Source organism: Pinus tabuliformis, chromosome 4_1, assembly GCF_031772625.1.
Source record: "Pinus tabuliformis cultivar Carrire ecotype Pingquan chromosome 4_1, CPIR1, whole genome shotgun sequence".
Taxonomy (NCBI): domain Eukaryota; kingdom Viridiplantae; phylum Streptophyta; class Pinopsida; order Pinales; family Pinaceae; genus Pinus; species Pinus tabuliformis.
The window spans coordinates 78,045,206-78,117,294 of NC_142303.1; the positions used below are offsets into that span (position 1 = coordinate 78,045,206).

At 39.7% G+C, this 72,089-nt stretch overlaps 1 pseudogene; it reads right to left on the reverse strand.

The window, feature by feature from the left end:
• Nucleotides 1–977: 977 nt before the first annotated feature.
• On the reverse strand, nt 978–29,017 carry LOC149174249 ((E,E)-alpha-farnesene synthase-like; annotated as a pseudogene).
• Between the last annotated feature and the right edge of the window lie 43,072 nt (nt 29,018–72,089).

Genomic DNA, 72,089 nt, shown 5'->3' on the forward strand with positions numbered 1-72,089 from the left:
GCCGTTGGTTTGGGTATGCTGGATCAACAGTGAAGATCAAAGTGTCAGGTTGGTTGGTTGGCGGGAAGTGTGCTTGCTCTCTATTATTGGCAGGTTGGAAATGTGGGTGGGTGTTTTTAGGTCAATGCCCGATCAACATTCCCGCGGGATGTTGGGACTCTCTCTTATGACTTCTGTTTAGTTCATAGTTTTTGTTCCGCTTCTGGTTTCCTTTTTTTAATTTAGAAGTTGGGTTTTTTCTCCTGTTCTCTGTTTGGTTTTCATGTCCCTCCCTTGGTCCATAACTCCTTTGTGGATTGATGTAATTTATGTATATCATTAATGAAAAAGAAGGTCCTTAAAAAAAAAATACTATAAGCGAAAAAAATATCCCGTGTTAAAAAAACACATTTATGCACCATAAAATCTTTCATTTCATTTTCTAAATGATTCTTGAATTAATAGGTAACTCCATACCTATACATATGGAGTCAATCCTCATCGATAAAAAATAAATTCAAAATCATAAAATTACGTTACTACTGAGTCAACATAATGGAAATAAATATGGGTAATGTGCCCTCGAGTTTTGGAAAATATTCTTATTTTAATAGTAACAGAATGCAATAAACCCTTACTTTGTATGCAATAATACCTTTCATTTTAATTACTAAATAAACCTTTGTAGTGTGTACGCAATAAGTTCTTTCATTTTAATTAGTAAATGATTGTTAAATTATTTCAAACTTCTAAATTATTTAAAGGAATTAGTAACCCATAGATATCAAGATAATGTAAAACCTCGGGACTATAATTATTAAAAATCATAGTATTTAATCAACCATGGAAAAAAAATGGCTATTAAAAATCATAGTATTTAATAAACCATGGAAAAAAATAAGGCTAATGTGCCTTGGAGTTTACACAAATGCCCTACCATTTACACATACTACGAATGCCACCCAGATGACATACTTTGTGATTTGTATCTGGGACGGTTAGAGAGACAGAGGTTCAAGTACAATTCGCATGACCAAATTCTTTGTTTCACTATTGGCAATGCTAAAGCCATCTCGGTATTTGTAGAGGTGGTAGAAAGCTCTCAGAATGTCGAAAGCATGTTTCGTGGAGGAGATGGGAACATTGGTGTTTCAGAAACTCCCAATTTATTTCTTTCATTTTACCTCTATCATGCTCTTTATGTGATTCAGAGCATCTTCCTCTGTTGCTCTAGGGTTGTCCTTCATATAACACAATATAGAAGAAGCTTCTTCACCACGGTTCCGCTCAGCCTGCATTCAATATCATCCAATTTCATTTCAACTCCAAATCCAAAACGAAAAATAGTTAAGTGCACTACTTTGTGTTTGATTTGAGATCGAAGCAATATAGAAGCTGCAATGTAGGACGTGAAGGGGGAGGGTGTTATAGACATTTTTGTGCCTTACAGCTCTAAGCATGAAATGTCCATAAACCAGGGGCTCCTAAGTCCCTAAAAGTGTTGTTCCAACCCCTAAAGGAACAAGGTCAACAAATTACAGCTTCTCCCAGAAGTTCTCCACCAGAAACTGCTCAGAATAAGTCAAATCATGATCATTTCAGCTGCTCCACTAGCCAAGTGTGTTGCATAGCACCTAAGTCCACTAGCTAGGTGCGTTGCAACGCACCTAAATGCACTACCAGGGTGCGTTGAGCGGGAAATGAAAAATGGAAGTGTCGTTCCGCGAGGTGGAGAGACAATGGAAGCTGCCAGAATCTTCTCCAATGACACTTGCCTCACTGAATTCGACCAAGGATGAGTAAGAGGCTTTCAGTCTCCAAGTGGAAGCAAGAACTGACAGAGAGAAGCCACTAATCAAATCATGAGCTGACTCATCCTCCTTGCATACATCTATATATGGATCCCTCATCCCAGAGATCCAGAGGCTGGAATTTTGCATATTGTAAGGAATTGCTGTTGGTTTTGAGATACATATCAGAGAATTGGGTGATCTATGCTTTGTTGGGGTTGAAGAAGGGACTTCTTTGCTGGGAGGTTGATGCTGGGTCAGGAATCATCAGTTGTAACTCCTCCTGGATCTTCTTGTATATCAATAAAACTATTTGAGTTTCTTCTCCATGCTTGTGTTTCATTGATGCTTGTTACATTTGTATGGTTAACTTAAATCTGATCCTAAGTTATTTATGAGTATAAACCCATGTCTTTGTATAGTTTCCTTCTTCTGTGATCTTACAGGTACTTGGTGAAGCTGGGCAAGTAAGGAAGCAGGTAGCTGGAAGCTGTCAAAGAGGAGAGAGATTGGATCAAAGGACTAGCGCAAGACACAGGTTGGTTCATCCTATTCCTCTTTGTTTATAGTTCATAAAGAAGAATACAAAAGTAGTTTTCTCTGTTTGTTTCTAAGGTAGCTGTCACACCTTAGTGGGATAGAGCAGTTCTAAATAGACACTTTTCCCGATAACAAAATGGCGACTCCACTAGGGAGCGTGTCTAATTACTTTGTTTGTGTTTCTCTTGTTGTTTATTTCATAAACTTATAAGTAGCAATCGAACTGCCTTTGCCATTAACAAATGCAAAGTAGACATCTGCTACTTCAATCCATTCACTGGATCTGTTTATGATTTGAATAGCTGATTCATAGACTAACTAATTGCCCTTGTGATAGCTCTTAGACCCCCCTTAGATCTACCTTTGATTGTGCATTACTGATTGCTTTTACTTGGCCAAAAACCAAAGATTAAACTGCAAGTTGTGACCCAGAACCCGGATAGAATTCTCGTTTCTGCCCCAGCGCAGGCTCTGTGAAGAGGTTCTGCATTTCAACGCACTTCCCGAGAGGGCTACCTGTGCTGCAATGCAGTTTCTCTGTGTAACAGGTGCGCTGATCAGCCTAGCCTTGTGGAGCTGAGGTTCTTTGCTTCATTCTTCCAGTTTTGTCTCTGATTTTTGCAGCCTGTGATCAGTATATGACTGTTTCAAACCAATTTTCCTTACTGATATTCTGCCTCATTTGTATAAAAGAATTGTAGATGTTTTTATGTGTTTGTTGAGTCGTTTACAGTTTTCCATTGCAAAAGTATAATAGTCGTACTGTCGTCCTTTGATTTAGATCTGTCGCAAGTGTCGATTTCGATCATAGGAGAAAGTTTATTTGCTGTTGATAGTCGATTATGCTTTTACTTTTGCCTTTGGTTTGAATTTGTGACTTTCTAGTGTCGAAACGAGTGTTTATTTCAAAATCATAAAGTGTCGTAATCATCTCTACCTTTTGATTTCGAAAAGAAGCTTTTTTATGTGTGTCGCTTGAAAGCAAATTCAGATTTGTACATCAACTTTCTTTTTAGGCATCAATATTAAGAAAGTGAAAAACAAATACATGCATGTGCATTTGCATATTGACAGTCTGTTTGGCTTGATTTATGAAAATGCATTTACAGTGTGCTCTTTGCTCTTTGTGAAAAGATTGTGTCTTTCTTTTCCCCTAGTAGCTAGGATTTTCATTGCTGAAAAGAGATAAAATTTTGTTTATCATCTTTAGATTGCATTTTAGGAATTACATCTACATCTCGTGGTGATCCCAAAAGGCAAACTTCATAAGAAAGATCAACTTAAAATAAATTCAATGAACCTAACAACGCTTTGGAACTTAACGCACAACATTTAGAGGTCTAGGCTAGAGACATATTCCGACGTCCTAAAGCCTGGTAACTATTGTCCTCACTGATGGTTGGGTGATTCCTCCACTTTGAGACGATAAGTGCCAGTACGGACTTGTGCTCCCACGTACCGTCGAGTATATATTGGGAGACCCCTATAGGCTTAAAACCTTTTATCCATAGGGAGCCGTGTCGGCCGCCCTACTGATCGCAATGCACCGAACACAGCATTCGGGAAGATTGACTGCCGTACCGTAAAAAGTATTCTGCAGTTTTGCGATTGGTTTGGTACTCCCTCTACCTAGACCTCCAGAGCAGTCCCTTTCGTTCCTTTTCAGACTCTTTAACGGAAAAGGTCCATCTGAGCACTTGTCACTTCAGGCTCATTAAAAATCGAAGGAGACTAGAGTCATCTTTTGTTTTTTCTCGACTCTTAAAAACTGAAAAAACAGGTTGTGTCAAAGCGTATTAAAATTTATTTTAAACGGAATATTCATACCCCTTTCCTACGTTGATCTTGGGTTGAGAAAATGGAGCCTACCAACCAAGGAATTCCCCTTGGTGGAAATCCTAGTCCCTTCTCCTCTTGGGGAGATGTTGGTGCGCCCCATATGGCCACATTGTCACTTCCAGGACTGACAATTGGTTTGCCTGTATGGCTCTTCTCAACCTCTGTCGTTCAGAACACCACTATTCCTGAACAATCGAATCAGCAATTAGACGAGTCCAGAGTTGCCCACCAGCCTTCTACTTCCTCTAATTCTTCCTCTCCTCCTTCCTCTTCGCTTGATGGAGCTGGTAAAGCTAAAAGCCAAGTTCCTAAGGAGAAGAAGGAAAAGAAGAAGAAAGAGAAGAAGAAGAAGGAGCCAAAGGCGAATGTGGGAAAACGAGTGTCGTTTAACGAAAATCCACACACTGCACTGACCAGGCCTATGCCATGTGTCATTTGCAAAGGTGATCCAGGTGGATATTGGTGGCCACCTACCAAGTCCACCTGAACCCCCACCATTGTCTTTCTCAGCATTTTCAGTTTCCTTAATTATAGCACAACTTACTATTTTTAGCAATTTTTCGGGTCCTGAACTTCCGGAGCCGTTTTGAGGCCCTAAACGACGTTTTTTGGGGAATCCGGGGGCAACATGGAATGGACCAATGTTGCCCGTTCCAACAATGGTAGTGATCGGATAGATCTTTCTAACGAGCTATTGTACGCGTCAAACGGAGATCGTATGCCAAAGTTACGACCCTGGGAAGTTGATGTACCAATTTACCCCAAACGGGGCCCACAGTTTGGCGTTTCATCTCCTAGGGTTAGGTTTTGGAATGTTAAGGGTTTTCCATTGTTTCTCAACAATAAATAGGCCTTCGAGCCTCATTGTAACACAGTTCAGAGGCATGTAGCCACCACATCTCTTCTCAGAGATAAGCTACCATCGCCCTAGCTGGTTTATTTCCATTTCTGGTTGTAAGCATATTTCAGTATTTTCCATTAATGAAATGAAGTATTATTTCCACTGCATCTTTGTGTATATGGTTATATCTGTAATTTGTTGCGTTCCTGTTTAAATCCGGATCAGTGGTATCAGAGCGGTTTGCTTTTTCTCTGTTTTTCTTTGCATGTCCCCAACAAGGTCGGGATATAAGGAGTTAGGGCTTGAACTGGTTGAACCTTTGCAAGACCAGCCTCGCAAATCCCGACGGCCTCCCATGGCGGATGAGAAGAAAGACGAGGGGGCAGGAGATCCCATCAAAATCTTGCTCGAAGAAGCCCTCGAGCGACAACGGAACGCGATGATGGACAGCTTTGCCCAGATCCTTCAGCGGCTACCCAGAAGTGACACATCGGCTTCCAGTGGCTACTCTGGAAACGCCACACCCTTTAAGGTACAAGTTAATTTTGAAATCCCCATATTCGAGGGTCAGATAAACGCAGAAGCCGTAGACAAATGGTTAAATCTGCTAGAGGGTTATTTTTCTGTTCATGAATTTTCGAGTCGGGAAAAGATTGTTTTTGCTCTTCTCAAAGCAGCCCCCCACGTCAAGGACTGGTGGGAAACCTACTGCGAGCAGAAGGATGAAAGTACTGGCTCACTATTTTCAGCCGCACCCACCTGGAATTCATTCCGGGATGCCATCAAGGAGCAGTACTACCCTGTTGGAAGCTATGAGGATGAATACATAAAGTGGACCACGCTGTGGCAGGGAAGGGACCAAGACGTGCCGGAGTTCACCAATCTTTTCCATACCCTTCGCACAAAGTTGGGTATCAAGGATTCGGAGCAACATTTGATACTCAAATACCGTGGCTGCCTGCACAAGTACATCCAGGAAGAAATACAATTCCTGAACATCTCCTCGCTCGGCGCAGCATACCGATATGCCGTCAAGGTCGAGCAGAAGTTTAAACAAAAGAAGCGAGACTTTGGATCTATGAATCCAAAGCAGGGGAAAGGTGCCCCTAAACCACAGAACAAAGGACAAAGCCAAGGCGGGATAGCCCAAGACAACCAGCCGAAGCTGCAAGCAAAGAACAGCGCCGCGAAGCCGAGAAAGGACACTGGAAAATGGTGTGAGTTCCATAAGAGCTCCACTCACAACACAAGTGAGTGTCGGGCCAAGCAGTCACTGGTGGCTGAGCTAAAGGTTTCAGAATCAGATGCATGTTCCGACTCTGAGTCAGAACCCGATAAGGGGAATGAAAAAGGGAAGCAGATCATTGATGCAGATCCCAACGCCACTGTTGCTACCGCCAAGATCTAGAAAAATGAACCCGAAGATCCAGAGGAGGATGAGCGTCTCTTCCACTCCCAGATGTGGGTAAAGGACTCCCCGATACAGTTCATTGTTGATAGCGGGAGTCAAAAGAACCTCATTTTGGCAGAGATCGTGAAGCGGTTGGGCTTACCGACCACAACACATCCACAACCATACACCATTGGGTGGCTTCACCAAGGACAAGATCTTCGCGTGAGCCAACAGTGTCGCCTTCCATACAACATCAAGCCCTTCACGGATGAGATACTGTGTGACATTGCTTCCCTTTAAGTTTGTGATGTATTACTAGGACAACCATACTTGTGGAAGCGACATGCCGTGTATGAATCAAGGCCCCGTGCTGTTATTATTACATTGGGAAATAAGTTGTACAGGATACCAGAGGTAGCACCACCTACCGCCATCTCTTTGATTACTGCAAAACAATGCAGTAAGATCATTTCCAAAACCAGGAAATTTGTTTTCCTGATGATACGCCCTCAAGGAAAGAAGAAGATAGTGGCCGCGGCATCCAGACGGGGTCCCTCTGCACGACAACTACAGATGGACAAGGTTGTGGAGGAGTACGAGGACATCTTCACCTCCCCTGCAGAGGTTCCTCTGCACTGTCAAGTCAAGCACTCCATCGATCTGACCCCAGGTGCGCCGCTACCCAATGGACCAATTTATCGGCGCTCTGTTCTGGAGAACAATGAAATCAAGAGGCAGATTCAGGAGCTCCTGCAGAAAGGTCACATCCGTCCAAGTTCATCGCCTTGTAGGAGCCCGATCGTGTTGGTACAGAAGAAGGATGGGACGTGGAGACTCTGTATTGAATATCGGGCACTGAACAAGATCATTGTCCGTAATAGGTACCCGATCCCGTGGATTGATGACCTATTAGACCAACTAAAGGGGGCGAAATATTTCAGCAAGATCGATCTGAAGTCAGGATATCACCAGGTACCAATCGAACCCTCTGATGTGTGGAAGACTGCCTTCAAATCCAATGAGGGCCTTTTCGAATGGTTGGTTATGCCTTTTGGATTGACGAATGCTCCTCCAACCTTCATGAGGCTAATGGATGACATCTTGCAGCCATTCACCAACTCCTTTGTAGTAGTATACTTGGATGACATTCTGATCTTCAGCCAGAGTTGGGAAGAGCACCTCCACCACATCCGACAGGTTCTCCAAACACTGCGGCAACACAAGCTATGTGCCAATTTGGAGAAATGCACTTTTGGCATGACCCAGGTTCAGTATCTGGGATACATCATTGATGAACAGGGGGTGCATGTCGATCCAGCCAAGATCCAAGTCATTCGGGATTGGCCCTCTCCAACCACTCTAACAGAGCTCCGCAGCTTTCTAGGTCTTGCCAACTTCTACCGCAGGTTTGTGTTGGGGTTTTCTCATATTTCTTGGCCCTTGAGTTAAGTCACCAAGGGAGGGGCGAAAGCAAAATTCTTTTGGTCTAAATCTCAACAGAAGGCATTCATGGAGTTGAAGGATCGCCTCTGCACGGCACCAGTGCTCGCGTTACCAGATTTACAACAACCATTTGAGGTCGAGACAGATGCCTCTGACTATGCTATTGGGGCAGTCCTTACTCAACATGGACATCCAGTGGCATATCACAGTGAAACACTTTCAGACACAGTCCGGAAGTACCCCACTTATGATAAAGAGATGTATTCCATTGTACAGGCATGCCGACAATGGAAGCATTACATTTTGGGGAAGGAAACGGTCATCCACACAGACCACCGACCCCTGCAGTTCATACAGACCCAAGGGAAATTGCAGAATGATCGCCATCAGAAGTGGTCTACATACCTGCAACAGTTCCACTTGAATATCAAGTATAAGAAGGGCAGTACCAATAATGTTGCAGATTGCCTCAGTCGACCACCGATCATGGTGTTAACCACTGTGCTCAATGCTTGTGGGCACGAGACTTCTGATTGGCCACTTCTCTACAAAAGCGACCCAGAATTCGGCCACACATACCAGAGACTCTTGGAGGGTCAGCATGTTCTAGATTTTCACCTCCAGGATGCCCTATTATGCCACCTCGGTCACCTTTGTGTTCCTTCAAGCGAGCGTGCCAAGATGATTTGGGAAGCACACTACAGTCGGGCTGCTGGGCATTTAGGGGTTGAGAAAACAGTGGCAGTACTGCAAAATTATTTCTATTGGCCGAATCTTCGACAGGATGTTGGGAAGTACATCAGATCATGTACTGCCTGTGCCATTTCCAAACCGACCATTAAGAAGCACGGCCTCTATACCCCGTTGCCTACCCCTATTCGACCTTGGGAATCCATCTCCATGGATTACATGTCAGGCCTTCCTTCCACTAAGCATGTAAATGACTGTGTTTTTGTGGTCGTCGATAGGTTCTCGAAGATGGCCATTATGATGGCCTGCAAGAAGAATATCACAGCAGAAGCCACTGCTAAACTCTTCTTTGAACGAGTGTGGGTGCACTTTGGGATCCCACAGTCTATCATCTCAGATCGGGACAGTCGGTTTCTCAGCACATTTTGGTCCAGTCTCTGGTCAATGCTGGACACCAAACTCACGAAGTCCACAGCCTTCCATCCTCAAACTGATGGCCAGACAGAGGTTGTCAATAGGATGATTGTGCACATTTTGCGCATGTATAACTCAAAGCATCCACGCACATGGGACGAGAGCCTCCCCTATGTTCAGCATAGCTACAATCGAGCTCTTCACAGCTCCACTGGCCATAGTCCTTTTCAGGTGGGTTTGGGATTCCAGCCACTATGCCCCATTGATGTGGCCATGCCACTTGCAGCTACTCACATAAATTCAGCTCATGTCCAGTCCGAAACAGATAAGGCCACCAGCTTCATTGAGCGCATCCAACATATTCGCCAGTAGGTCCATGACATTCTTGAGAAATCAAATGCCAAGTACAAGCAACGACATGATCAACATCGGGTGCCACACAAGTTTCAGGTGGGCAACAAAGTCTGGTTGCATTTGCAAAAGGAACGCCTTACTGGAGCCTGTCGGAAATTGAGACCACTCTGATATGGTCCTTACACCATTACTAAGGCTATGGGATACAATGCATTTGAGCTCAGCATTCCTCCATTCCTTGGCCTGCACCTAGTGTTCAATGTGGACCGCCTTCGGCCATACTTTCCACCATTGCTAGACACATCCGACATTGCAGAACAGCTCAAACCCACAGAATTAAATCGAGATTGCATGGAACAAGCTGCAACTGATCGGATCATGGACACACAGATCAAGAACACTCGCCAACAGAATATCCAACTGTATCGAGTTGTCAAAGCAGGCCAACTCCTTCAGCAGGGCAAGTGGCTCACCAGGGAACAAGTTCAGCAAAAGTTTCCTCATCTCATGGAGGAGCTCAACGCAATGGGGACCATTGCTTCCTAAGGGGGGAGGAATGATCCAGGTGGATATTGGTGGCCACCTGCCAAGTCCACCTGAACCCCCACCATTGTCTTTCTCAGCATTTTCAGTTTCCTTAATTATAGCACAACTTACTATTTTTAGCAATTTTTCGGGTCCTGAACTTCCGGAGCCGTTTTGAGGCCCTAAACGACGTTTTTTGGGGAATCCGGGGGCAACATGGGTCCATGGAATGGACCGATGTTTCCCGTTCCAACAATGGTAGTGCTCGGATAGATCTTTCTAACGAGCTATTGTACGCGTCAAACGGAGATTGTATGCCAAAGTTATGACCCCGGGAAGTTGATGTACCAATTTACCCCAAACGGGGCCCACAGTTTGGCGTTTCATCTCCTAGGGTTAGGTTTTGGAATGTTAAGGGTTTTCCATTGTTTCTCAACAATAAATAGGCCTTCGAGCCTCATTGTAACACAGTTCAGAGGCATGTAGCCACCACATCTCTTCTCAGAGATAAGCTACCATCGCCCTAGCTGGTTTATTCCATTTCTGGTTGTAAGCATATTTCAGTATTTTCCATTAATGAAATGAAGTATTATTTCCGCTGCATCTTTGTGTATATGGTTATCTCTGTAATTTGTTGCGTTCCTGTTTAAATCCGGATCAAAAGGAGACCACTTTCACAGAGATTGTCCTTGCATCACCCGGATACTAAGGGACTGGTCTCCTCGTTTGCACAACCCGGTGTCGTCAACCTCTGGTGATCATGTTGAAAGCACACCGTCAACTAGTGAAAGTGAAGCCCCAGGACAAAAAGGGAAAGCTAGATTTCCTTGTAAACTGTGCGAAGGCAATCATGCCGTCCACCGTTGTCCCTTCTTAGACGAGGCTAAAAGAGTTTTGGATGATCGTCCGGTTTCACCGTTGCGACTTCCTCGTGGATATAAAAAACTCTTGCCAAGTCCGTCACTAGTTGAGAATCCAGCCGGCCCGCTCAGGTGGTCGGCTGAAGCGCCTATCATTGAAGATAAACCAACTGAATCCATACCAGACGAAAGTCAAAAGGTCGAGGCGGCAGTTGACCCGGTCTTGCCTTCAGAGGTTTCATCTTCAGATGATACAATCACTAAAGAGAACAAGGATGACACCGTCCAAATTTTCTTCATAAACACAGACTCCGATGAACATGGGGGCAATTTACCCATTCCTTTACCGCAGGAAGGAAGTTCGTCAGAGCCATACCCGGCCGTCTATTCGGTCCCACCTCCAAGTAACCTAGTTGTCTCCTTCGACTGGAATCAACTAGGCAGACCCCGCTTACCAGCAAGCGTACCATTCCGAATTATCGTTCAAATATATAGAATGGTTATGGCTGGTACCATCATAGATGAGGGGGCTTCTGTGAGTATCCTTTCCTCAACTGCTTGGAAAGCGCTTGGTTCACCATCGCTTTTGCCTGAAATGAGAAATCTGACAGGCTTTGATAAAGGAACCAGTCGACCTTTAGGGATCCTTCCTGATGTGCCCATAACATTGAGAAGGAAGACAGTTCGCATGAACCTAATGGTAGTTCAAGGACCCTTGGATTATAACCTACTCCATGGACGAGACTATATTTATTGCATGGGAGCAATTGTCTCCTCACTCTTTAGAGTAATGTGTTTTCCACACGAAGGAAGAGTGGTCAAGCTCGTGGACCAGCTTTCATTTCCCGGATCACACATAGCAAATAGTCATATACCATCCCTAAATGGTCTTTTCACGCAAGAAATGTCTCAATCTCCAGTCCGTCCTCCCGATGAGTGCGAGTAATTCGGAGGGATATGACTGAAACCCAGGGGGCATGCGTCCTGGTCTGCTTCGGCAGGAAAACTTCGGGTATAGGGTAGGTTTCCGCGGCAGAATATGACTAGTCTGTACCCCGTCTGTGATTGGAAGAGGGGTTATTCTAGAATAAGATTCTTTTGTCAAAGTTATGTGAGTTGGCAGGGATCGTCGCTCACCTTTGTTTGTTTCGATAGACATCGCTGAAGAAGTGTTTTGTTTGCAGTGTGAATAGAACAATCTTTGGGTAACCTATAAGAGGTAAGCCTCTCTCGGTAAAACAAATGTTTTAGCGGAAATGAATAGAGGTAACTTTGAAACTCTGTTTTATACCTGGGGGCATGCAAACCTTTTGGAGTGCAAGCGAGGGGCAACTATTTATTTTTTAAATTTTTAGGACCTCTAACCCTTTAAACTCGTAGGATTAGTCGTCACCTAACTTGCATAAAGAAAGGATGCGGGGCAAAAATCTAAAAGTTGCCGTTTTTATATGAGACATTCTTATCATATGACTGGATTAATTGAGCAGTGTTACCGCAAGGTTCAAGCTCGTTAAAAAATAAACCCGCACCGAGCAAATGTTTCCACCCGCGTTTAAGCTCGTTAAAAAATGAACTATCCCCTGGTAAATAACCACCGTGAATGTAGCATTTCAGCCATTAAAGCCTTGGTCGTGTTTGCACCGTCACCTCCACTTTTCCATTGGCCGATCATTCACCTCCATTTGATTGTTTACCCATTTTGAGGAACAACTGCGAAGAGTGATTTCACTAGCCATCCTTGTGACACTGCCGTGATTGGAAAATTCCAAACCTTACCTGGAATCAGCTGCTACCCATTTTATCACTCGTTCCTCAAAAGACGAGTCTTCTTTAAGCTCTTTTCTAACTCGTAAAATATGAAAAGATTGCCGAGTTCTGGCCTTCCAGCTCGTTAAAGCGATGGGAAGTGCTATCTCTCCTCTAAATTTTAATCTTTTTGGACCTGAGGGATTATTGCACAAAAAGATCGAGCGCTTGTTTTGTTCGGCTCGTTAAAGCGATCGAAAATTCATCCCTTCTGTATTGTTTTATACTTTTTCGGACTTAAGGGATTAGATGACGAAAAAGGAATTTTGGAGTTACCTTTACGTACCTTTTCAGACTCTCTAAAAATGAAAAGGACCGAGTTATCTTTGTCGTTAGACTCGTTAAAAAGATTAATAGCGACAAACTTGTCTTTAGACGAGAACGAGTTTCACTATCGCTAGGCTCATTAAAACATAGCGATGGGTTTTCCCGAAAGGCAAATTATAGAACAAGCATATGTTATCCTCCTCAAGCTTGACAAAAATAAAGAGGTACTGGTCAGCAATGACTGGGGAAAAATTGGGAAGAAAACTCAAAGAATCTTTATTGGTAGCAAGTCGCTCTTGAACATGACACTTCCACTCCGTGCCCGAGTCGGGTTGGGTTGTTTCATTCACCGGTCACATCGCCATGGTCTCGCCATACCATCCACATTTGGGGTTAATGCTACCAATCCATCACATAAGTGTCGCCGACATGTTCAAGAGAAGTCATCCAGAAAGGCCACTTGTGTCCCGCCCACTACCATACATTATACTCCATTCTTTCATGACCGCCACCCTGAACCATATATCACCAGATCGTTTTCACCTCCATCAAAATCATTTGCTCCATTCCGTGTCATTGATGTGGGATTCATTAAGGCCCTCCTATGATGGATCACTTCTTGTCGACATCAGCTCATTATCCAAGAAGTTGATCTAGGAACATCCCATTCAGTACTTTGAAGCTTGCATGCCTCAATGGCAAGTTTCTCACTTCCGGTGACAGGTTTACATCAATGACCTTCGACCGAAAGATTTTGCGTGGTGTTCAACGCCAAGTCCTTTATTCACACCACATGAATTGTACTGCAGTACCTTGAGGGTCATTATCATTATCGGTGATTCCTCTCGCGCTTGTTAACAGTTTACATCATTGACTGGTAATCAAGCGATGTCTTTCCATGTTCGACTTCAAAACATTTCTCACATGGATCGACTTGTACTTCGAGTGAAGATCGGACGAGATTGAAGACCCCGGATCTAGTTTCATCCATCCGGGCTGCGATATATATTCAGGAAAATAAAGACATTGAAATGTACAACATTGCAGCACAGATAATCATCCTACCAAAAGGATGATGGCTCTACCAGAATCATCAGTCTACCATCAGACGATTGTCTGTCCTATGTACATAAAAATGAATTTATAAAGCTGAGCATGGGAATGCCCGCCTCAGCTAGATCATGAAAACAGTATGAAGATAATGTATTGTATTGTATCTTATTACAGGTCTCCTCCCAGCATTGAAAGAACTTCGGATCCTCCTAATAAAGCATTTCACCCGATACACGGCCTCATACTTTAGGGGGCAACTGTTATAGACATTTTTGTGCCTTACAGCTCTAAGCATGAAATGTCCATAAACCAGGGGCTCTTAAGTCCCTAAAAGTGTTGTTCCAACCCCTAAAGGAACAAGGTCAACAAATTACAGCTTCTCCCAGAAGTTCTCCACCAGAAACTGCTCAGAATAAGTCAAATCAGGATCATTTCAGCCGCTCCACTAGCCAAGTGCGTTGCATAGCACCTAAGTCCACTAGATAGGTGCGTTGCAACGCACCTAAATGCACTACCAGGGTGCATTGAGCGGGAAATGACAAATGGCAGTGTCATTCCGCGAGGTGGAGAGACAATGGAAGCTTCCAGAATCTTCTCCAATGACACTTGCCTCACTGAATTCGACCAAGGATGAGTAAGAGGCTTTCAGTCTCCAAGTGGAAGCAAGAACTGACAGAGAGAAGCCACTAATCAAATCATGAGCTGACTCATCCTCCTTGCATACATCTATATATGGATCCCTCATCCCAGAGATCCAGAGGCTGGAATTTTGCATATTGTAAGGAATTGTTGTTGGTTTTGAGATACATATCAAAGAATTGGGTGATCTATGCTTTGTTGGGGTTGAAGAAGGGACTTCTTTGCTGGGAGGTTGATGTTGGGTCAGGAATCATCGGTTGTAACTCCTCCTGGATCTTCTTGTATATCAATAAAACTATTTGAGTTTCTTCTCCATGCTTGTGTTTCATTGATGCTTGTTACATTTGTATGGTTAACTTAAATCTGATCCTAAGTTATTTATGAGTATAAACCCATGTCTTTGTATAGTTTCCTTCTTCTGTGATCTTACAGGTACTTGGTGAAGCTGGGCAAGTAAGGAAGCAGGTAGCTGGAAGCTATCAAAGAGGAGAGATTGGATCAAAGGACTAGCGCAAGACACAGGTTGGTTCATCCTATTCCTCTTTGTTTATAGTTCATAAAGAAGAATACAAAAGTAGTTTTCTCTGTTTGTTTCTAAGGTAGCTGTCACACCTTAGTGGGATAGAGCAGTTCTAAATAGACACTTTTCCCGATAACAAAGGGGAATATCCACGTGAGAATGGGTTGCAGTGTGGCTGCTCGATACCCAAAACTCACCTTCCCGTTATCCAAATACTCCTCAAACGTCGGTATATAACCACTGGACATCCACTTTGCTTCTTCCAAAAACGCATCAAAGATGGCTTCCCACTGCACACCAGTACAGTACATGCAAAGCGAATTAAGTGAGCCTGAGTTTGGATACAACAATATTTTACAAACCTATGAACATTATCAGAAGAAAATAAATATGTTTTTCACTTCAAATGTATGTATGGGTTAATATTTTCCATACCGTATTTCGAGCATAGGTGAGCGTGTCTCGGCCTTAACTCTTCTCAGCCTCTCGAGCCATTTGATTAACGCAAGCGTAAAACACCATATATATGCCTTTCATATATTCTGGAAGGCACTCCCTGGCAGACAGATCCCATCTGATCATCATACGAACACACAATTAGTTGCTATTTTTTATTGGATTAAACGATCAATCTAAGGAAGCTAATTAGTCATCACCACCTCTTAATTGCGTCTGTGAAGAGTTCGAGCTCCTCCATCGTTCCGAAAGTGTCATAAATGTCGTCCAGAACTATTGCAAGATAACACGTTTTGGCAAAGCCCAATTTGAACGCTAAATGTTTGGGCTCAGTGGCAATGCAGGAGGCCAAAGTGTAGAATTCCACGTGATGATGCTGAGTGAATGTCAGTTGAGAGAAACCTGAATCTTTCCACCATCTGCACACAAAATAAATAATTTTTTGAATATGAGACCACTCAAATCCGAATTTTTCTGTAAAAAATTCATAATAATCGTGGAGACAGCTGATCATTACCTGGAGAGTTGTTTTAACTCTTTTTGTTATAAGGAGTGAAAGATATTGAACTGCAATTTTGCAAGTTCTAAAAGCTTCTCAGTCTTGGTTGTTGTCCTGAAAAGTTAAATGAAAAGTGGATTTAACATTAATTTCCCTTAATGTAGATGACTTTGATGAAATGAAATTATGGGCCTACTCCAATATATAATATAAATATACTATACTTATGATAAAAATGGCAATGTTTGTATTAAATGAATAAAACCCACTGGTCAGCTCTACGAAAGAGAGTCTGAACCAGGAGAGTCTGGCTCTGCAGAACGCTCTACATTGTTCATCAACATTACACTTTAGAATACATGGTTTTAGGGAAGTTAGAACAACATCCTAACAAATAGAAACTAATTCCTATCCTGAGGTTACGTGAACCAACTCTACCTATTCTAGGATATTCGCCATTATCTTCAACACTCCCCCTTAATGGAGAATGGGTTCACATATATGCCTAACATCTCCCTAAACATTTGAAACTTAACTTTTCCAAGAGGCTTAGTGAAAATGTCTGCAACATTATCACATGTATTACAATATTCCAGATGAATTTCTTTAGATTGCACTTTCTCCCTTACAAAGTGGAATTGAGTATCAATATCTTTAGTGTTTTTGTGAAACACCGGATTGTTGGCCAACTTGATTGAGCTTTGATTATCGCATATGATTGTTTTTGTGACTGTCTGTTCTTCCCCAACATCCTGGAGAAGTCTCCGCAACCAAACCGCCTCACACGTTGCTGCACACATGGCTTGATACTCTGCTTCTGCTGAGGACAAGGAGACTATGTTCTGCTTCTTGCTGCTCCATGTGATCACCCCGGATCCAAGACTGAATGCATAACCTGTTATAGATCTGTGATCATCTACATTTCCTGCCCAATCTAAATCTGCAAATCCTACCAATCTAACATCAGAAGAGTCAGTGTAAATAATTCCATAATCTACAGTACTTTGTAGATACCTCAAAACATTCTTCGCTGCATTCCAATGGCTTTCAAGTGGCTTAGACATAAATTAGCTTAACACCGCTGACTACATAAGCCAAAACAGGTCTAGTGGTGGTTAGGTAGATTAAACTCCCAACCAGCTGTCTGTAAAGTGTTGCATCCGCCACTTTTGAGCCATCCTCACACTGCAATTTGATGTTCTGCTGCAATGGTACCAGTGCCGACTTACACTGATCCATTTTAAACTTTTATAACCGGCCTTTGACATACTTTGATTCAGACAGAAATGTTTGACCTGAATCTCTCCAGTTTTCGAGACCTAAATAGTATTTGATTTCACCGAGATGCTTCATCTCAAACATCTATGACATCTGTTGCTTGATTTCATCAATTAGATATATAGCATCACCTGTAATTATCAAATCATCTACATATAATGAAATCAGCACTACGCACCCTTGTTCATCTTTCATGGTGTAAATATTACGGTCATTCTTACTTCTATTATAGCCAGCTTGTAGAAAAAATGAATCAATTTTATCATACCATGACCTGGGAGCTTGTTTTAGTCCATAAAGTGCTTTCTTCAACCTACAGACTAAATGTTCTTTTCCTTTTTGGACAAACCCTTCTGGTTTATCTAGATAAACCTCTTCTTTCAGTTCTCCATTTAGAAATGTAGACTTTACATCTAGGTGATGCATCATCCAATGTTTCTTAGTAGCTAAAGCGATTAACAATCTGATGGTGTTCAATTTAGCTACAGGGGCGAAGGTTTCTTCATAATATATCCCTTCTTTTTGTTTATACCCCTTTGCAACCAACCTAGCTTTCCATTTTTCTATAGTTCCATCTGCATTGATTTTCAGTTTATATAACCATTTGCAACCTATGACTTGCTTTCCTCTAGGAAGTTCTACCAATTCCCAAGTGTTATTTCTGATAATTGAATCATATTCCTGTTCCATGGTTGTTTTCCATTCAATACTTTCATTTGCTTCTTTATAACTAGACGGTTCAACCACATTCATCATACTAGTTATAAAAGCATTTTCCCTATATCTTGCAGGCATTTGAGCTTTCCTACCTAATCTCCTAAGTGGTGGGGTAGTGGTTTCAAACCTCATTTCTTCCTGTTGTTGTTGTTGCTGTTGCTGTTGTTGCTATTGCTATTGTTGTAGTTGTTGCTGCTATCGTTGTTCATCCTCTGCCTTTGTTTGCTGCTGACCCTGATTGTTCTCTACTTCTTCTTCCTCAAAGTATGGAATGTCCCATCCATCATAGTGCTCATCAGTTTCTTCACTATCCTGCTCATGGAATTGAACATCTCTACTAACAAAGATTTTGTGAGTAGAGGGATTAAATAATCTGTATGCTTTATATGACGAACAATACCCTATAAAAGTACATCTGATGGCTTTTGAATCTAATTTCTTTCTATCTTCCTTTGGTATGTGGGCAAATGCTTTACATCCAAATATTCTTAAGTGTTTTACTACAGGCTTATATCCATATCATGCTTCAAAAGGAGTTTTAGACTCAAGACTTCTTGTTGGACTCCTATTTTTTAAATAAACCGCAGTATTCACTGCTTCAGCCCAAAAACCATTTGAAAGATTCTTACCTTTTAGCATACTTTTAGCACATTCCACCAAAGTTCTGTTCTTCCTTTCTGTTACTCCATTTTGCTGTGGAGTATGGGGTATTGTAAACTGCTACAAAATTCCATGATCTTCACAATATTTGATGAGTTCATCTTTCCTATATTCTCCCCCTTGATCAGAACGGAGAATTTTATCTGTTTCCCTGTTTGTCTTTCAATCATATTTTTAAACTGCTTAAAGTATTCGAATGTATGACTCTTCTTACTTAAGAAATACACCCAAGAAAAATTCGTACAACCATCAATAAACAGTAGGAAATGTAGTGCACCTCCTAATGATTTTGTCTGCATGGGACCACAAAGGTCTGTGTGCACTAACTCCAGTATATCCCTCTATTTCTTTTCTACTCTAACAGGGAATTCTTCTCTATGCATTTTTCCTAAAGTACATGCATCACAATTATTATGTACTTGTTTTAGCATAGGAAGATATCTTACCATTTCTTTCCTCTGTAGTAACAACAAATCACTGTAGTTGATGTGGCCAAATCTCTGATGCCAAAGCTCTTCTGTAGTCAGGCTCGCTACTGTTAATTCTCGAACCGGTACAGGTCTGACATCAAACTTGCACAGTCCTCCTGTTCGGGTTCCTGTAGAAATTGTCTTCATTCCATCTCGCAGATCCTTAATGTAATAATTAGATTTTAAAAATTCAAGTTTCAAATCTTGATCTGTAATCATGGATACAAAAACCAAGTTCTTTGTTATTCCAGGCACATACATAAAATTATAGATTTGTTTGATATTACCATCAGGTAGAATGACAGAAACTTTCCCACATCCTTTGATTTGATGACTTCTGTCATCTCCTAGGTAAATCTGTGCACCTTCATTGATCTCTTTAAAATCATCTAGCCAGTGCTTGTTCCCTGTCATGTGTGTTGACGCTCCTAAATCTACATACCAAATGTCTGCATTAACATTTTCACCATGATCAACCATGAACAATCTCAAATTCTGCACCTAATCACCATTCGTGAGATGACCTGCATGTCTCTTCGGTTTCTGTTGTTCTTCATGATATTTCTTTCTCCTACATTCCTTGGCAATATGACCCAATTTTCCACAATAAAAACAATTAGTTTCAGAGTAGTTTTTATTCGAGTGCATACCTTGGGTCAGATTTGGCCGTTTCTGTGAACTTGCTCCATTTTGTTGTTGTGGATCTCCTTTCCCTTTGTAGAAGTTTTTTCTTGCCATCAATGCAAGATCGGCATTCTTGGGCTTCAGAGTCGATCTCCTCTCTTCTTCCTGCATCAGTATACTTGTCAGCTCTTCAAAATGCGGGATCCTTTCTTTGGCATTTATCCCAGTGATGAACATCTGATAATCATCAGTGACACCATTCATTGTAATGGTCACAAGATCTGTATCGTCCATTGTATGACCAATATCTAATAATTTGGTTTTCATATCCTTGATCCTTGCTACGAATGAAGCAATTGTTTCATTCTCCTCCATCTTCATGGACAAAATCTTACTCTTGAGGAACAAAAGACGATTTGAATTCCTGATCTCGTACAGTTCCTTCAGAATTCCCCAGATCTCGTTAGCTAACTTACCTTCTCTGATGTGTGGTATAATGCAGTCTTTCACTGACATCTTTAACATTGTCCTTGCTCTTCTTTCTCGTTTCTCCCAATCTGGGACCGATGTTGATCCAGCCGCGGGCCTCGGCTCATCCCCATTTACAATCGTCCAAGCACTCTGCGCTTCTAGTAGAGTCTGCATCTTAAACTTCCAATTTGCATGATTAGAACCATCAAGCTTGTTGTGATCGTTCATGCATGCTTCAAAAATATTGTTATTCATCTTGGCAATTTAGAAAAAAAAATTTGACAGGTAAAAGATGTTAAATTTACCCTAGATCTGTGATAGAGACAGATCACTATTGTTTGATCTCGTAACACACGCGCAGATCAACGTGGCTTCCTTCTCAGTCTCCAGACAACCTTCTGTTGTTAGCTACAGCCTTGTTCTTGGCTTCCCCACTTAGCTTCTCTGACAACTATAGCCTTATTCTTGGCTTCCCCATGCAGTTTCTTTGATTTACACGATCATTGCAGATATATGCCCAATATCCGAGACTATCGCAGATATACATCAATTTTCTGAGACATAGTCACAGATATACACCCAATATCCGAGACTGTCGCAGTTTTACATCAATTTTCTGATACTATCGCAGCGATACACTAAAAAACTATGACGGTCGGAAAATAAAAATTTTGAGAAGTGTAATAGTGCTATCGTCGCGCCTATCCACTCAAAACTTGCGACGATTCTAGTTCAAAGAACCACCCACCAACCAACATACAGGTTCCTCAACCTTGACGCTCTGCTACCATGATAAAAATGGCAATGTTTGTATTAAATGAATAAAACCCACTGGTCAGCTCTACGAAAGAGAGTTTGTATAAGGACCTGCGGTCCTTGGCACGCCCGCCGGATGAAGTGCGACCGCGGGTGGACAGCGTGCGCGCGGTTGGAGTGAACAAACGGAGGAAGTGCGACTGCGGTGCGATGTGCGAGCTCTTGGTTGAAGTGTGCGATATACTTATGTGCATATGAGAGAAGGGGCGAGTTGTTTATATGGCGTGGTGGCACGATTAAACTCATATGGAGGCCGACCTACATCGCACGAAGCCGACGGGGTGTTTTGGCAAGTTTGCGATGGCGTTTGGGGTGTTGGGCGAGTCGGTTGGGCAACCAGACTACGCCCTGCACTTGGTATATATGCGATGAGCGTGGAGCTCATTCATCATCAACTCATTCACTCTTCACTCATGTAAAGGAGTAGGCGCAGGTTTATAGTGCGTAGTTCTAAGGAGAAGAAGGTGCAGGTTGAGATGCGCCCATCCTTGGGCAGGGCTGCACGAAGAAGACGTGTTTAACTCGGTTGTGGGTGAAGGTGCGGGAAGGGTCGCCTGGTGGTTGAGTAAAGGGCGTGCACGGGTGTGTGGCTCCCACATTGTGCGACGACTTGGCGCGGGTGTCTTGGTGACTCGGGTGAGCGCCCGCTCGGTGTGCAAGTGTGCACGAAGACTTGTTAGTGTGTTGGGTTTTGAACGGAAGTGTGTCTCGGGTAGAGGCGCCTGTGTGTGGTGACTTGGAGGCGCGCCCAAGTTGGGCAAATGACACGACCGTGAGACGAAGTTTGGAACCGGAGGTCGTAGAGTTGGGCAGGCGGTACTACGTGATGTTCACACGATTTGGGCATTTGTCAAGAGTTGGCAAGTGGGATTGCGTGTGGGCAGGCGTACACAGTTTGGGCGTTTGCGACCAAACGAAGAGCAAACCGGCGAAGACGTGCGACGAGGTGAATGACAGGTTGGTGAGTCGTGCAAAGGTGACGACGAGCTGGGCAACCAAGTTTGCCGAAATTGGAAATTTGGCTAAGTATAAATTTGGGGTTTCCCAAGGACTTAGTCTATACTTTGTAAAAGTGGAAAAATTATATATATTGATATTCGGGCAGACTCATATTGCAGGGAGTTGCCCCTCCCTTTATACTGTTGTGCATTTCTCTTATTTAATGCTGTTGATAATGAATGTGTATGGGTGTTCATTGGTATAAACGCACATTAATAATACTTGGTAACAAAAATAAAACTAAGTATGGAATGTTAAGGCATAGTCCACGAACATAAGTATTGGTGAAAAGAAAGTGTTCAGTGGTGCCGCACCTCGCTATAAGCAGTTGAAAGACTATCGTAGGTGTAGGGGCGTGACAGTCTGGCTCTGGAGAACGCTCTACATTGTTCATCAACATTACATATTAAATAGAATACATGGTTTTAGGGAAGTTAGAACAACATCCTAAGAAATAGAAACTAATTCCTATCCTGAGGTTACGTGAACCAACTCTACCTATTCTAGGATATTCTCCATTATCTTCAACAACTTACTTAACACATGGAATACTGTCCTTTCCAAATACTTCGATATAATTTCTTGCTTCCAATCTGGGGGAATTTGTGAGCCAACCATATCCAATAACGTATTCAATCTGCCAGCCACAATATTGTTGCTATAAAAACATTTAACCTTAACCACATACAATAAAATACGTTATTTTGTGAATTTGAATGGGTATTGTTGCCTCACCTCTCCTCAATGACTACCATTGGAGATCGGAACCGTTTTTAGGGCTTCCTTTAAATATTATGTACAGAATATTTGAGCTTCTTCCAGGACTTTCTCCCCAAGAAATGCAAGAAGGGAGGCCCTAAATAAATTGAGAATGCCTCGGATCTTTGCCTCTATCTAAGCATTGGCAGAGCAACCTGAAAACTTCCCGTTTTGATCTTTGAAAACTTCCAAAACATCTGAGATGAAATAAAATGAAAACATTTATTAAATCAGATCCATGAGAGTGTTGGAACTACTACACACCTACATGCAGACTCTTAGTTAGAGCATGGGACTGCATGCAAGATTCCTTTTGCATGTTGGAACTACTACACACCTACATGCAGACTCTTAGTTAGAGCATGGGATTGCATGCAAGATTCCTTTTGCATGATTTACTCCTTGATTTTCTCCTTCTTTAACTCCGCAACTGACTAGTTATCTCCGAAACTTGTTGTAGGTGTTGAATCTTCTCATTGATCACCACTATAGTGCATTACCTTGGCATCTTCACCCAGTGATGCTATATCATGAGCATTGTAACATATTTTTGAATGTATCATTCTTTTCTTCTTTCAATTTTCTTTTAGTGTTTTTGCTCTGCAAAGTTGTGTGTTCAACCTTTACTAGCTAGATTCATCTGTGCAGGTTTTCTAACACATTTACATGGTATCAAAGCCAGGTTGCTAGATAAAAGGCGCACCAGTGCTTTATTTTGCAAGTATTAGAGCTTGGAGATCGAAGATTGACAGAAAAATGGAGTTTCCCAAAGCATCGATCCTAACATCGTACAACTATCATGAATGGAAGGACCAAATGGATCGATACCTTCGTCATAAAGGGTTGTACAGGATTACCATGGCTACAGAAGTGGAACCCACTTCAGCCATAGAGAAATCCAAGTACCTCAACCGTATGGATGAGGCCCACGGATCCATATGCATGTGCATCTCTCCAGAGTTGCAGTTTCATCTATCTGCCTACAATACTCCCAATGAGATTTGGAAAAAGGCTGAAGATCTCTACGAGAAACAGGATGAGATGAAAGGACATCTACTCGAAGTGGAGCTGCTATCATTGGATCCACGGAACTATGACAGAATTCAAGACTTCTTCACCAAATATAATGATCTATTGCTACAACTCAAGGGTTGTGGAATTGACAAATCCAAGGAGGAGAGTCACCAAGTTCTCTCTATTATGTCAAAGCTCAGATGGGAATACTCCGTCTTTGTGTCTACATTTCATTCAGTAAGGCTCGCAACTAATAAATCCTACACTACGCCTTCTCTCAAAGAATTTATGGAGTCCCTTATTTTTGAGCAAGATAAACTCATTGGCATGGGGAAAATCAAACCTCCAAAAGCACATGCACTTGTTGTGCATGATGGCAGCCACAATAAAAATCACAGATCTAATTCAAATCAGAAAAATCAGCAGCAAAAAGATAAAGGAAAAGCACATTCCAATCCAACCAAGCCCTTTAATGACTCCTCCAGCTTGAGAAATGAGAAAGGGAAGAAAGGAAATAGATGCACCTACTGTCAAAGAGGATTCCATCCAGAATCGTCTTGCATGAAGAAACAAATTGACCAAATGGCAGAAATCCTTCAGAAGCACAACCTTGGGGACCACATCCCTCAGGGCGCCAAGAAGAAAACTGAGGATCTGCCACAAGGGAAAGGTAACAATTTTCATGCTTTAGTTGCAATTAATTCTTCTCCTGATGCATGGATTATAGATTCTGGTGCATCACATCATATGGATGCTGCAAAGGAAGTCTATTCCTCTTTGGATGCATGCAAAGGACCTCCCATCCTCATGGGAGATGACTCACCTAGTGAGGTCACTCGGAAAGGTAGAGTGGAACTTTTACACGGAAGATTTGAAGATGTGCTTCATGTTCCAAAACTTTCGGTAAACCTGCTTTCAGTTTATCAGATCACTCATTCCGGCACCGGAAAGAGAGTGGAATTCACTCCAGATGTAGTGAACATATATGATCTACATAGCAGCGCCAAAATTGCAACTGGTGAGGTAAACAATGGAGCCAGACTGTATACATTTTCTAAATTTGAATCCTCCTTATTTCTTACACATGCTGATGATAGTAGTAGGCTTTGGCACGAGAGGTTTGGTCACTTAAATTACAGGTATATGCAACAGCTAAGCAAGAATGAGATGATGGAAGGCTTGCCAAATATCAGTTTCTCCAAAGGAGTTTGTGAAGGGTGTGTTCTTGGCAAACATCCCAGAGAAACGTTTGACACCGGCAAGACTCACAAAGCATCCTCTCCTCTAGATCTGATCCATAGTGATCTCATGGGGCCTTTTCCTCATCCTTCCATCAACAAAGCAAGGTATGTGCTTACATTTATTGATGATTTCTCATGGTATACTTGGGTGTATCTTCTCAGGAACAAATCTGAAGTTTTTGAGCACTTTGAAGATTTCAAAGCACTAGTTGAGACACAGTCAGAGAGAAAGATCAAAGCCCTCCGTATAGACAATGGGGGGGAATATGTTAACACAGCACTTCGGAACCTTTTCCTTCAGTCCAGCATACAGTTGCAGTACACAGTTCCATACACTCCGAAGCAGAACGGAGTTGCTGAGAGAAAGAACCGATCTCTCAAAGAGATGGCTTCCTGCATGTTGCATTCCAATTCATTGCCTCATAAGCTCTGGGCCAAAGCACTTAATTGTGCTAACTACATCTAGAACAGATCTCCTCATAGGTCTGTCAAGGATCAGATCCCCTTTGAGGCTTGGAGCGGCACTAAACCAGAGGTCACTCACCTCCGTGTTTTCGGCTCTCGAGCATGGGCCCGGATCCCCTCTGAAAAGAGGAAAGCTCTTGATCCACAGAGCATTGAGTGCATCTTTGTTGGATACCCTGATGGTGTGAAGGGATATCGACTCCTGATTCCCTCTACGGACAAGCTCATCATTGAGCTAAGTGTCAAATTTGAGGAAAGTATCTTGCATGCACCTTAAGCGCCGCATGCAGACACTTTTTATCTACCTCATGTCCGAGATGATGACTCAGTGCACTCAGACGCAGATACAGATCATGCAGATGCCGAGGAAGAGCATGCAGATGCAAAGATAAAGTCTTCAGATACAAATCTAGTGCATGAAAATGATGATCGACATCCAAGCCCAGATCGGGCTTCCAGCAGTGAATCATATTCCCCTGTCATAAATCAGAGAACAAGGAGCTTACGTGAGATATATGCACAAGACCAACCAGCTGCTAGAAATGGTCTTGTGGGGGATAATTCTGATCTGCAGAGGTCTAGCTCAGAGTTTATTGAGCCTCCTCTTGTCCTCACTGCCACTGAACCATCGCCCTCCTGGCATTGTCATTTGGTTCAGTCTTCTGATCCACAGTCTTATGCTGAGGCTGCTGGGCATCCATCTTGGGAGTTCGCCATGGAGGAGGAGTATAACTCCCTCCTCAAGAACCAGACTTGGGATCTGGTCCCCCTTCCTTCAGGAAGGAAACTTGTCCGATGCAAATGGGTCTACAGGACCAAGAGTGCTGCAGATGGGCAAATCACCAGACGGAAAGCAAGGCTAGTAGCCAAAGGCTTCCAACAAGTGCATGGCATTGATTATGACGAGACCTTTGCTCCAGTGGCAAAGATGGATTCCATACGCCTTACACTTGCCATTGCGGCTGCCCAGCGGTGGGAAGTACATCAGATGGATGTGAAGAATGCCTTTCTTCACGGAGACCTATCTAAGGAGATCTACATGGAGCAGCCACATGGTTTCATTCAGGATTCATCTTTGGTCTGCAGACTGAAGAAATCTCTCTACGGCCTTAAGCAGGCCCCGAGAGCTTGGTACGCGAAGATGCATTCTTTTATCTTATCACAAAACTTTGAAAGATGTAAGTCTGATCTGAATGTTTACATGCTTATTACACATGATTCTCTTCTTATCTTAGTTTTGTATGTAGATGATATCCTAATCACTGGAAGCTTGGCTTCAGCCATTGCTACAGTCAAGAGGGCCTTGCATGATAGGTTCTTGATGACGGACATGGGTCCATTACACTTCTTTCTTGGTCTTGAGATCAGCCAGAATGCCACAAACATCAAACTCTCTCAGGCTAAGTATGCACGGGATCTCCTCGAGAGATTTCGCATGACTGACTGCAAGCCAGCACCGACTCCTTTTCTGTCTGGGGTCCGCCTTGAGGATGGAGGTGACACTCCATTAGTTGACAGCACTCTCTACCGACAGCTAGTGGGGAGCTTATTGTACCTCACCCACTCCAGACCAGATCTCTCATATGCAGTAGGGGCAGTTTCTAGATACATGCAGGAGCCACATGAGCTACATTGGAATGTTGCCAAGCGCATCCTTCGATATGTGCAGGGCACCATCACCTTCGAGATTCACTATGCAGCAGGCACTGCATTGAATCTCCTTGGCTTCACAGATTCTGATTGGGCAGGAGACAACATTGATCGCAAGTCCACCTTTGGATATTCACTCAGTCTAGGATCTGGCCCTATCTGTTGGTCGAGCAAGAAGCAGGCTGCTATTGCTCTCTCTTCAGCTGAGGCTGAGTACCGAGGAGTAGTCAACATCACCATTCAGGCTCTGTGGCTACAGCACTTCCTCACTGAGTTGGGCGTCCAGTTCCACCAGCCCATTGTCATCTGGTGTGACAACCAGAGCACTCTCAAATTTTGCAGGGATCCAGTACAACGGCAGCAGACGAAGCACATAGAGATCCATATGCACTACATCAGAGACTTAGTACATGATCTGGTCATTGATTTACAGTTCTGTCCTTCAGCAGAACAGACTGCAGACATCTTCACCAAAACATTCACTGAGCAGAAGTTTCGCTCTTTGCGCGATCATCTTGGAGTGAAGGACATGATTGCTTAGCAACTGTATTTTTCTTCCTCTTTTCTTTTGATTACATTGTATTTTGAGGGGGGGGTTTTCCCACGAGGTTTTCCCTCTTTCCTCAATTTTAGTACAAGTTGCACTGTATTTTGGGTGACCTTTGGCCTTAGTTGCTAGGGCCCATTTTCTATTTTTCCCCATAGTGGTGTTCAGGGGGGGTGTTGGAACTACTACACACCTACATGCAGACTCTTAGTTAGAGCATGGGACTGCATGCAAGATTCCTTTTGCATGTTGGAACTACTACACACCTACATGCGGACTCTTAGTTAGAGCATGGGATTGCATGCAAGATTCCTTTTGCATGATTTACTCCTTGATTTGATCCTTCTTTAACTCCGCAACTAACTAGTTATCTCCGGAACTTGTTGTAGATGTTGAGTCTTCTCATTGATCACCACTATAGTGCATTACCTTGGGATCTTCACCCAGTGATGCTATATCATGAGCATTGTAACATATTTTCAAATGTATCATTCTTTTCTTCTTTCGATTTTCTTTTAGTGTTTTTGCTCTGCAAAGCTGTGTGTTCAACCTTTACTAGCTAGATTCATCTGTGCAGGTTTTCTAACACATTTACAGAGAGAGGCCAAAAAATTACAGATACTAGGATTCAAATTTTTTGAAACCACCAATTTACTAATAAAATGTACCGGGTATATATCTACCTGAGGACACGGAAATCCCTGTAGTCGAAGAGTTCGGAACCCCAAGGCAGTTGAGTGGAGATCAGTAACAACACTCTCTCTACCACATCCAATGCCTTTCTCGCTCCAATCGCTGCAGACCAACATAATTTATGGTTATAATCACACGTACATTGTATTCCACGTATAAAGCACAACAAAGAACGATGATAAGGCTACGGTGACCGACCTGTAAACATAATCCAATGCTGATTTTATTTCATTTCTGAAATGTCTATCGATTCCCAAACGTTCAACGCTATCCACCATCCAAAGTTGCTCAAAAAGATCATTGTGGGGAGTGATTGTAAGTGAATTGAACATCTCCTTTACTTCCCCAACAAGTCTATCAGCACGTTCGCGGTAAGAAGGTGCCCAAAATTAATTGGATCAGAAGAAATTTATTCAATTGTGTTAATTCAATGTGATGAAGGAATCGGCAGAAGAATCAATTGAAGCTGAAGCTGAAGCTAATTAGTGATTACCCACCCCATAAGGCGTTGAGAGGGACTGGATGAACTCGTCGTCCGAGAGATTGGAATGGTAATCGCCTGTGCGTCTTTGTACACCAGGTGAACTCATGCTCACAGATTGGCTGCACAGCTCGGCTTGGTCGACGACGGAGGCCATGGGTACAAGTGATGAGATAGATAGAAAGGAGGGGGAAGAGGAGGGCCAATATTTCTGGCGGGTAAGATAAAATAGCTACTGTGTTGGTGTGGTACAACCCTGTCGTTGCGATTCCTTATATATGGAGCTTCTTGTGTGCCACAAGTCCAACCAAGCGCCGCCTATTGGGACCAGTACAATGACATTTCAAAATTCAATCAATGCATTCTAGTGAGCATGAAAACATACCTACATACGCTCACGTGTAACATGTGAAGATCTAAGTGGAGTCTCGTTTGGAGGCTAAGTAATTCAAATCTCCTTTGTGGACCAATACCATTTCAATGTGCCTTAGTCTTCATAAATCAAGTCTGCTTTGTACCCAATCAATCCAGTCCAGTCCGAATTGTTTGAATGTGGTGGCCCCCTTGGTTCATTGTCATAAAAAAGAACATGGCTTTTGCGTATTGAAAACTATTTATTATTATCATTGTTTAGTACATATATATTTTAAAAATACCCAAAATGATTTATTGTTATTATTTAGTACATGACTTTTGTGTATATAAAAAGGTCATAATATGATGCGATTTTTACTGATTTTGTTTCAAATTTAAAAATATTTATTATTATGATGTTGCATTTTCCAAGTCGTTTTACGAATTATATAATCTAAATCTAACCAGTTTTCAAAACCAAACATTTAATACGTTTCACTTATTTAAAGTTTTTCGGCGTAAATCACATGATAATACATTTGTCGACACGTTTCGAACCAACGAGTGTGGTTCATCGTCAGGACAAGTTGAAGAATCAGGTCATGGCTACATATTAAAAAGGGAGAGCAGAGCTTCCAACGGCTAGGTTTGAGGACAAGTTGAAGAATCAGATCATGGCTACATATTAAATAGGGAGACCAGACCTTCCAATGGCTAGGTTTGACGAAAAAACAACTATATTAGACTCGACTGGGAAAACAGCTATAATTGACCTAGAAACGGTTATATTTGACTGTAATATTATTATGTTAAAAAGAATCTTATTTTAAATTTTATTTTAAGTAAAAAGTTAACCAATTATGAGTAAAAAATCTAGGGAATATGATAAAATTGTTGTATTATTAGTAATGGAATAATATTAATATTATATTATTATAATAGAATTATTCTTATTTTTAATGGCTAGGGTAACTATTTAATATAAATTAATTAGTAAAACACTAATCTATTAATGTGTAAGGATTTAATATTAACTAGAATAATGTTGATTAAAATATAATAATTATTAATATATTATTAGTTATATTATTATTCAATATTTTTTTTTTCTAAGCAACATTACCTACTTTGTATTAATATTTACAGCGGAAACTTTACATACGAGATTTCTTGCTGCCCATGTCCGTGAGAGGCGCCATGGCAGCTGTGACATAGTCCCAAAACCCATTACATCTCTGTGAAACCCACCACCAGAAGGTACCTAGACATCTCCCTAAAAACCGCCAACAAAAAGACTCAAAACATCTCTGTGAAACCCACGCAGGGGCAGAGTTTGTCAGATGGATACAGGGCATGTGGTGATGGCCCAAACCAAAAAAACTACATTCCGTAACGGAAGAGAAACCAAGAGACAGCAGTTGATACATAAGACCCAGAAACTTAATTCAACAGAAAAAACTAGAAAGACACAAGACAACAGGAGAGATAACAGAACCGACCACGATCCCACACGCGTCCAGGCATCATGCATGAGAGCCACCTGGGCTTAGCCCTCGTTCGCGTCGTCCCCCGGCTCGTCCTCTGGCTCAGCTTCACGAATCCAAGCCCAACCATGTCCTTCTGGTAAGCCGTCCAAGAAGGCCGGCAATTCAGGTTCGCGCTCCCGCAGTGCAGCATCCCTTGAGCTTGAGGCCTCCCCCAATGGCCTCTTACCTTTGTCCACAACCCGACATTCTTCCGCCAGAGCCTGAGGCAGACTTCCTTCTTGCACCAGGGGAATTCCCCCTTCGTTATCCAAGGGATTCTCCATTGCAGGTGGCCGAGGCAAGCCTTCTTCATTCTCTTCCGGGATCCTGGAGAATAACACAGATATATGGGCATTGATGCCCAAATTTTCTCTGGAATTGCGCAGTGTAAAGATGACAGAGCCAAACGCAGGTAGGCTTGTCTCGCCATTGTTGGACCCTCCAGCTTCCACAAATTGGCTGGCCTGCACCTGAGGAGCTCCCACACGTCGATAACAGTAAACACAGCAGCAATGGTGGTGTAGGTCAGCTGCAGGCCCGCGAGAGGATCTGGCTCGCCCTGAGCCTCTTCCTCGACGACATGGCATTCTCTCCCGCACCATTCTTCCAGATACCTCTTCCTCAGACGGAGTTTCCTTCCAATTCGGCTCACGATAGCAAACAGATGACTGCAAGCATGAACCAGGGAGGACCAGCAGTCGGCCAGCCTCCCCCAATTCCACAATAACCCCAGAATTCGCAGAACGCAGAGCATGAACACCATAGCTTTGGGTTTCAACTGCCCCCAAATCGAAATTCTTAACGACCCCTTCATTCCTTCGATTTGTCCCCGCATTGAATGCGGCCATCAACCTCCGCTGTGGTTCCTGCGCCTTCATAAAGGCTGGTGTGCTGCATTGCTGGTCGATGGGAGGTGGCGGCGAGGAGCCTTAAAGCCCTCCGTCCGTCGCGTGTCCTATCGACCGTGGCAAGTGGCCTTACCTGGTCATGCGAGGTGGCACCCGCATCCGGGGTTATTATTCAATATTAATAGATCTAGGGATATTAATAAATGTAAGAATTATTATAATACTGTAATAATGTTATAATAATAGCATTATTATTAAGGGTTTCGTTAACTAATTAGTAAAAAATCGTATATGAGATCATTTAATTCCTTTAGATAGTTAGGATTTAATATTAACTAGAATAATATTGATCATTAATATACTAATTATTATTATATTATTATTCCAATATTAATAGATCTAGGGATATTAGTAAATGTAAGGATTTAGAATAAAGTAATATTAATTAATAAAATAGTGTTGTTATATTATAATAATGTTATAATAATAGAAGTATTATTAAGGTTTGGTTAACTAAGTTATTTAAATTATGTTTTTCAATTGAAAAGCACCTTAAAAGACTCTTTTCAATAACAGAGTAGAGTATTTATAACTTGTCTTTTCACATGCAACCATCTTAGTGGTTGAGGGTAGTTATATATAGGTATGTTATTTAAAACTCTTAAATTTTCATATGCATGTATTTGAGTAATTTATATAGGTTGTTCTGTTATTTTCTCAATTTTATTTTATAAATAAGGTTAATTTTAGTTTTTTATCAATATTAATTGTTTATATATTTTTGTATAGAGGTAAATTATATCAATTTTAATTTATTTTTCTAAGGGTAAATTGTAAATAGACTTTATTATTTTTTTTTTTAATATTGAAGTAATGGTTGATAAAATCTTTCAAATTTTGGAGCCTGAAATTCAAGCTTAAAACTTGAAGGTTCATGTAAGAATCTAAATACTTCAAAATCTACATTTATAATAAATGAAGAAAAGATAAAAGTAAGATCAATAAATCTAAAACAATGTTATGATTGAATTTTAATCCCTTATCAATGCAATATTGGGTAAATTTGAGATTCATCCAAATCATTTACACAAACCTTTGTGTTATTAGGTCAAAAATATCAACAAAGTCCAGTGACAAGTCTCGTTTGGGGGCTATGTTAAATCTCATTTGTACCCAATAATATTATTAATAAAATCAAGTAGCGTTTGTGTAGCCTTAAAGCTCGGAACCAAAGGGCTATATCTCAATTTAAAGAATTAAATGTATTTTAATTAATTTTTTAATATTGATAAGTTAAGTTGTTTTTTGGTAGGAAAATAAAAAATAGTTTTGAATTTTATATATGCATTAAATATTAGATCTTCTATTCGGTCAAGTTTTAGAAATTTCAAACCCGAAAATTTATTTATATATTAGAATTCTAGGTGGTATATATTAAGTAGTACATTTAAGGTTCATCAATATTATAATTTTAGGAATTTGATATGATTATTTATTTACATTTTATATTAAATTATATGGAGGAAATTTAAAAATTTAGGGAATTTAATCTAATTATTTATTTTTTCATTTCATAAATTTTATTCTCAAATATAATGGAATTATAGCCTAATCATTTAAATAAGTGCAATGAGATTTTTTTAAATTAATCAAAATATTGTGTTATTCTATGAATATCACTTCTGTTTCTAATATAAAATAATCAACAACAATTATTTAAAATCTCCAACAACACAAATTTCCATTAAAAAGTATAACTTACAAGAATCTTTTGCCATAAGAATTATAGGCCTATTGGTTAGTCAAGCATGAACGAATACTACTTGTTTCCATTGAATTTCTAGCAATAAGGAATTCTACCTGCATCAAGAATCAATTTTTACCCCTAGTGCCTATTGTCCTCTCTTCATATTATGTGTGCATAAAAAAGACATGCATGCAATATTCATAATTGCAAGCAAAAGAGAAGTACCCAGGGAATACAAGCAAGTGGAGTAGGAAGTAAGAAGATCTACAAGTGGAGTCATGAGGGATTGGTAGATACCATTTTTAAATCCAATGAGCAAGAGGATGGAAGGCTAATTCAAACTAAAACGTTTATAGGATTTTCCAAACCCAAAACGTTTGATCTTCAAAGCCCAATACTAAGATGTAATTTCAATAAATATGTGATACATAGTTGCAAGAACTCCATAACAATAAGATTATATTCTATTAATATGATAAATATTGTTAACATTCTATTTTTTTAATTATTATGGTATATGGAAAAATTATTGACAAATAAAAAAATATTCAAAAATGACAAATAGACAATATTATGAGAATTTCCTTTTTTTCTTGTTCTCTGGTTCCTTCTTGTCTTTTTCTTAGTCTTCTTTCTTGTTTCCTCCACTGCTATTGTATGGGCCTTGGAATACCTAAGAGTCCGGGCCTTGGAATACTTAAGAGTCCCCATGAGTATGAACTTGATCTTCTCTTATATTAGAGACTCAATAAAATAATCTATTGATGGCATATTCCAATTTTTACCCATAGATAACCTTGCAGCATGGAAACAATAGAAAAAAACGGAGTACTCCGGTCCTATCTTTGAAAACACCAAAATAATGAGTCGACCTTCTTTTCTATCTATGCTGCTAGCTTTTACCTAAGTCATTACTCTCTTGAATATGGAGAATTAGTACTATAAAGTCTCAAATTTGGAGATATTCATTGTGATCATATCATTGTTAAGATGGTGTCCCCTCAACCCATTTTTCTTGCTAAAAAATTCCTACAATTCGGTCCACACTTTATTAGGAGTCTTGTACTCATCCATATGAAAGCAATGAGTCAGGGGATACTGGCAAAGAAAAAAAGGTTGCCACGAGCACCATCCATCTTGTTGAAGTATTTTGTTTTCTCATTGGCTGAATTAGGCACAATTCTAGTATCCATAGTGATCCTATAGAGCCCCTTTCTATGCAACGACATGAGGATCTTATGCTTCCAGTAAAAATAGTTGAAAGGAGTGAGGTCAAGTGAAAATATATGATCCATGCTCTCTGCCATCCATTATAAATTGATAAATTTGCAATAAAAACTCAATATTCTTCAAAAACACTTATGCTCTAATACCATGTATTATTTTAATCATAGGCACAAAATCTAGATGTGATAAAATGCTAAACTAGCTACTTGCAAAACAAGAGAGAAGAATTGCTAGAAGATTCACAAAGTAACCAAAGATAAAATTTCAACTATTGAAAGAATATGAGATGAATACTTGATGATACATTATCATTGAACATGAATACAATATATAGACTCTTCAAGAGGCAAACAAATTTGAACATGGTTTGGATTCTATGTGCATGCACTCAGTTTCACTCAAAAACACTTTTCCTAGTTCAAAAAAATGCCAAAATGAGACTAGGAGGCCTACAATTAGCAAAATATCCTAAAATGGAGTGACCTAGAAGTAAGTGGAGTTATAAATTAGTTAAAAATGATTAATAACTCTCACATGCAAAAGAACTAACCGGTTAAACTCCAAACATAGGATTAAAGTTCAACTTAACAATAGGTGGACAAAGAAAAGTGGAAGATAACTGCTTCAAAGTGGGCAGGAAGTGTGAATTCACTCTAGGAAGGCCTATAAAAAATGTAGTATAACTTTATGGAGAGGAACTTATAACCACCCCCTCCCAAATTGACCCAATTTCACCAGCCTTCCAAGGTAATTATGAGTCGAAGAGTAACTATGACATGACCCAACCTCCTAGCTCCAGTTAAGGAAGTGGGGCCTACAACTAACCATCGACTAACAAATCAAAACATCCCTTAGGGCTACAAGACACTCAGGGTCCAAAGAATCACCCCAAGTGACCAAAACTTGAGCTAGAGCTCCCTTTCACTGACCCAAGCTCCCAACTACATGCATGACAAGGCTTGAGTGTGGTTGAAGGCCTCCAACCACATGTACAACATTGCGTGGGTATGGTTGTGGCCCAAATTGTCCAGTTCAAAGGGTGTGGTCCTGAGACTCGAGCCACATTGCGAGGCAACCTCTAGAACACTCCCCAGAACTGCTTGAGACTTCTCATAATCATTATTGACATGAAAACAAATCTAAGCATTCAAACTGAAATAAAAAAATTCACCTAGATGAACTAGAACATACTAGGAATTTCATCAAACACATGGAAAACATGTAAGCTACATGTCATGAATTCATATCTGATCATAAAAGTTTAAGATTCATATGAGAATCACCGAGAAGGCCCTATTCCCTCTCCACATAGTTGCAACAACACTTTTTAATCCATACATTCATCAACGGATCAATAACTAAACAATTCATGACAAGAGCCGTAGAAGATACACATCATATGAACATCATATAACCAGAAAATAACTAGCATATCAACCATGGAAAATTATTCATAACATCGCCAACAAAATCACTACAGATATACATGAATCATTATAAAATAATAACTCTTATTAACATACAAAAATACCAACCAACTCAAGGACTTCCACGTACCACCTGATAATAGATTGGGATGAACCAAATCTCTCTTTTAGTCAATCACCCCCGCATCATATTCTAAGCATGAATGTGGGATCTCATGGAATAAACCAAACAAAACCAAACTAGGGATTCTAGAGGCCATAACATATCAACCCTCAACCAATGATTCCACCTCATGGTCGGACATCACTAAAACCAACCAGATCAGTCTCCACCCAAGTTTTCCAGGGTTGTAGGAACTAATAACTCAACCAACAACCTTCTAGGGCTCCAAAGCATTTGTCCCACCTAGCTCTAGGGATTAGTAACTCAACCCACCAAGGGCTCCAAATAATTTATCCCAACCTATGCTCCAGGACTAGTAACTCAACCCAAGTTGTTCCAGGGATTATAGAGTGTTTGTTCCAACCCACAACCATAAGGAATTATGAGCATAATTCAAAAAAAAATCAAGTTTAAAAATCCACAACACCATGGTTATCCTATAAATGACAAGGCAAGGCTAAACCACTGTCAATATGGGAAATCCTCCATGCCAATCACAACACATAACCAAAAAATCACATGCATATATCTGCATCAATAAATCAACAAGTAAATCACACATGCAACCTATTACCTACAAATAAATCTAGTTGTAGTTATTTATCCACCTCTTCCCTTGTGTTTTCCTTCTTTCCTTTGCCTTCTTTCTCCAATCCTAGGGAAACTTAGAGTGCTCCAAGCATACTCCAAGATTTCTCTAAGTGTGGAAGAGTATGAGAGAATAGAAGAGGACTTCAAAACTGAACTGTGTGGGAATTTACAAGGTAAGTTCCTCATATAGAACACCAAAGGACACCACTCACAAACAAATCACAGATCAATACACTAGTATTCTTGATGTGTTTAAAATCCTCAAAGAGGGAAACCATCCACAACCTAAGCTAACACGGCCACTTCAAGCAATTTATTAATGTAAAAGAAAGAAAAATTACATAATCTTCTCTCATGAACGGTCACCTTACAAATGTCCCTCCAGGCTCTTTAAATAGAGATCATGGACCAATCAGGTGTTAAGCCACGGATCAAGTGTCAGTAATACAGAGGAGAGAATGAACCATCGAATCAATTAATGTCTAGAACATATCGTGACCGTCAGATTGTAAGTTACAAAAAGTACATACTAAAGAAACACATTTTACCTAACTATACACTAGACCAAGTTATACTTAACTATTTCCTATGTGTCAGAATATCCTAACATCCCCCCTTAAGAACAACTTGGGATAGGATTGAAGGATGTACAAATATGACACAATAGGAGAAGGAAGGAGGCATTAGAGCCTATTCCCCCTTAGTGACAACTTCCCGAACTCAAACCATAAATCGAAGTTTAGTAAGCTTCGCCTTTGTGAGAGCCTTTGTAAAGATGTCTGCAACTTGATCATCGATTGAACAATATTTCACTTAAAGAACATGGTCGTGAATGATATTTTTGATGAAGTGCATGTGTAGTTAAATGTGTTTGTTGCACTGATGTTGGAATAGATCTTTGCATAGTTGAATGGCACTTTGATTATCACACCAAAGTGTAGTCAGATGTTGCTGCTGAAAGCTAAACTCTGACAAGATCCAACAAAGCCACAGGGCTTCCTTAGTAGATTTTACAGCACCACAATACTCTCCTTCTACTGAAGAAAGAGAAATGGAACTTTGTTTCTTGCAAGCCCATGTAATAGGTCTAGAACCAAGAGTGAAGACATAATCTGTAGTAGACTTGTGATCGTCAGGGTCACTAGCCCAATCGAAATCAGTGAAACCAACCGATAGAGGAGATGCTTCTACATTGTAATTAATCCCATACTAAACTATACCTCGAACATAACGAAGTATTCTTTTAGCTTCTTTCCAATTAATTTCATGTGGGTTTTGCATAAACCGAGCAATAAGGCCACCAACAAAGGAAAGGTCACGACAGGTATGGGTCAGATACAAAATTTTTCCTACAAGTTGACGGTATAAGGTAGCATCAACTTCAAGGGAAGTACAAGTGATTGAAAGTTTGGCTCTAGACTGCAAGGGAGAAGGGGATGGCTTACAGTCTTCCATGTGAAAGTGGTGTAGAAGATCATAGGCATACTTGGACTGGGAAAGGGAAATACCTTCCTTGGATTGCAAGACTTCAAGACAAAGAAAATAATGCAAGTGTCCTAAGTCTGCCATTTCAAACTGCTTTTTAAGGTTTTACTTCACATGTTTTATAAGGTTGGGATCACTACTAGTAAGAATAATATCATCAACATAAAGGACAAGAATGATAAGAGACTTACCCACATTCTTGCTGTAGACAGTATTTTCAGAATGACACTTAGAAAATCTAGTATCTAAAAGAAAGTTATCAATTTTGGCATACCAAGCCCGAGGGGCTTGTTTGAGACCATAAAGGGATTTCTTAAGCTGACATACAATGCCAGAGTCTGTTTGTCTAAAGCCAGGAGGTTGTTCCATATAGATTTCTTCATGCAAGTCCTCGTGTAAGAAGGCGGATTTAACATCCATCTGATGGACTTCCCATTTGAAAGAGGAAGCAAGGGAAATAACAAGGTAGATAGAGTTCATTTAGGAAACAAGGGAGAAGGTTTCAATATAGTCAATTCCTTCAACTTGTGAAAAACCCTTAGCAACAAGATGATCTTTATGTTTATCAACTTTTCCATCTAGTCCAAACTTGATTCTATAAACCCATTTACATCTAACAAGTTTTCGTCCCTTTGGAAGAGGAACAAGATCACATGTATCATTTGCCAATAATGAACGATATTTTTCATTCATAGTTGCGCCCCAATATGGATGGCCTGAAGCTAATACAAAGGTGTCAGGATCATAATTTGCTGAAGCTTCAGCTAGTAAAGAAGAGGCTCTATTGAACAGACAATGTGTATGTCGCTGATCTGTAGGACCACTTGCAAGAGAACCTACTACATCCTCGTTGTCATCATCTGAAGAAGAAATATTTTCATAAGTAGAAGGGATAGAGAGAGGTGGCACATCCACCGAACTAGGCTCATAGGCCGATATATTTTCAGCAAACTTTACATCTCTTCTAATGATAACATTTTTAGATTTAGGCAGAAGAAGTCTATATCCTTTGGCATCTTCATAATATCCAACAAAAATACATTTTTCACTCTTATGTTCTAAGGCTTTATGTTTCTCATCAGGAATATGGGCCCATGCTTCACTTCCAAAAACATGAAAGCGACTTACATTTGGTTTAATTGAGCTCCATGCTTCTTTTTGAGTGCTATTCTTTAAAACCTTAGTAAGAGTGTGATTTACTATGTAATTTGCATAGTTAATTGTTTATGCCCAAAAAATTAAGACTAAGTCGTTTAAATTGAAGCATACAATTAGCCATTTCCTTTAAGCTGTGATTCTTCCTTTCAGTGACACCATTTTGTTGTGGAGTATCTGGAACAATATGTTGCAATTGAATTCCATGCTTAGCGCAAAAGTTGATGATTTTTTTGTTAACATATTCTCCACCATTATTAGATATTATCTTAAGAATTTGATGTCTAGATTGTTTCTCAACAAAGGCCTTAAAGGCCAAGAACGTGTTAAAGACTTCACTCTTTCGTTTTAAGAAGTATACCCAAGTTCGTCTGGAGAAATCATCAATGAAACTTAAGAAATACCTGTAGCCAGAGAATGAAACAACTAAAAGTAGACCACATAAATCATTATGCAAAAGTTGTAAAGGGGTTGAGGCGTGCCAAGAGGCACGTTTTTCAAAACTATCCTGATGATGTTTTCCAAGTACACATCCGAAACAAACACCATCTCTGCAAGATACCATAGGAAGATCTATCACCATATTTTCCTTACATAGATTTTGAAGGGTGCGATAGTTTAAGTGACCAAATCGCTCATGCCAAACTTTACTCACTTCATCATTATGAGCAACAAATACTGAGGGAAGAGTTGATGACCCAAAGTTGTTAAACTTATACAAACTTGTAGAATCATCAGCAATGTCAGTAGCTAAAATCTGTGTAGGATCTCTTAGGTCCTTAATTACAACATCATGAGGTAAAAATTCAATGGTTTTACCTTCACCTGAATGCGTTATCTGATACACAAACAAAAGGTTGTAGGATAACGCAGGAACACATAATACATCATTAAATTGACGTTCCAGTCCATACAACACTAAGAGATCTATCATCTCCAACATATATTTTTGTTGTTACAATCATTTAAAGAAGAAAACATGGCTTTGTTTTTGGCCATGTGATAAGAAGATCCAGAATCAATAAGCCACTCATGAGAATGAAAAGAAGAAGATACATTTAGTGCATAACCAGGCCGAGATGCTTGACAACCACATGCAGAAAGTGTTATTCTTGAAGATGAAGTTGAAGTTGAAGAGTGCTCCAAATGGATGTTATGCTTCTTCATTATTGCTTCGAAGGATTCCATATTTTTAAAGCATTTGGATTCTAAGTGGCCATCATGATTACAAAAGCTGCAATGTCTATCATTCTTCTTCCCTTTGATTTTATTTTCCTTATCATTTTGTTGAATTGATTTTTCATTTTGAGACTGAAATTGCTTAGGACCCTTGTTTGGTTTAGGACCATTCTTTTTAGGATGTTGCTTCTTAGGATTCTTTGAATTTGGTTTCTGATGGCATACTAAGGATTTCTTAGAAGAGTTTCCATTATTAAGAAGACCAAGATGTAAGAGTTTTTCTTGTTCTCTTATTAAAGAATCACAAAAGGCATCAATAGAGGGGGACTTGTAGCCTTGTCCTTAAGAAATAAAGGCTTCTCTTGTAGAATGGAAGGTGGAAACAAACACAGAGTAGGTTGGTACCAACTTAGTAACAATGGAATAGATAAGGCTACCATCTTCTTTATTAACCTTACCACCTTCCAAGATAAGTGTAAGGGTCTTGAAATTGGACAAAAAATCTTCAATGGAAGAAAAATTGTTGAAGTCCAACGTAAGAAACTCATTTTTGAGTTGATAGGCTCTAATTTCATTTTTAATTCCAAAAACTTTATTGAATTGTTTCATTGCTTCATCAAGGGTATCAAGTTCTGCGATATGGAATCTAAGGTCTGGAGAAATAGACATCCCTATCAACCCACGTGCTTGATCTTGCCTATTTTCCCATTTGGCTTGCTTATCTCCATCTTTAGTTATAGACTCTTGGCCTGAGGCTATTCTATAAATACCTGTACCTCTAAGTAAATCCTCCATGTAGGACAACCATTGGAAGTAGTTGGTGTTGTCAAGAATAACTTGGAATGGAATTTCCATTTTAACAGAAACTAAAGCTGTAGGTACTGAAAATAAGTCTTCTAATAGAAAGATCTCGAAAAATTAGGACGATTAAAAAAAAACCGGCTCTGAAAACGACTTCTGGATGAAGAAGTTATCAATTTTTGAAGAAACGTTATTGAAGATGCCGATGAAGTACGTGAATGTGCAGAAGTGAACGACAATTTTATTTTGTAAAGAAACCCCAACCCCCCTACCTTTCCAAACTTATTCTAATTAGCTCACTTTAAAAAAAATTTATGTGACCCACTTTTATAAATAAGTGAAAGTCACTTTTACAATGGTACTTTATGAGCTATCCATTAAACTGTAACTTAAATAAAAGATAAAGAGATTTTAGAATTATAAGTGACTCACTTTTTATAATGGGTGAGAACACTTTTATATAAAGTAACTTTAAAACATAAGTTACATGTGATTTTTAAAAAAGTAACTCAACAAAAAGAAAGACTTGAACCCAAGATCTCTATTCTCATGAAGTAACTTTGGACCAAGTGAGCTATCTTAAAAGGTTAGTAATTTTTTGGAAAAGAGGAAAGGTTTTTTTATTTATTTATTTATTTATTTTTATTTTTTAGCCACCGAAGCTTTGGAGTGTGTGCTTACTTGAGAAATCCCCTTTTTCCTACAAAACAAAAAACCACACAACCCGAAACGGACATGCAAAAAAACCAAACCTTATGGCTTGAAGTTAGATTTCGCCGGGAACTAAATATTTTCCTCAATGTTTCTCATTTTCCCAGATCACACTAAGGCGCGGAAAAGAGCATACGCATGAGAAAAATCCTTCTTTTTTGTTTTTGATTTGCCCAAATCGCACATAGTCGTGGGGCAAAGAGCATACATAGAAATGAAAGGTGTGGATCTGATAGTAAAAAACAGAGAGATAAATAAACTAAAATAAATAGAAAGATAAATAACTAAAACTGCAAGTAAAGATTGTATACCTCCAGATCTTAAAAAGGATGTAGCTAGGGCTACCAGAAACCTTTTCGCGTGAAACGAAAGGGGTTCCTCACTGGAACAGATGCTCCTAACACAATAAAGCAGTAGTCTCGGACTGAAAGCAGTTAGAAACAATAGATCTAGGAAATGAAAGTTAGATGCATTTGTATTGGCTTTGGATTTGGATCACCAACAGATGCAACCCTCAAATAGCTCTGATACCATGTAGGAATTTACAGGGTAATTTACTTAAATAGAACACCAAAGGACACCGCTCAGAAACAGATCACAGATCAATACACCAGTATTATTAACATGGTTAAAACCCTCAAAGAGGGAAACAATCCACGACTTGAGCCAATGCGGCCACTTCAGGAAATTTATTAATGTAAAAGAAATAAAATTTACATAAGCCTCTCTCATGAACGGTCCCCTTACAAATGACCCTCCATGCTCTTTAAATAGATTTCATGGACCAATCGGGTGTTAATTCACAGATCAAGTGTTGGTAATACCGAGGAGAAAATGAACCATTAGATCACTTCGTGTCTAAAACATACCGTGACCATCAAATTATAAGTTACAAAAAACACGTACTAAAGAAACACACTTTGCCTAACTATACACTAAACCAAGTTATACTTAACTATTTCCTATATGTTGGAATATCCTAACAAACTGATAAAAGCTTAAACTAAAAACAAGTTGTGAAATGATTCTCAGAAGCATTTTTATCATTCAGGCCTCTATTTTCTTCATTTTCCTTCAATTTACTTCTCATGCAAATATGCGTCTCTTCACCTTCTTTTTCTCCTATTTTCCTTTATTTTCACAAAAAAATGCTAATTAATGCCTCTTTTCATTTGCCAATGCCTTTGCCAATTTCCATAGCCATAAATTAATCACAAGTGATACCCATCACTATGTTTTTCCAAACATTTATCCTGGAATATGTGTCCCATGACCTTGTTCTTATTTTTATTTACATAGGAAATCAACCAGGGGTTGTTACGAACCCCTCCCCTATTGGAGGAACACTGTCCTCAATGTTCAATGACACGTATAAACCAGCAAAACACATGTTTCCCATGGAGCTTTATAACACAACTCGATGCAACATTTATATTATATCATACCATGAACACCATACTATTTATTGGAGCTTTATAACATAGATCGATGTGGTATTTACATACATACATACATACATAAATACATACATACATACCAGCAAATAGAGAAGGATACGTAGCCCACATCTGATCAACCATCACCCATGTACCTTGATCAGGCCCAAAGTGCATCCACTACACTTGAACTTGCTTGATTTATCAATTTTGTAGCATGAGCGTATTTCGTTGCAAAATGCACTGAGGTTCCGACTCGAATTCTCCTTCCAGTTCCACCTACAATACAAACCATTCAATCACATGATCAACCTATTAGACATACATATTAAGCAATGACACATGGAAAACATCATAGGCTGATCCGTAAATTGTTGTGGATATTCCACTAGACACTTTGTCACAATAAATCTGATAATAATATATTAAAATACTGAAATTTTACACTATTACAGTTTATTAAACTTTAAGATCTTTGGATTTAACTGTAATTAGTGCATGCATGCGAATATAAATTATGCAAAAAAGTAGAGAATGACAAAATAGGCTCACACACACATAAGACACAAGATATTCTCTCTGGAAAACCCTTTCAGGAGAAAAATAAACTGGAAGGTGATGTCATTTCGCTCTCTTTCTCTGTATGGAAATATGGCTGCAGGTACAAAGAAGTAATGCCTATGGTTTGTGGGTTGCTACAATGCGCATATCATCTTTGTGTGCTCTACCTCCTATCTCTCTTGGTTATCTTTTCTTAGCTATGGAACAAAATGCTCTCGAAATAATGGAATGCCTCTTCCTCCTAGTGGTTCGGTTATAACACAACTCGATAACGTACTAGTGGTTAATTTTGACTACATCAACTCTTAACTAGAGTTACAATATAGACTCTTAGAGATAATTTTAATTCAAAAACATGTGGCTAGACCCTTTTCAATAAATAATGTGGGCTGACAAGGCATCCTCCCGAACTATAAGTGTGAAAACAGGAAGGTCAACTTCCGAGTGGCATAACTTTTACATACAGACTCTGATTGACATGCTTCTTGCACCGTTGGAAATATATATGTGTAGAATAGCATAGATAGGTGCATGATAAATCAAAAATGTTTTACCCCCAAAAGACATCGTTTGATGCCTCAAAATGCTCCCGGAAGGTTTTAGACCATGTTTTGCCAAACAGGGTCCTACCGTAAAAATAGTCCCGTGAGGTGATTCCTCCACTTTTTCCACTCCAAATCATCAAATTGGATGACAAAAAATATAATGATCCCATTCAGATCACAACTCCCCATGTTGGGAGGCTTTTGGTCCCAAAAATCATTTAATGACAGCAGTGAGGGAATTATTACTCCACTTTCTCTCTGGTGTACCATTTAGCTTTGCCTCGAAGTTGTCCCTTCAACTCAATCTGCCAAAGGTCATGTCGTGCATGTCTTGTAGTTGTGGACCTGTTCTTCAAAACTGTATCTTCTGTCCACTCTTCCTCAACGTCTGGTACCAAATCCTCCACAAAAGGTTGGAAAGGTTCCTCTTCCTGATATAGCATGGAAGGATCATAGAGTTTCAAATTCTCTACATTCATAACTAAATAATGTGCATATATGGTGGTAAACTGAGTCGATTCGCATTATCACCCACCTTTTCCAATATCTCAAAGGGTTCATACCTTAGAGCCCTTATTTTCTTAGCAGGCCCCTTTAACTTCTCCTTGTTCAATTGTAGCCATACTTTGTCTCCCACCTTGAATGATTTCTTTGTTTGTGTTGATCATGCCTAGCCTTACACTTCTCCCGTGAATTTTGTAGTGTTTCCTATTGTTGGGTGTGACTTTTATACCTATTTTCTACACTTTCTTTCCCCAGTTTTGATACTCTTTTCCTCCAGGCCCATGAAACTTCACATGTTAATCACCCTTTTTCTCATTTATATAGCCTATTCCATTGTCATGTTATTTTTCCATGTTTTGTTGAATAATACGATACAATATTTCTTTTTGTGGCTAACTGGGGTGGTCCAGGTGGATCTTCAGATACAATGGCATGGAAAAGCTCAAAATTCAAAGTGGCAGAAAGGAAAGTATCTTGACATCAGATCGAAGTGTTCATCGTCCTAATTCCAATGGTGCGAACGATACTCCAATCTGAGTCCGAATAAAGGAGATAGAGGAAGTCAAAGTTCTGGGTTGACTTGTAGGAAACAGGGGAAAATGGAAGCCAAAGGATGCTTTTGGAGATAGTCCCATTGCGTAGATCTTTTCATTCTGAATCTACTGCAACTTGAATGGGCTAAAACGAACTTCGGATGATGAAGTTATCGTGAAAAGAAGTTGCCTTTGTTCCTTTGGAAAATAAAGTTATGGAGTGAACAGGTCGCCCTGATCAGTTTCAGAGCAGGGTAGAGAAGATTGTTGCTACACCCTGTATGTTGTTACAGGTTGCTGTTACACACTGAATGCTATTCCAGGTTGCTGTTACACCACGTGTTGATATAGATGACCTTTGTTACACCAAGGATGCTATTACCCAGTGATTGTTGTTACATCCCGAACTGTCTTTTGACCGTAGGAAGCTATTGCACCATAGATGGCAAAGTCATGGGTACTATTCCACACAACAGCTGTCGGGGGTTATGAATTATTTATTTAGAAGCAACAAATCCAAGCGGTTGCGATCTTAACCAATGTATCTAAGAAGAATTTGTATTTAGAAATAGGTTATAACTACTTCTATTTTATGATCTACATGAGAATAATGAGATTCTCATGACTGATCTATTCCTGATTCCGAGTATGTAATAATTATAAAAGAAACTCGATTTCTCATGTACGAGGACCGCATATAGAAAAGCATTGTTACTATAATATTGTAACTTTTAATTTGTTTTAATATTGAAGTCACTACAATGATGCTGTTACTGCTCCTCATCGGATTCTTTCATTGATCTTTTGGTTGTTCTTGCGCCCCTGCTAGGGAGGAAGGGCCCTCCTCTTTAGCAGAGACTGCAGAGGTAGAAGTAGGTGTATATTATTTCTTTTATTGTCATATGGTTTTCCTGTTGCTGTTGTATTAATTGTAAAATACATCCGCTTCAGTTCTAGATTATATTATGTTGTTACACTGGTTTGATTAAGCATAATGATAGTGGCCAGCTGGTGTAGTCATCAGTTTATTGTGTGGCACGCCCTTGTTCTGGTAATTGTGAAGTGTGATTTCATTTATGTGGAGTCTTTTAATTTCTGCAGTTGATTCAACGACTGTTTCTTTCTATTTTTCATTCTTGGTTTTAGTGTATTAGCACATACAGTACGAACTCCATTGAAACAGTAAGACCTACCCTCGGTTGATAATTAAATGTTGCGGTCTTGGTAAATTAGGATTGATTAAAACAACACTACATTTTGTCATTGTTGCTAGGATGGAAGTTGACGATACAGTCAGCCAAGTTGTTTGTTTGATGATAGATTGTTCCTAGTCCACAATCGTTGGACGATAAGACAACAGGTAAGAACCTATGCATCTCTCTAACATACCTGGGTGGGCTCACCGTTGTGATCACTAGGGAACTTAGGGTGTGGCATTTTGGTGTTTCTTTTTAGTGTGTCTTCAGCTCTTCAGTTGCTGGGCAGTAAGATGAGAGGTAAGAACCTGTGGATCACTCTAACAAACCTGACTGGGATCACCACTGTCAAAGACGGAGACACTTAGGGTGTGAATCAATACACATAGGGTCCATGTGTGCAATTGTAGGAATTATATAAATGCCAAAATTATCCCCACTCTAATTAGTCAGAGGAAAAGTGGGTCGTAAAAAGGAAAGGAAGAGTGCAGATTTGGGAAGGAAAACGTTTATCCAAGAATTGATCTCCAAGGCAGAAAAAGAACAATCAAGTTCTCAAAGGGACGCAAGGAAAACATGTCCGCAAAAAGATGTTACTCCCACAACAAGGACAAAAACCTCTAATTCCTCTATCTCGGGGCCATACCATTCTAAGCTAGCGAACATACTCCCAAGATTAAGCATCCAATCCAGGAACAACAGGGGGAAGCTAGTAGCCAGAACTTTAGGACCGAGGGACAAGGGGAAACTGAAGGGGGACATTAAAAACCTGAGACAATAGAGTACCTATTGGTCTATCAATATCTGGATTTAGGAAGTGCGGTGAAACAACGAGCCCTAAAATCAACTGAGCCATCAAATCCACCTGCAAGACAATCACAAGAGTAGTTTGAAGAACATGTGTTACAACAAGAATTAGAAGGATTAGCAATGGGGGACAACAAGGACAACAACACTAAAACAGATACTACTGTCACCACCTTTGAGTTCCCAATTGGGATATCAGAGGTGAGGCTCCCATGAGAAATATTCCTTTATCATCCTTACCATCCTTTCAAGGGATGAATGTGGAAGACCAGGACACCTTCTTATTTGAATTTGATGTCTTATGCAGGAGTTATGACTATGTCTCAGATGCTCAGAAACTGAAATTATTTCATTCTACTTTAAAAGGAGCATCCTTGAGATGGTTCATGGGATTAGGCTCTTTTTCTATTCGAACATGGAGCAATATGAAGGAGACATTCTTATCAAAGTACCAAGACTATTGCAGAACCAGGGACTTATGGGAGGAAGTATTCAAAATGACACAGAAGGAGGATGAGAGCCCAGAGGACTATGCAGAGGTTTAAACACAGTGTTTTAGACCATGAGATCTTGAAGACCATATTTATAAGACGAATGAGGGATGACTACCTTGATACCTTGAACCTACTAGGAAAAGGGGACGTATCACAGGAACCATTCGCCAAAATTGTAAAGCTTTGTCTAAGATGCTCTAGAGGATCATCTAAGGGGAGAAGCACAATCCGAGATAACTCTTCCTGAATACAAAAATCTACAGGTGGAGTAACCAGAGAAGAGGTCGAGAATTTATTCAAAAATCTTAAGACCGATATCCTCAATACTCTATCTACCCATATAATGATAACACAGATCAAGGAAAAACAAGAAGAAGTTGATACACCTCTGGTTGTGTTATGCTCGAATTTCCGAAAGAAACATCCCTTGTGAGAGTTTGAAATGAACAACATTAGCTTGCGCAATATTTGTGAGATGGAACATTCGATAGGTCAATGTCCGAAGCTTCCTAAACTGAAAGCAGGACTTAGAGAATCGAGTGAAGAACTGAAGTCCTCTTATTTCATTGCACCTAGGAGACCATGGCGGCCACGACCTCTAGGTATGTCCCAAGATTTTTCTTCTTTAAATTCGTGGAACAATGCATATAATACTCAACAATAGCCATGGAAATATTATGCTCCTTCTCTAGCACAGTTTCTTTCACCCTGGAACTACTGTTCACACTCTCCCTCTATCCAATATCCTCCATCTCAACCATACCCTTGGAACTAGAACTGGAGGGGGAATTCCCAGAATACAGCTCCACCTGGATTACCAATTCAGCAACAACTACAATTTCCTCCTTTCCAAACTCCTACTCCTACACTGCTTGTGCGACCCCAACTACCTGTGCAACATAACCCTAACAAGAACAATAAAGAAGCCCAATGCATAGAGGCTCTAACTACCTTCCAAACTTACCTTATTACCCCTGTGGGACTTAATGAAATTCAATTGGGGTCAGGAAAGGTAATTAAACCAAATCACTCCCCTATCATTACCGAGGAGGAATGTGAACCTTCTAGAGGATGTGTAGTAGATCCTGAGGTAGCTTTTACACCTGTAACAACCGATATAGAGAAAACTGTTACGTTTGTAACAACCAACCCAAGAAGGACTGCTACTCCTATAATAGCCAACTCGGGTAAGGCCGATACATCTGTAACAGCCGACTCGACTTATATAACTCAAAATCCTCTGTATCCTCAGAGATTTATTGAGCCTGGAATGACCACATAGCATGTATCCATTTTTCTTAGGGAGTTGCAAAATTTTCATGTACGAATTCCTATGGTGCAAGCTATTAAATAAGTACCTATTTATTCTAAAACAGTACGAGATTTGTGCATTAAGAAACCTTGAAGGAAGACTAAAGATCTGGTACTATACACGTGATGGATAAATTGTCTGAATTAATGTCTTCTTAGCCTCTTCTAACCAAGTATAATGATCCAAGAAACCCTACAGTTATTGCCTACATTAATGACTAGCCCATAACTAACACATTGATTGATCTTGGAGCTGCCATTAATGTGATGACAAAGGACCTCTTTACCACCCTGGGGCTACATGGGCTTAGACATACTCCTATTATACTTGAATTAGCAGATAGATCCCGTGTCAAACTCGAGGGGGTGTTAAAGGACATAGTAATCGCAATGGTCTCCTGGAGGTATCTGGTTGACTTTCTTACCTTACAACCCAAATCCAATTTGGGGGGACATCCTTTGATCTTAGGGAGAACTTGGCTTACCATTGCAGATGCATTTATAGGATGCAGATCTGGATCTATGGTGATCTCGAATGGCCAGGCTACAAACAATCTTAGTCTTTACCCCCCAAAACCAAATGTGGATTTGTATAACCCCTCGTGGGATGATTTTGAGCCCGAATCATATCTTTCCCTACCGCTCCTGACTCTGGGGAAAGCCTAGTATTTCAAGGATGAGACAGAAGATGATATCATTAATGGTTTTATTAGTAACTCGCTTTTTGTCGCTTTCGTTGAAAATTCAAAGGAGGAAGAGGAGGTAGAAGATATAGATTTTGAACAAAGTTTCCTATAGCCAAATAGTTAGCAATATCTTCAAACCAAGGAGTTTTAGTAGATAATGAGAAAAAAAAATATTCATCAAGAAAATTATCATTTATAGGTGTATCATATTATAATTCTGCATCCTGGAAAGGAAATCATCAACTCCATTTTCCTTTCTTGTCATATCCAAGATGGTAATATTGAATTCTTATAGTAATAACAACCATCTAGTAATCCGATCACTAGTAATTGCTTTATTCATTAAATATCTAATATAAGAATGATTTGTATGAACGAAAGTTTCATAACGATTAATATAATGTTGAAACTTATTAATGGCATGCACAACAGCTAGAAACTCATTTTTTGTTACTGCATAATTTAACTTAAATACTAGAGTCAAACTTTTACTTGTATAATAAATAACATAAGTTAAGTATTTTTGTCCCAATACAACTCCTAAAGTTGTATCTGAAGCATCAGTTGAAATATGAACTGGGAGAGACCAATTAGGCCCTCTTAATATTGGTGTTTTAGTTATTTTTTGTTTCAATGATTCAAATTCCTTTTCGTAGTCATAATTCCAAAAAAAATCACAATCTTTTGTAAGAATTTTAAAGAGTGGAGAAGCTATTTTTGTGATATTTTCTATGAATCTTCTGTAATATCTCGTAAAACCAAGAAAACTTCTAACATCACTTTGACAAGCAGGAACTGAAATTTTAGAGATTACCTTTACCTTAGATGCATCCACCTTGACTCCAACACTTGAAATATGATGCAAAACTCCTTTATTGTTTTTTAAAATATAAGTATTTCCTTTATAGCTTGAAGTAAATGGATTTTGATGCAAATGTTTTTTTAATTCATCTAGATATTATTTTCAAGCAAAATGATTTTCCTTTCTATTCCCTTATAAATTTGAATCCTTTCAGGAGGAGGAGGACTTTGTAAGGAGAAAAAAGGTTGTTCTACTAGAGGAATTGTAGGAATTGATTTTTTTTTATTGTCACCTAATTTTGTATGAACATATTCCTTTGGAGGACTCTTTTCTTGATCAAGAGATACCTCTTTTTTAGGAACTTTATCCTCCTTATATTCTTAGATGATAACTGGTGGTGATTTCTTTTGCAAGGCCCTACCAGATCTAAGTTGGACATCATTTAGACCTAGAGGAGATATCATAAAATGTTGAAAATTTTGACCCTCAACATTTAAGACAAGTTGTTGAGGAGCTTTATTATTTGGATTTGGGAGTGGTTGAGTAGGTAGTTGATTTGGCTTTTGAGGAAATGGAGTGCATGGTAAGGTAAGTGGTTAACTAGAAGTTAATTGGGGTTAGAATTGTGGCTGAGTAGGCTGTGAAGGTTGAGGAGGATAATATTGAGGTTGGTATTGAGGATATATATGGTTGTTGAAATTGAGGATACAGAGGATTCCTACCATAAGAAGTTTTCCAACCTTGTGACCAAGATGGGTTTTGGGGTTGAGGTGGCCAAGTTCTCCTAGGCATAGGTGTATTCCAATTGCTTTTTGGTCATGCATATGATTGGAATTTTGCATTGAGATCTTGTACCATACCTATTTGTTGAGGTTTCCAATGTCTCTTGGGAGAAATAAAGTAAAGTGATTCAACTTGACTTGTTCTAGCTTCATCTTGGAAAATGGCCTTAAACCCAGGTATTGAAGGAAATTCTTCTATGTCATGATTTTTTGCACATATAACACATATTTCAAAACTATCAAGAAAACATTCTCGTAAATCATGCTTTTTCCTACATCTAGGACAAAAAATAGATAATGCAGCATTATAAAATAGCACTTATCCACTTGGTGTGCCTCGAGGCCCACATAATAGCACTTTTTCCCTTATGGGCTTTACAACTCAATTTTGCAAATATAAATAAATTAGAGGATAATGTGACTACAATTTTTTCCTGTGCCAAGATCCAATTCTTAATCTCTGTTATAAAATCAGCTATGAGAAGATTCTAAGTTTATACAAGAGTTTGAAAGGCCATATCTTATTCAGCTCGACGATTTATCTCAGCAACATGCTTTGAGACTAGATCTATGATGAACTTTTTTTTTGTTGTATTCAAAAATATGCTTTCAGACTATAAGTACGATACCAAAGTAGCATAAGCCCAAATCCGTTAATGTTGTAATATTCGTGAAATTAGAAAATACCACACTTTATAGATTAAACACCAAATTGGTGAAGTTACGCTCAATGAGTGCTTATAATTTTGAACTATTGCTTGTTATATTGGCTTCCCTACCCTTTCTCCCATGTTCTTCTTTAATGGTAATAAAGTTGTAATTGGTTAAATCATCCATAGAAAATGTATATGCCTTTATTGCTGGTTTTTTTTAACTAGAATGTTGGCTTAGATCCTATGGCTCTTGCATGTGCTCTCTTTGATGCCTTTGTTCCTTATTGTGCAGGATGAGAAATTGTTACTATGACTCATGCAACACCTTTCCCCCACCGGCTACAGAGCAATGAGATGAGAAATTCCCCTAAAGTCGAGAGAAAGGAAGGCTCCTTGTTATGGCCCCCTACAATAACAACAAGGCAGGTGATATATCAAATATGCTCAAGGAAAGAAAATAGGGACCTTAATAAACCCTTATTCCCCTACTATTCCCTTTGTGTTTCCTCCCCCCTATGAGTTTCGTACCTGCGTTCCTCCCCCCTTGGTTTGTGGGCAGGAAAAACAAAAACCCACACTTACTTACAAAGAAATAAGTAGGTACCCCAAAACAGAGGTAGGCGCATGTAGTTGCACCAGAACAGAGGTAAACAGAAGTAGGTACATAATAGGGTCCTGACCTTAACCTATGCGACTAGGGCTAGGCTTGTCAAGGAATAACATTTTCTATTGCCATGGTTTGTGGCTTGACCCAGTGAAATATTGGGACTTGGAATCAATACCTTAGATACCTGGCAGGCAGGCAAGGACAACGTGATAATTTTAATCTAGTTTTACTTTATTTATTATTATTTTTTTAAATTTTCTAACATTCTCATACATTCTCGTTATCAGAAATTTAAATCCTCTGTAATAGCTTCGACGAAAGCAAATCAGTGATAAGTCTGAGAATCTAGCCCCGTTAATCTCATTTTATATCCGATTGGATTAAGTTTAGCTTATATTCAAGAAAGGTATCTCTTTTTCATTACCTAGTTTGGCTAATTTTAGCTACAATTAAGCAAACTTTCTCTTCATCTGCTCCTCTCATCGGAAAAGGATGTTTCTGTTTATTCATGTAGCGAATGGCGTCGCAATGGGGTTTGTTTCAGGTGTGGTTTTGGGTTTAATTTTTGGAGTTTTATCGATGATTTCATTTGTTTACTCAGAGAACAGACGACCTATGTAGAAAATCCAACAGGTTCATCAATTGCTTATCTTAATATGTTTCATTTCTACTTCCACTATAGTCCTTTTTTGCAATATTTAATAATATGTGTTTATGATCAAAATTGTAGTTTATTTATAATGAAATATGGGTAGATAAATACTTTCTGAGAAGAATAATATGTAAGCTACAATCTAGTGATTCCTAACTCTTCTTCAATCTCCATTGTTTACGTTGTACTATAACAAATATTCAGAAATAATGTGTTTCAGTTTGTCTACCAAGTTGAGGACAATTGGATGTCTTTTGGTTGACCTTATATTGCCCAAACACTTACTACTACATCATTATCATATTTATAGTTAATTAGGAAGAGCTCAATTTATTTGGTTAATCCCTCCAGAATTTGAATCTGTACCTCTTGGGAGATGGTAGATTCACTGGCCTTTCTACCACATTTCTACAACCATAGAGTGAAACATGCTTGTCCAAAACAAAATGATTGGTTCCAAATTCAATTCAATTTTCGCATTTGAAATTAAGTTTCATATATTTAATGTTACAGGTAGGTAGAGTAGAGTGTTGATCATTCTTTTGAAAAAATTTCGACCTTTTCTCACTTAACAAATATGATTGAAATCTACAAGTGCATACTATTTCTACAGAGAGTTTACCTCTTCATGGTTCAAGTAAAAGACATATCAGTGACTACTCATGTTTTCAAATAGTCATAAAATTTCATTATTGAAAGTAGACGCTAGTACTTCTTTGTATTTTTCATTTGCAAATTAAATATAAGTGGTCTAGTTGTTGATAATTATATCTCACCCTATCTAATTCGATTATTCATTATCAAATACATTTGATTTCCAGCATGGCTTATGGGTATCTTGGACACCTTAATGATCTTCCATGGGAAACTAAAATTTTTCATATTTTATCTTGGGCAGCTGTGATTTGCAATTCATAGACATCTGGAATTATTGTATGTTAATGGTGAACTTAGTTCTGTCTCTCCTTTCTTGATTCACAGGTTCAATTATTTTGTTAATGTGCATGCATCTTGCCTTCCTCATGTCAAGCTAGAGCTTCTTTCTTGGGAGAAAATGATGACTATAGAATTGACGATAAAAACAAATTCCACTATAAATGTTGATGAATAAAATGATGGGTAAGGTTGGGGTTCGTCTCCTGTGGCGAAAAATTTAAATCTTTTGTCTGTAAACCAAGTAGGCCCTTTTTGAATTAACACGGGCGAAAAAGAATGACTCTTGTTCTACATGTATGCATGTATGTGTATACATGTCTATGTATGTGTGTGATTGATTGGAATGATATATATGTGAAAATGTTAAATTTATGTGCTAATGATTGTACCGATAATCATGGAAAGACCAATGTGGTCAAGTATTCTGATCTGAAATTGATCTAAGACAAACAATTAAGGTATTACAAACTCATGTGCTTGGATGTGCCTATGTTATTTTATTCAACTAATCGATAAGAATGCAAAATACATAGGCACTGAAGCAGTTAAAGAAAACATAACAGGAAAACATATAAACAAAACAAGTTTAATAAGGAGTTCACCCAATACTCCTGGGCTACGTCTCCCAGTCCAGCCTTCAGTGGTGGCCTCTCTATTATGTTTTCAAAGCAAATTTTTTACAACAGTGAGCTCAATTAGAGTCTCACTCAACAAATACAAATCAGTAAGATGGTACTTGGATTCCCAAAGTCTCTGGAGTACACAGACTCTCCTTACTGAAACTCGGCCTCTATTGGTTACAGTAGTATGAGCCCAATCTAAGACTCAAACATGACAGGCATCTACAGAGGAGTTCACTTGAACCTCTCAAGCCTTCTCTGGAGTACATAGACTCTCTGACTCTCTCTGGCTCTGTCTGGCTCGATGCTGCCTTTGCCTCTACAGGTCAGCTCGGCTTCTTCTCTCTGCTCTTAGCTTACTAACTTGCTCCTCTCTCTCTCTGTCAGTTCGTGGCTTTAAAGCCAATCTACTTCTTGACTGTTCATTTCCGCTTCCCGGCTTTCTGATTCCCCTGCCTCTATCCGTATGAATCCCTCTGTTCTGTGTAATCATCACAGTATAACGCCTCACAGGGAGGTGGCCACCTATTTCATAACAAACTGAGTGTCAGTTCTCTTGGACGTCTTTGAAACGACCGTTTTTACCATTAACTCTAAGAATGCCGGAGAAACGCAATCTTCTTCCAACGCATCATCCATGTCGAACTTCAAATCCTATACAACTCTGCCTGTAACCCTCGTCAAATCCGATCATCCATTGGAACGTGTCTCCGCCATTGATCTAGAGTCTCTAGATCCAACGATCATCGTCCATATCAGGCGGGTAAGTAACATGATGTTTACCCATCCGATGTGAGTAGTTTTCTCTCTCTTCCGCCGAATGCGTGGCACCCATTGTGTGGCATCGGGCAGGACTCGATTGAAACTGCTTACCGCTCGAAGCCCTTCCGATGTCCTGCTGGTTTTTATGGGACCTCGCTTCTGACGGAATCGAAGTGGTATCCGTTGCATTTTATAATTAGTTTAGGTCTGGACGCTCGGGGCTTTTCCTTCTTTGAGGGGTTTGCCCTGCGATATGTGATTAGTGACTTGTTGCTAATCGCATATCAGAAACTACCCATGTTTCTTGTAATGACCTCTAATTTTGCTAACTCGTGGCAGCGCACGTTACCATGGGTCGATGGTTTGTGCGCTTGACCGAGGGTCCTTGTTGCTCCACGCTGATCACAAATTGCAACTGTTACGAGGATAGCTCCGATAAGCTTGATCTTTATAAGACTTTGAAACTTTGGCATGATTTTTAAAGAGTTCATGAAAACTTAGAGAGTGTTCTAGGATCCAATTCAGATCACGACCTTCCCACTGAAAAAGCTTTTGGACCACCAAAAGTTGGTTTTAAGCATCAATTAAGTGAGGGTATAGATTCCCCAATTTCTATCCATTTTTCACTGCTTGGTTTTGAACCTTTGAGTCCAATCCTGAGGTACTCAGCATCCCCTCTGCGCATAGTTCTCACATTCCTATCCAGAACTATATCTTCCTGCAATTCATTGAGATATTTAGGAAACAGATCATCAATAGAAGGCAATTGACTCTGCTCTTTGGGATCTTCAGTTAATGAAGGTTCAAATAGTCTCAAGCTTTCTGCATTAATAACTGAGTAGATGTGCATGTAAGCTGGTAAATCAAGGCGAAAAACAATCTCACCAATTTTCTCAAGTATCTTGAAAGGTCCATACCTTATTGGCTTCAATGTCTTACCTTCACCTTGCATTATGTCTTTACTAATATACAGCCAGACTTGATCAACAACTTGGAAACTATGCTCAATCCGATGCTTGTCATGCCTTGCCTTGTACTTGGCTTGGCTCTTTTCCAGTTGTTCCTGTACTACCTGGTGAATTTCTTGGATTTGTTCAATTAACTTGGTTGCCTTGTCCACATCACTGTGTCCATCAACCACTATGTCTTTGCCAAAGACAAAATCCAAGGGAGACCTTGGTGTGAAACCAAAACAGGTCTCAAAAGGAGATCTTTGTGTAGAAGAATGTTTACCTCGGTTGTAAGCATGCTGGACATAACACAAATGTTAATCCCAAAGCTTTGGATGCTTGCTGCAATAGCCTCTGAGCAACTGGATCACTGTCCTTTTGACCACTTCTGTTTGGCCATTTGTTTGCAGATGAAAATCTGTGCTCTTCTTCAGTCTGGTGTCCATCAATTCCCACAGACTCAACCAAAATTTCTCAACAAACCGGGAATCTCGATCAGATACAATGGAAGTGGGTAATCCAAAATGAACCCATACATGCTGAAAGAACAGCTTTGCAATTTGTTCAGCTGTAATATATTTGTTACAAGGTATTAAAATAAACATTTTGCTGAACCTATCCACAATAACATATAAATAGTCATGACCTTTTCTAGATTTAGGCAGTCCCCCAACAAAGTCCATGGAAACACTTTCCCAAGAATGAGAAGGAACTGGTAGTGGAGTGTACAAGCCTAGTTTTCTATTGCTGGGCTTGCTGGTAGCACACTTGGTACACCCTCTTACATATCTATAAACTGTTTCATTCATTTTTGGCCAATAACAAAATCTTTGCAGCTATGCAACTGTTTTACTTACACCAAAGTGACCTGACATTAGAGAAGTGTGTGCTTCTCGAATTATCTTTACTCTTTTAGTTTGAGGAATGCATAACTTTCCAAAATGATACAAGAGCTAGTCCTTAACATGATAATATAATTCTTCTACTTGTTTGCCATGACTTAAAGTTTCATATACATCTTTGAAATCTATATCTTGAGCATATTGTTCTATGTAGCTTTCCTGCAATACTAAGTTATGCTTAAGTATAGTAGATGCACTTATGATTGGTCTGGACAACATCTCTGCAACTTTATTGTGTATGCCCTTTTTATATCTGATGACAAGATGAAACTGTTGTAGAAAACCTATCCACCTATAGTGTCTTGATTGCTACAACTTAGTTTATGAGTGTAAATATTGAAGTGGTCGATGATCAGTATGTATAACTGTCTCTTTGCCCATTAGATAATGTTTCCACTTTTTCACACTCTGTACTAATGCATACGATTCTTTATCATATGTGGGATAATTAACTACTGCAGAATTAAATGTCTCGGAATGATAACATATGGGTTTACCGTGCTACATCAACACTGCTCCCATGGCATAGTCTCTAGCATCCGTTTCAATCTCAAATGGTCTTTGAAGATCAGGCAGTGCTAGTACTGGTGTTGTACTAATCTTTTCTTTCAAGGTGTCGAAGGCTTTCTGCTGTTTGCCTCCCCACTGAAACACCTTGTTCAATCCTGTTAAAGCATTTAAGGGAGTTGCAATCAAGGAAAAGTTAGAAATAAACTTTCTCCAATACTGTGCTGCTCCTAGGAAGCTTCTAACTTCTGTAGCAAATTTGGGTTTAGGCCACTTTACAATGACTACAACCTTAGAGGGATCTATCTTCAATTCACCACCCCCTACAATATGACCCAAATAATTCAAAGATGTTTTACCAAATTCAAATTTTGAGAGCTTAACATAAATATTTTCTCTTTTCAAAACATCTAGAGTTTGCTCTACATGCATCAAATGTTCTTCCCATGTTTTACTAAATATAAGAATGTCATCTAGATATACAATGCCAAAATCATCAATAAAAGGTATGAGTGCATCATTCATTACTCTCATGAAAGTAGCAGGAGCATTAGTTAATCCAAAAGGCATAACTAACCATTCATACAATCCCTGCTTTGTTTTGAAAGTAGTCTTCCATGCATCTTGCTCTACAACTCTGACCTGATGATAGCCACTATGCAAGTCCAACTTGGAAAAGTAAACAACTTCTTTCAACTGATCTAATATATCATCTATGCGAGGAAGGGGATAATGATTTTTTATCATTATCTTATTCAGTGCTCAATAATCAATGCACATTCTCCATGATCCATCTTTCTTTCTCACCAAGATAATTGGAGACCTACATGGTGATGTGCTAGGTCTTATGAACCCTTTTTCGAGCAACTCCTGTACCTGCTTCTTGATTTCTACATTCTCTACAGCGGACAACCTATACATTCTGATGTTAGGCAATGGAGCATCTTGCTGCAAATTAATATCATGTCCTATTTCCTTTTTGGGTGGCAGACCTTTAGGATTTTGAAATAGTATGTCATATTCTGAAATAACTTTTTCTAAATCAGCTCGCTGTTTAGCATTACAGCTCTCAAATACATTGGTTTTATCAGGTTTCTTTTCCTTTACAACCATCAGTAAAAATTGTTTGCATGAATTTACAATTCTTTTCATCTGCCCTGAGTTTATGAGAGTGTAATTATTCTTGAGTTTATGAGCTCTTACAATATATTCAATTCCATCTTTAATGAGTTGATACTTGTTTTCGGCTCTATAGAAAATAACTTTCCTATCATACAAGTAAGGACTTCCTAAAAGAATTCCACATATACCCAAGGGAACAATATCTAACTCAACCTCATCTACAAATGCTGACCCAAAAGAAAACCTAAGTTTATATTGTCTAGTCACTTGTAGCTTTGCTTTATCACATAACCAACCTAATGGATATGGCTTCTTCTGAGGTGTGGTTGTTGGTTGTGGAGCCTGATTATCTTCTATATTCAAAGGTATCGCCACATAGGACCCTAGTTTGAAATGGGGGCGGCAACGTCGCCCATAAAATATTCGCTGCAGGGGGGGGTCCAGGGGGGGGCGGCTGCGACCTTTGGGAGACCCCCCCTAGCGGGGGGTTTTGGGGGCAGCGCCCCTGAAGCTAAAAACAGCTATAAAATTGCCTTGTAAAAGTATAGTAATTTCTAGTCAATCTGGGCCGTTCATTAGGCGGATGATCTGACGGTAGAACTTATGTTTAGTTTAGGGTTTTTTTCCCTAGAAGGCAACCCCTCTCTTTGTATGAGGGTATTGTATTTTGAGGCTGTGTGATAGATGTGTATTCTGTGAGCGAGAAACAGAGAGGTGAGACATTGAGAGAAAACAACGGATATTATAGCGGATTTGTTGTAGGTTGTGTCTCTTCATTTTGATGGATAATAGAAAGGAAGGACTGGCTGTTCGGGGTGGACGTAGCCCAAACTGGGTGAACCACGTATATCCGTGTCTCTCTTGTTTTGTGCATTTTCTGTGTTTATATTTCTGCTGTATTTTATGTGTTCCATTGCTCCGTAATATATAATTTTCTAACAACTGGTATCAGGGTCGAAGGTCTATTTGGCTGATAAACTCGCAGGAAAGAAGGGTTCTTGGTTCAAGTGGGAGCAATGGCGGAAGATGGTAAGTTTAGGATCGAGAAATTTAACGGCCAAAACTTCTCGCTGTGGAAGATTATATGTATCAGAAAGATCTATACCTACCATTGGGCGGAAAAACAAAGATGCCGACGGGTATGAAAGACGAAGAATGGAACCTTCTCGATAGAAAGGCACTCGGAACAATACGGTTGTGCCTTGCTGCGTCAGTCGCCTTCAACATTTCGAAGGAAACCACGACAGAGGGTTTGATGCAGACGTTGTCGAAGCTATATGAAAAACCCTCGGCCTCAAACAAGGTATTTCTTATGAAACAGTTATTTAATATGAATATGTCGGAAGGTGGATCTGTTGCAAACCATTTAAATGATTTTAATATAGTTACAAGTCAGTTAAGTTCTGTAGGGGTAAACTTTGATGATGAAGTTAGAGCTCTGTTATTCTTGTGCTCATTACCAGAAAATTGGAATGGTTTGGTAATGGCCATTAGTAACTATGTTTGTGGATCTAGTACTTTAAAGTTTGATGATGTTGTCGGTGCTATCCTTAGCGCGGAAATGCGACGGAAAAGCTCCGGTGAGACATCGGGAAATGCTTTGAGTGCAGAGTCTAGAGGAAGAAAAATGGAAAGAGGAAAGAGCTCAGGATATCGCAGTAAATCAAGGAAAGGCAGATCCAAGTCCAGATAGGGGATAGTGTGTTGGAAATGTGGAAAGAAAGGACACCTAAAGAAAGACTGTAGATCTCGGAAGGGAAAAGAAGGAGATGCACAGCAAGAAAACAATCATGAAGCAAATGTGACAGGTGAGGTGTTACAAGATGCTTTGATTCTTTCTTTCGAAAATATTACTGATTCCTGGGTGGTAGATTTAGGGGCTTCATTCCATGCCACACCTGATAAGAAATACTTTCATGACTATGTTCAAGGAGATTTTGGACAAGTTCGTCTGGGTGATGATAAACCCTGTGAAATCGTTGGAATGGGTAAGGTTCTTGTAAAACAGCAGAATGGAAACCAATGGCTATTAAAGGAGGTAAGGCATGTTCCAGATCTAAAGAAAAATTTGATTTCAACAGGGCAGTTAGGCGGTGAAGGTTGTGTGACAACTTTCACAGATAAAGCTTGGAAGGTCACCAAAGGAGCCCTGGTAATAGCAAAAGGCGAAAAGGTTGGTACATTGTATTTATGCAGTGGTATTTCTAACTCTGTTAATGCTTTAACTTCCAAAGGAGCAGATGCAACATTATGGCATCATAGGCTCGGACACATGAGTGAAAAGGGGATGAAGGTTCTTCACTCAAGGAATTTGTTGCCGGGTTTGAAGAATGTTGATTTGGACTTCTGTGAGAATTGCATTTATGGAAAACAAAAGAGAGTCAGATTTCTCAGAGTTGGGAAAGAAAAGAAGAATGAAAAATTAGAGCTTGTGCATACAGATGTATGGGGACCTGCTCAGGTATCATCTCTCGGTGGCTCTCGTTATTATGTTACTTTTATTGATGGTGCAACTAGAAAAACTTGGATTTATTGTATTAAGAATAAATCTGATGTATTTGATTCTTTCAAGAAATGGAAAGCTTTGGTTGAGATTGAGACAGGAAAGAAATTGAAGTGTCTTAGATTAGACAATGGAGGTGAATATTGCAGCAAAGAGTTTGATAGGTACTGTTCAGAGCATGGAATTCGCAGAGAGAAGACAGTTCCAAGAACACCACAAGAAAATGGTGTGTCAGAAAGGATGAACAGAAAAATCATGGAGCGTGCAAGGTGCATGAGATTGCATGCAGGATTTCCTTTACAGTTTTGGGCAGATGCTGTAGATACTACTGTTTATCTAATAAACAGAGGGCCTTCAAGTTCCTTGGATGGTGGTGTTCCAGAGGAAGCATGGACAGCTAAAAAGGTAAACTACTCTATTTTAAAGCCTTTTGGTTGTGAGGCCTTTGTCCATATTGATAAAGAAAATAGAACAAAGCTTGAGGCAAAGTCAAAGAAATGTACCTTTATTGGATATGGTGTTAATGATTTTGGTTATCGCTTATATGATTACGAAAATCACAAAATCATTAGGAGTAGAGATGTAATATTCAATGAAAAGGTCTTGTATAAGAATCAGTTGCAGGAAAAGAAACAGGAAAAGGAAAAAAGGGAATACGCAGTTCTTGATGAAATCACTGAAAAAGCAAAGGTGCCTGAAAATAATAATAATCAACAACCACAACAACAACAACCACCACAACAACAACAAGCACCCCAAACACCTGAAAGTGGTGTTAGAAGATCTACCAGGATAAGTAGACCCCCTGAACGATACTCTCCTTCATTATATTATTTATTGTTGACAGATTCTGGTGAACCCGAATGTTATGAAGAAGCAATGCAGGTTGAAAGCAGGAAGAAGTGGGAGGTAGCCATGGAAGAAGAGATGGACTCCTTAATGCATAACCAGACTTGGGATTTAGTTAGGTTGCCTGCAGGAAAAACTACATTGAAGAATAAATGGGTTTACAGGCTGAAGGAAGAAGATGGAGGAAAACAGAGGTACAAAGCTAGACTTGTGGTGAAGGGGTTTGTACAAAAGAAAGGTATTGATTTTGATGAAATATTTTCTCCTATTGTTAAAATGACTTCAATCAGAACTATTTTAAGTCTTGTAGCAGCTGAAGATTTGCATCTTGAGCAGTTAGATGTAAAGACAGCCTTTCTCCATGGGGATTTGGAGGAAGAGATATATATGCAACAACCACAAGGATATGAGGTGAAAGGGAAGGAGAAACTAGTGTGCAGGTTGAAGAAGAGCTTGTATGGCTTAAAACAGGCTCCAAGGCAGTGGTATCTAAAATTTGACAAGTTTATGTCTGAACAAGGTTATACTAGATGTCACTCTGATCATTGTGTTTATCTGAAAAAGCAAAATGATGGTAGCTACATTATATTGTTATTGTATGTGGATGAAATGCTTGTTGCAGAATATAACATGCAGGAAATAAATGTACTCAAAAGAAAATTGGCAAATTCATTTGCAATGAAGGATTTGGGAGCTGCAAAACAAATCCTTGGTATGAGAATCACTAGAGACAGGAAAAATCGCAAATTAACACTGTCTCAGAATGAGTACATACAAAAGGTGTTGAAAAGATTTAATATGCACAATGCAAAACCAGTTAGTACACCTTTTGCTAGCCATTTCAAACTTAGCAAGGAAATGTGCCCAAAGACCCAAGAAGACATGGATTATATGTCTAAAGTTCCATATGCATCAGCAGTTGGAAGCTTAATGTATGCAATGGTCTGCACAAGGCCTCATATTGCACATGCAGTGGGAGTTGTAAGCAGGTACATGAACAATCCAGGAAAGGAACATTCGATGGCAGTGAAATGGATTCTCAGATATTTGAAAGGTACCACAAATAAAGCATTATGCTTTGGTGGTTCAAACATCTCCCTACAAGGATATGTTGATGCAGATATGGCAGGTGACAGAGATAATAGGAGGAGCACTACAGGATATGTATTTACTGTTGGAGGAACAACTGTTAGTTGCGTTTCAAAAATCCAAAGTGTTGTTGCACTTTCAACAACAGAAGCAGAGTATGTTGCTGCTACAGAGGCTAGTAAAGAAATGATCTGGTTACAAAGGTTTATGGGTGAATTGGGTAAGGAGCATGATATGGGCACGTTATACAATGATAGCCAAAGTGCCATTCATCTTGCAAAGAACTCAGCATTTCATTCCAGGACTAAACACATACAGCTCAAGTACCATTTCATATGATCAGTGTTGGAAGATGGAGAGTTGAAGCTGGATAAGATACACACTAGCCAGAATCCTGCAGATATGCTAACAAAAGTTGTAACCAGGGAGAAACTGAGAATATGCTCAGTTTCAATTGGTCTTCAAGGATGATGATGAAGATGAGAAACATCCAGGTCCAAAGAGGAGGCATTGTCCAGCAAAAGGAGCAGCAGTGGAGTTGCTACAATCAGTCTCCAAGTGGGAGATTGTTGGGTGTGGAGCCTGATTATCTTCTATATTCAAAGGTATCACCACATAGGACCCCAGTTCGAAATGGGGGCGGCAACACCGCCCATAAAATATTCGCTGCAGGGGGGGTCTGGGGGGGCGGCTGCGACCTTTAGGAGCCCCCCCTGGCGGGGGGTTTCGGGGGCAGTGCCCCCGAAGCTAAAAACAGCTGTAAAATTGCCTTGTAAAAGTATAGTAATTTCTAGTCAATCTAGGCCATTCATTAGGCAGATGATCTGACGGTAGAACTTATGTTTAGTTTAGGGTTTTTTGCCCTAGAAGGCAACCCCTCTCTTTGTATGAGGGTATTGTATTTTGAGGCTGTGTGATAGATGTGTATTCTGTGAGCGAGAAACAGAGAGGTGAGACTGTGAGAGAAAACAGAGGATATTACAGCGGATTTGCTGTAGGTTGTGTCTCTTCATTTTGCTGGATAATAGAAAGGAAGGACTGGCTGTTCGGGGTGGACGTAGCCCAAACTGGGTGAACCATGTATATCTGTGTCTCTCTTGTTTTGTGCATTTTCTGTGTTTATATTTCTGCTATATTTTATGTGTTCCATTGCTCCGTAATATATAATTTTCTAACAGTGGTTAGTAATCCCAACTTCTTTACAATTGCATCAGAAATAAAATTTACTTGTGAGCCACTATCGAACAAAGTATCTATCTTTTGATGCTTGGAAAAACTCTAATATGGAAAAGCTCATGTCTTTTTCTCTCATTTTCTTCATTATCAGTAGATTGTGCATAATTACTAGTAGATGCTTCAGAATTTTTACCTTTTATACATGTGGCTGTGATTGTTGTTTCATCTCCTGAGTCTGACCCCAAATCCTTCTGAATAGCTGCAGTAGTCTTCATCATCATGCCCATCCTTCTTGCAGTGAGTGCGTGAAGGCTTTGTCTTTTGTACATCTTTTGTCTTCCTCTCTTTCCATTTCTGCTTTCTCTTTTCCTTATTCTTTCTTGCAGTGGGTTTTGAAGATCCCCCAAATTCTGGGTTCACATTCTTGCCTCTAGCCTCTAGATGTGTAGCCTGAACAGATACCTCATCTATGCTAGTAGGGTTAAACATGAGAATGGTGTGCTTTAAATAGCTGTGTAGACTGCCTATATACTTCAGTAGAGATTCAGGTGAGTCTAAAGAAATTCCTAGAATCAAAGCTATTTTTCTAAATTCTTGGGTGTAGCCTTGTACACTTTGTCCTTTTAATTGTCAAAGAGTTTTCCAACTCATCATGGCTTGCTACATATAAGCTAGTCGATAGAACTATTTTTTAATTGTAGAAACAAATTCACTTCAAATAGAAAGGATTTTACCATGCTTCTTCATGTCAGCTTGTTTTCTGCCTTCCCAACATACCAAGGCAGTGCCTCCAAGGTGTAGGCTGCCCAACTGAATCTTACTTTTGTCTGAATCGATGCGCTGCACTCTGCAATACACATCAATCTATCTAATCCAATTATCCATCTTCTCTGCATTCAACTCTCCATCCTATATCAGCAAATCAAATTTAAAATCTAATTTAATCAAAGATGTTTTCTTTTTATTTTCAGGGCTATTAGGAGGTGTGGGAAGATTTTATTCTTTCCCTTTGCCTTTAGAATGGTCATGGAGGAGAGATTCTTCTGCTCCTTTATCTTGTTTTGAGTTTGATGAAACTTCATCTCTACCTTTCTTAAATTCTCTATACATTTCTTCCACCATGGCTCTCATGGTCATGAAACTATCCATGAACTGGGAGTCTAATTCCAAAGGACTTTCTTCTGCCATTTTCCTCTTAGGATAGACTCTTCCAATTTATGGGTTAGCTTCAACCAATTCTCCTTCTCTTAATTTGAGCTTTATCCTAGTTAGCATTCAACAACAAAATCCAGCACAAGATTGTCTAACCTTAGTAACCTAGAGCTCTGATACCACTTGATCTGAAATTGATCTAAGACAAACAATTAAGGTATTCCAGACTCATGTGCTTGGATGTGCCTATGTTATTTTATGCAACGGATCGATAAAGATTGCAAAATACACAGGCACTGAAGCAGTTAAAGAAAACATAACAGGCAAACATATAAACACAACAAGTTTAATAAGGAGTTCACCCAATACTCCTGCGCTACATCTCCTGGTCTAGCCTTCAATGGTGGCCTCTCTATTATGTTTTCAAAGTAGATTTTTTACAATAGTGAGCTCAATTTGAGTCTCACTCAGCAGATACGAATCAATAAGACAGTACTTGGATTCCCAAAGTCTCTGGAGTACACAGACTCTCCTTACTAAAACTCGACCTTTAGTGGTCACAATATTATGAGCCCAATCTGATACTCATACATGACAGGCATATACAGAGGAGTTCGCTTGAACCTCTCAAGCCTTCTCTGGAGTACACAAACTCTCTAACTCTCTCTGGCTCTGTCTGGCTTGATGTTGCCTTTGACTCTACAGGTCAACTCGGCTTCTTCTCTCTACTCTTAACTTACTAACTTGATCCTCTCTCTCTCTATTAGTTCGTGGCTTTAAAGCCAATCTACTTCCTGAATGTTCATTTCCGCTTCTCGGCTTTCCAGTTCCCCTGCCTCTATCTATCTGAATCCCTCTATTCTACATAATCATCACTGTATAATGCCTCACAGGGAGGTGGACACCTATTTCATAACGAACTGAGTGTCAGTTCTCTTGGACATCTTTGAAACGACTATTTTTACATTAACTCCAAGAATGCCTGTGAAACACGATCTTTTGCCAACGCATCGTCCACGTCGGACTTCAAATCCTATACAACTCTACCTATAACCCTCGTCAAATCCGGTCATCCATCAGAACGCATCTTTGTCGTTGATCTGGAGTCTCCAGATCCAACGGTCATTGTCCATATCGGGTGGGTAAGTAACATGATGTTTAACCATCCGATGTGAGCAGTTTTCTCTCTCTTCCGCCAGACGTGTGGCACCCATTGTGTGGCATCGAGCAGGACTCGGTTGAAACCGCTTACTGCTTGAAGCCCTTCCGATATCCTGCCGGTTTTTGTGGGACCCCGCTTTTGATGGAATTGATGCGGTATCCGTTGCATTTTATAATTAATTCAGGTCCAGGTGCTTAGAGCTTTTCCTTCTTTGAGGGGTTTGCCCTACGATATGCGATTAGCAACTTGTCGCTAATCACATATCAGAAACTACCCCCGTTTCTTGAAATGACCTCTGGTTTTGCTAATTCGTGGCAGCATATGTTACCATGGGCCGATGGTCTGCGTTCTTGACTGAGGGTCCTCGTTGCTCCGCGCTGATCACAAATTGCAACTGTTACGAGGATATCTCTGATTAGTTTGATCTTTATAAGACTTTGAAACTTTGGCATGATTTTTAAAGAGTTCATGAAAACTTAGAGAGTGTTCTAAGATCCAATTCGGATCATATTCTCTACTGGGTTCTGTACTTTCCAACTTACTTCTTGTGCTTGGTACGTCTCTTTTCTGTGGGAGATTAGAAAACATGAAAAAAGAGAAGAGGATTGATAAGGCAAGTGATCTTTCTTTTCTTTTTCTTTTTTCATTTATTAATATATTTAGGACACCAAAAAAATTCCTGACAGATCTAGATACTCGTTCATGGGGACTCACCCTAGGTGTTGTACTATTGCTAAATGATGTGCAGGTTGTTTCTGGAATCAATTCCAACCTTCTTATGATTGCCTCACTGTATCTAATGCTACCCTTGGCTCTTCAATGGTCTATGGCATATATTGACGCAGTTGTATCCACTTTAAAACTATCTAGATTCAGTCGCATTATCATGCTAGTAGCTTATGCTGCATATTTGTTCTTCAAATTAAAGACACAGACAACTATTTGAAGAAGGCCACGTAATAAATAAGTAATAAATTGTAACTATAGCAATTACATTGGTTCTCGCACTTGATAGTTATTTTCAAACAACACATTATACTTATATTGCAAGAAACAAAAGAGGAAGAAAATTTGGAAGAACCATCCATAGGACTCATTAGTTCCATCATCTAGCTCTGCACTCTTACTGTACTTATATCCCTACTTTCCGAGTATATTGTTGAGACCATTGAGGTGAACAATAGTTCTTTGCAAATGTTAAACTAATTTAGCTGATAGTTTGATGTTGTTCTTGCTTACTTTACGAGAAAGCTCAACGGTTTGATCAGGACGTGGAAGAATCATGGGAAATATCTGCGAACTTTATCAGTATAATTTTGTTACCGATCATAGTCAATGCAGCTAAGCATGCTCGTGCTGTATTATTCTCTCTCAAGAACAAGCTCATAAGTTGCAGATTTATAAATTAGAATGCTTTTCCTTACTTCCTCACAAGGGAAAACTTACAATGCATTGATCTCTAAATTTCCCTAGAGGATTTTTCTACTTGTTTTATATTGTATAATGTCAATATTTATAATTGAACTGTAACATATCTAACATTCAACAACTAAATTATTCAAATCTTTAGTGATGGATGCTTCCTAACTATTTGTCTTATGAAAACCTCTCCTTTTTTTCCATTTTTTTCCTTATGATAATTATTATTATCAATTACATGGTATTAATAAGATTTTGAAAATTGAAGGTTTGAACATATCTCTATCGGTTGTAGGATATATCATTCGATGTGGCTACGGGTTCTTCCACACAGATTTCCATGTTCGTGGTAAGGCCCGTATGTAAAGAATTTTGTTATATTGGTTTGTTCGATTATAAGGCGTTTTATTCTCTCCCAAATTCATAGTGAACGGATTCTAAAATTTTTTTGCTCCTCTTTCGAGATTCCCTTCATAACTCTTCTAGCATGTATCATGGGAAAACCCATGGACCTTGATTTTCATATTTTGGAGATGGTTACTCTATCGGTAGTGATTGTTATCACTCAGGTTGTCCTTAAGCTCTGGAAAAGGATACGACCGAGGTAACCACAAACCAACTTTGGACTGTAGGTTCTAGCCAACCTGCAATCAGAGAGGGCTCTCTCTTTATGATTTAGCTTTGTTTGAAAAGGATTTTAGGCTAGGTCTCGAGTTCAGAGGGTTTTTGCTTTGTTTTTGGTGAGAAAATTGATATTTCAGGTAGAGAGGCAAAGCATAGTCTAAGGGTTTCGAACCATTGGGCGTGGAGTCGAGGAGAAAAACTGCAGGTGCTTTTCCTTAATAACAGTGAGGGAAAATGGAGCAAGATAGCTGAGCATGAAACAATGTTTCAGGTTTAAGGGATGGAAAGAAGTGCTAAGTAATGAGAGGCAGTTAAGAATCTCTCAATCAGCTTAACAGAGGAGGTAACAGAGCGCTACCTAGGGGCAGTAAAGAATCCCTAGATAATTGGCAGACACAGGTGAATTGGGGTAAACATGAGCCAGGAGGAATTCATATTCATAACCAATTCAAACAGAGGAAAACATAAAGGAATAGCAGAAATTGAGCATAGAGAGTATTTAAACTAATTCTAGGCTATTCTTTCTTTCTGCTATCTAGATAGTGGTAAACAATAAACAGAGGTAAGATGCACTTATTGCTTCAGGCTGCAGCACAAGAATTCCATCTTCATATCTCCAAAACATTCATTTACAATAGACAGTCTGCTCTCCAAGCTTTCTGCAATCTTTGATTATAGAAACAGTCAGGTATACAGTGCGAGTCTCTAGTGAAAATTCTCAATCGACCGACCCTTAAAACTATACAGAGGGTGGTATATATAGCGCAAAACTTTCTATCCACAGTGTTTCTTTATTACATCTTGACCTAATTAGGTCATAAAGAATAATTAATTTACCTACTCCTATCTGAAATAAATGCATGAAAATATCTCAGGCTACGTTGGGGCGGCCGTATTAAAACTGAATCACTTATGTAGTCCTTGGTGGCTTGGTGCAGGTGCTTCTGAAATAAATGTTCATGGGTTTCTGCTTCTTTGTTGTCCTGTGGTTTTGAATGCCTTAATTGTGATTTGAAGGTAAGGATGGGCTAATGATGCCTGATTTGACTTTCTGGGGGCTTCATTAATGTATAGGTGCTTCGAGCCCCTAAAAAATCTTTGTTGATACTCTTTGGCATCTTTTCTTTCTTCTGATACTCTTTGACAAAATCTGGACTGCTGTTCTGATGTGTTGCGGGTCTAATCATGCACTGATGGCCGCTGTTCGGCCTCTGTATCCTCTGGAACTGTCTTCTGCTTCTTTTGGTATGCTCTGCGAAGAAAACGGGTCATTTTTGCGCCTTTTGGGCTTCCTGGGGCCGTATGATGAAAAGATTCCCTGAAGATTCTCCATTTTGGCCTAAAAAATCTTGCGATGAGCGATTTGCGCCTCAGAATCGGATTTCGGGGCTCCGAAGTGCGATTTTTGCTCCTTCGCGCCAAAAAAGTGCTGATGACATCAGCATGACGTCAGCATGATGACGTGGCAGGATGACGTCATCATGTACGGACGGTGACGTGGCATGTACGGTGGTAGGGACACAGTGGCAAGACACGTGGCAGATGACTCGGTGGTACGATGGCGGGGCAAGGGGGGTGATGCGACGGATGACGTGGGGCTTACGTCACAGGGGAGAGGGCGGTAAGCGGTTTCAGGGCGCACTGCCTTTGGGCACGAGCGGTTTTGTCAAGGGGGCCTCCGCCACAGCCCAGAAGGTGACGCGTGGCGGGAGGTACGGCGGTAATACCGCCCATCTCCCGGACGCTAACCTTCGGGCAGGTCGGGGATGGGGCGGCCCGCCCACCGTTGATCTACGGGGCGGGCAATCCAACGGTTGGCGGCAGACGCGAGGTGGCGGGTAGTTAGGGCGGGGAATATTCACAGGAATATTCTGTTTTTAATGTATGCGCGGGTGGGTTTAAACTATGGGAATGGCGGAGTTTTAGGGTTAAATGGGTTTAATGAGCGCGGGTTGGTGTTTTAGACTTAGGAAATGGGGCTTTATGGGTTTTAGGGCTAGGGGAAAGGTTATTAGTCTGACCAGGTGTCAGATTAATCCCTGTTACGACTCGGATGGGCTAAAAACAGCCCCAGATGGACCATTTTTTCCCCAGACTTAGAAAAATATGGCTATATTGCCAGGGAGGGAATATTTACATAGGGGAGTTTCATATACATAGTTAAATAGGGGGATGGGAAAACTGATAGGGAGTTATATAATATTGTTAATAGTTAATATGAAGGTGACCAGCAAGCACTTAGGTCAGGGACCTTAGGCTAAATTTGGGAAGAATAACTTGAAAGGAACTGAGATCCTTGAGTGAAGGAGATCTTCACCAAGGTGACTGATATGGATGATGATGAAACTAAGAGGCTCAAGCAGATCTTGACCTCTTTGGGGAAATTAGTAAGTGACTTGGGGAATTAGAAGAAGGGGAAGTTAGTGATGTCTAGCTTTGATCTCTTTCTGAATGAAAACTGCCTGCAATGTGATCTGTAAAGATAAAACATAGTTTGAAACACAAAATTGATCATGAATCAGCTTTCTGCAACCACAGCTACCTACCCATCCTACTTTCCTAACATTTTTTCTTCTTTTCTGATTAGGGTGCACTTAGACTTGCAGACCCAGAATTACAATTTTTCTTTTGAATGCTTCCTATCTAAATCTGCACTTATTTCTGCCAGGGCCCAGATTAAACAGTTGGGTCCCTTTGATACTCTACCTATCTACAAAATCTGCCAAGATTAAACTGTTTG